The sequence below is a fragment of the Amblyraja radiata genome, chromosome 1 (genome assembly GCF_010909765.2).
Source record: "Amblyraja radiata isolate CabotCenter1 chromosome 1, sAmbRad1.1.pri, whole genome shotgun sequence".
Taxonomy (NCBI): Eukaryota; Metazoa; Chordata; class Chondrichthyes; order Rajiformes; family Rajidae; genus Amblyraja; species Amblyraja radiata.
In genome coordinates, this window is record NC_045956.1 from 72,810,411 (window position 1) to 72,882,499 (window position 72,089).

Sequence of the window (72,089 nt, forward strand, 5' to 3'; positions counted from 1 at the left end):
GTATGATCACTTTCATCAGAGGCTGCAAATGGAGGAAAATCAGACAGGAAAGATCCAGTATCATGAAGATAGTTTACTCAAGCCTCTGTCCGAGTGAAGATAAAATGGGAGGGATCGTTAAATATATCCATTTAGGAGGTCATATACAGTATTCACAGGAATAATGAAATGTGTTTCTTCACTTAACATGAACATTTTCTAAATAGCTGTTAATTTTACAATGGGAAAATACTTTACTTACTGTCGGATACAGAGGGTGGGAATGGATTATTGGAGAGAATTGTAGAGAGATAATCAGTTCTGATAGTCAATCGGCATAGTTTGCTGGACAGATGATCATGGTGGGATATGTGGTAAGAATGGTTTGTTGTGGTAATGGTCAGGTAGATGATGATGAGTGTAATTGGGAGTGAAGTTTCTGGTTGAGTGAAACGGAAGAAATGTGGTCTCTGGCTCATTCTGACACTTTAGGATGACGGGGGAGTAAGCAAGGACGCTCTGCATAGTAGCAGCTACAACTTGAGAAAGCTTAAATTTATGTACCACATAGTGTTGAATGTGACAAAAGCACTTTTAAACCAGTAATCAGCTTAGTTATTCAACCTTGAGTCTCTATAAAATCTCATTTTTAAACTGATTCAGGATGAAGTGTTGTCAGGCTGAGCACCAATTCCTTTCCCCAGGCCTCGACATCTCTACCAGCAATGCACCCCATGGTAATACTGACTCTTCACAAATAGAGGATGTAATGCACGATGCTCTGTCTCATTGCTTTATACCATTAATAAAGACAGAACATATGGTTTTACTGGCCAATAGAAGGTATTTAATCTATGTTAAGCATCACCACTGAGTTGGCCTTGTTTTCATTTAGAGGATTATTAGTGCGGTAATACCCTGCAGAGATTTTAAACCTGTAGAACTTGTAGTGGCACACACATAAATGGATCTTTGACATATTCTAGTCATACTACATGACTGTTAATTCCCATGAAAGGTTGAAAGAGTTAAGGTCAACAAAACAGCTAAAATTTAAAACTTTACTGAAAAATTCTATTCAAAGTTCATTTAAAAAATGATTTTATTACAATAGAGGGTATTGGATATGATCAATTTAAGTTACTGGATTCAATCAGGAATTTTTAATGGTCATAAGTAAAAAAATGAGATCTAGGAAATGACTGGGAGAATGGGATTGATGGGATTGATGGGATTGATGGGATTTCTCTACGCTTTTCTCGATGGGCATAAATGACCTTTCTTCAATATTGTATGGAAATGTATGAGGTATAGTAGAGTAGCCTTTGGTGCATTATGATTCATGATGAAAGTCATAAAATATTTTGTTGTGTTCATATAATGCACATTGGTACAATTAACAGTGACAAACTTGTTATCCACATGTTCCTTAACAATAAAATTAAATCAGGCACAAGCAATATCTCTCACGTAAAAAAAAAACAATGTTATGAGAGTGTGTTTTTAATGCTGCTGTCAGAAACATGTGTGACAGTGAGCTCTCAAATGCACTAGGGAAAACAGTGTGGCATGGATTTTACACTCGGGAGACGGCAGCTGTGAGTTATACATATGGATTATAGTTGTTCCTGTCATGTATGATGCTAACAAGTGATGAGTTTGGATTGTTCAGTAATCTCAATAGCAAAAAATATTTGAAAAAGGCTTTAATTCACTCTTAAACAAAGAGATGAAGCAACATTTAAGAAATATCTAGACATACTTGAATTGCTAAATCCTGGTAAATGGGAGGTTCTTGGTGGGTGGAAAGGCCTATTTCTCTGCTGTGTGATTCTATGACGATTCCCATGAAAAAAGAAATAACAAACATTTCACTTGAAATTCACACTGTAATTGCCCATCACAAGTCTCTACAATAGACATTGGTGTCAAGAATTCAGCACTAACAATGCAGATTTCCCACCAAGGATAAATAAAGAAAATTGCTACATTTAAATGGAAAATGCAAAATAATTTAATCCCTACAGAAAAGCACATGAACAATCTGTTTAAAAAAAATCAATTGTTATTAATTCTATCACATGAATTTGGAAATAAGACATCATTCATTTGATGTAAAAAGTCCCCACAATTAAATCTCAATCTTCTCCTTTAGACATTCCCCAGCCCACAGGGAGTTGGAACAACAGGTCTTTTTCAGGTTGGAGGGATGTAACTACCGGTAGTGGAGTCATCCAGAGATTGGTTCTTGGCCCTCAGTTGTTTACTATTCACATTAATGACCCGTGGGAGGGTATGAAATGCAATGTTTCCAAATCTGCCAGTTTATTGTTGTCACGTGTACCGAGGTACAGTGAAAAGCTTTGTTTTGCTTGATGTACAAACAGATGGGATAATACTAGACAGTAAGCCCTCATTTTAATGGACCTCTTTATAATGGCTTTATAATGGAAAGTACCTCGTGGATTCCGACGTGGTCAATGTCAGGATCAAACCCAGGTCAATGTAACTTGCTGGGCAACCCAATATTAATCATATTCCTCAAAAGTATTACAATTCAGTCAAAAATAATAAAATAAATACTCCCTACTTTTAATCTTTTACTCGTTGTAAGTGACAGCCTCTACACCTTTGGTGACCTTCAACTAGATGTTTTTCACCCTTACCTTCTCTAATATCTAAACCTTAATGTCCAGTCCCTGATTCATTACACCATTTGTATCAAGTTCTGCATTTGTAATTAATCACTAAACCTGGTCTTATTCTTATCGAGTCCACACACAAGATTAGAAGTTGGACAAAAATGCTGGAGAAACTCAGCGGGTGAGGCAGCATCTATGGAGCGAAGGAAATCAGCGATGTTTCGGGTCGAGACCCTTCTTCAGACTAATGTGTCTGACATCAGTCTGAAGAAGGGTCTCGACCCGAAACGTCGCCTATCTCCTTCGCTCCATAGATGCTGCCGCACCTGCTGAGTTTCTCCAGCAGTTTTGTCTACCTTCGATTTTCCAGCATCTGCAGTTCCTTCTTAAACAATATTAGAAGTTGTTCAGCCAGTGCTGAACACACTTCTCGGCATCTGTATATAATGGTGTCTGTCTTGTCGCTTCTTGTGCGTGGTGGTGGAAAGATTGGTGGAAACAGGGCTGCGACATGACGCCCTTGCCTTGACCCCACTGAACCTGGTAAAAATACTGGAGGTCGATTTTTTCCCCCCACAGTGAAAAGTAATGGCCTTGCAAGCAATTTAGATTTTGAAAGCCAAGAAACATGGCTTGTTCAGAGAACCTTACCTAATGATAGGAATGTATCATACCCAGCAAGAGATTACAGATACAGTGCCCTCCATCAGTCTATGAAAGTAAGCATTTAAGAAGTAAGCATGCAGGTACAGCAGGCAGTGAAGAAAGCGAAAGGCATGTTGGCCTTTATAACAAGAGGAATCGAATATAGGAGCAAAGAGGTCCTTCTGCAGTTGTACAGAACCCTAGTGAGACCACACCTGGAGTATTGTGTGCAGTTTTGGTCCCCTAATGTAAGGAAGGACATTCTTGCTATTGAGGGAGTGCAGCGTAGGTTTACAAGGTTAATTCCCGGGATTGCGGGACTGTCATATGCTGAGAGAATGGAGCAGCTGAGCTTGTATACATAGTCCCCCCCCCCCGTCCCAAAGCTAAAAAATGGTCACTTCTTGAGTGGCCAAGTCAATCACCCGATCTGAACCCAATTGAGCATGCCTTTTATAAGCTAAAGAGAAAACTGAATGGAGCTAGCCCCCAAAACAAGCATAAGCTAAAGATGTCTGCAATACAGGCCTGGTAGAGAAGACACCCTGCAACTGGTGATGCCCATGATTACCAGACTTCAAGCAGTCATTCCATGCAAAGGATATGTAACAAAATACTGAACATGACTACTTTCATTTACATTACATTGCAATGTCCCAAACATTATGGTGCCCAGAAACGGGGAGACTATGTATAAACATTGCTGTAATTTCTACATGGTGAAACCAAAATTTATAAAAATGGTCTTTATTAAAATCTGACAATGTGCACATGTGTTTTTTTTTAATTACAAATATCAAACTGTGGAGTACAGACGCAAATAAATAAATGATGGATCTTTGTCCCAAACATTATAGAGGGCACTGTAGATGAAATTCAGTGTGTCGTACTTAGAAACATTCTTCCAAGGAGACAACATGGTTCAAGCAATTTGTCAAGACCAACAAACTTAGTGAACGGAATAAACCATGATCGCTAAACCTTGGTATATAGCAGGACAGCAACAAACCTTCCTCAATCAACAATGATTTGTTGATTGAGGAATAAAAATGATTTGTTGGTTTTCACCTAATTGCTGTCATACAATTCAATTTTGCTTTTGGAAAACAGGTAGCATATTCCTGAGATAACAACATCACTGTAAGACTTAACTGGGAGAAATCAATGATTAAATAGGAAGTTGACTTCCTCGTGTTCACTTACTATCTATTAAGGGCCTTATAAATAAGTAAATATGATTATTATTTGAGATCGTGCTCAAAGATTTCCACTTTGAATAAGATATATTTATCTTAGTGTGTTGAGATATCAGTTTAGATTGTGAGGTCAAACTCTGAGGTTAGATCATATCTGCAATTTTATCACTTTTATTGTGGGATTTTTCTCTATGTAACTCGAAATACATTTTCTTGTGTTAATGTTCAATAATGATAATGAATTATCCTTTCTTCATCTATTTGTTTCCAAATTACCTGATTTTACACTGGTCTCAACATGACAGTGGATGGGGACACAATAAATCACAAATGCTGGAATATTGAACAAGACACAAAGTGCTGGAAGAAGTTGACAGGACCTGTAGCATCAGTGGTGCAAGCGTAGACTCAGCAACCTTTTCGCTGAACACTCGCACTTGGTCTGCCAAGGCCTACTGCTAATCTCCCAATTGCTAACCATTTTAACTCCCTTTCCATTTCCATACTGACTTTTTGTCCTGGGCCTCCACCATTGCCAGAGTGAGGCACGCAAACTGGAGGAACAGTACCTCTTATTCCATTAGGGTAGTTTATAATCTAATGGTATGAACATTGAATTCTCCAATTTTAGGAAACTAACCTCAACCCTCCCTCCCCTTTTCTTTCTCTCTCTGCCCTCAACCCCACCCCCACCCCTCTTCCCCTTCCCAGTGTCCCAGCTATTCAGATGCAAGGAACTGCAGGTGCTGGAACCTTGAGAAAAACACAAAATGCTGGAGTAACTCAGCATGTCAGGCAGCATCTATGGGGGGAATAGATGGGCAATGTTTTGGACCCTTCTTCAGACTGGATAAGCCTACAACATTTAATAAGTAAATAAATTAGCATTTAAATTACCGAGGCATAGAAAGCACTGCCAAGTGCTGAAAGATGATATTGATACAGATAGGCGCTACTAGTGGGCCAAATGGCCTATTTCAATTCCGTGTGGCTCCAACTTTGCAATTTTGATCTTCAAAGACCCTTTTGTTTGATTTACCAAATCCTGTGCTGACACAGCTCTCATCAAGATATGGCTCAGTGGAAAGAGCACCATGTTTTCCATGTGCGTAGGAAGGAACTGCAGATGCTGATTTAAACCAAAGATAGATACAAAAAGCTGGAGTAACACAGCGGGACAGTCAGCATCTAATGGGTGACGTTTCGGGACGAGACCCTTCTTCAGACTGGTTAGGGATAAGGGAAATGAGATATAGACGATGATGTGGAGAGATAAAGAACAATGAATGAAAGATATGCAAAAACGTAATGATAATAAAGGAACATTGTTAGCTGTTTGTTGGGTGAAAACAGGAAGTTAGTGTGACTTGGGTGGGGGAGGGATAGAGAGGGAATGCCATGGCTACCTGAAGTTAGCTGTTCCTCCAACTTCCGTTTAGCCACACTCTGACAATGGAGGAGACCTAGGACAGAAATGTCTGTGTGGGAATGGGAAGGAGAATTAAAGTGTTTAGCAACCAAGAGATCAGATTGGTTCACGCGGGCTGAGCGAAGGTGTTCAGAGAAAAGATCGTCCCATCTACGTTTGGTCTCGCCGATGTATAGGAGTCATATCTTGAATAACGGAAACAGTAGATGAGGTTGTAGGAGGTGTAAGTGAACCTCTGCCTACACTGAAAGGACTGTCGGGGTCCCTGGACAGAGTTGGGACCCTAGACAGAGGTATAGGGACTGGGAACATTTTCCATGGTCTCGCAATCAACCATTATTGTTATAGGGTAGCATTGTGCAGCCAGGGTAGGACGATGGATGACATTGTTCTTAACGATAATGAAAGCCCATTCACCTGAATCCTTCGATGAACAGTGAATGCTGTTTTAGAGTTTGGCCTCTCTGTATGGGAAAGATTGTTCACAAGCCGCAGCATGATTGCTAAAGTCGGGCCACCTTGGTTTGGCAGAGTGGTTGTGGTACCTCTGAAGATTAGCTCTATTCCCACCACAAGAGGTTTGTTGGAGGCGAGGTGCAACGTTGCAACCTAAAAGCCGTGTAATTTTGCCCGGCTTGGCAAGCGAAGGAAAGCTTGGCATCCTCCATGGCCAGAGTGAGGTCCACTGTAAATTGGAGGAGCAGCACCTCATATTTCGCTTGGGTAGTTTACGCCCCAGCGGTATGAACATTGACTTCTCCAATTTCAGGTAGTCCCTGTTTTCTCCTCCCCTTCCCAGCTCTCCCTCAGCCCATTGTCTCCACTTCTTCCTTTTTTCTTCCCGCCCCGCCCTCACATCAGTCTGAAGAAGGGTCTCGACCCGAAACATCACCTATTTCCTTCACTCCATAGATGCTGCCTCACTCGTTGAGTTTCTCCCGCATTTTTGTCTACCTGAGATACTGTATTATAATTTTGCTGCATGCCATTGTGATATATATTGAATCCTTTATTTGTCATTCAGACCTTTCGGTCTGAACGAAATGCTGTTGCCTGCAGCCATACATGTAATAATAACAAAACACAATAAACACAAATTAACATCCACCACAGTGAGTTCACCAAACACTTCCTCACTGTGATGGAGGCAAAAGTCTTAGAGTTACTGTCTCTTCCCTCCTCTTCTCCCTCTGCGCCGAGGCGATACCCCACCGGGCGATGGCATCAGTCCCACGGTTCAAGCTCCGCGGCCCGGGGGGTGGTCGAAGCTGCCCGCAGCTGTTACAACGGGTGCTCCGGAAAACAGGCACCAGCCTGTGACCTGCGAGCTCCCGACATTGTCCTCCATTGGCCCGCGGCCGAGCCCCGGATCCAGGTCGCCGCCGCCAGAACGCCGCCTCAGCCGCCGTAGCACCGTCTCCGCTCCGCACCGGGCCGCCCACAAGGCAGCGTCTCAGCCCCGCACCGGGCTGCTCACACGGGAGCGCCTTCCAGCCGGTAGCCGTGCCGGCCGCACAGGAGTGTCTCAGCACCGCACCGTTCACCCTCACCGGAGCGCCGAGTCGTGCCGCTACCCGGAAGTCGCCACAGCTCGAAGACGGCCAGCCTCGCGTTGGTGAGTCCTGGCTGGCTCTACCTCCGGACCCTCGAGGTCGGTCGCAGGTTGGAGGCCGCCAGCTCCGCCATTAGGCCTCAGCGCAGACGGGGGAAGAGAAGGGGGATACGCCAAAAAGTCGCATTCCCCCGAAGGGAGAGACAGAAAGCTCTGTTTCACCCTCCCCCCACACACATAACACCACCTAATAACCAAAAAAATTACTAAACTAGACAAAAAAAAACGACATAAAAAGTAAAAACAGACAGACTGCAGGCGAGCCGCAGCTGTATCACAGCGCCGCCACTTGTCTTGATTGGTGAATATGTTTAGTTTGTGACTTTATTTGAAGCAGAAATAATATGTGAATGTTTCATTGAGCATTAATCCGACTGGTAACTACGCACTTCATCCGAGCACATTATCGCACGCGTCATTCAAGCCGTCTTAAATGACCACCTAAACTGTCATTCGGCAACCTAAAAAGCTGCCTAGGTTGCCCAGCTGGCAACAGCAAAAACAAGTTAAGTGAGAGCCCTGAGGAAAGAATCCGAACCAAGGTCTCCAGAGTCCGGGGAAGGGTCTCGACCCGAAATGTCACCTATTCCTTTCTCCCCAAAGATGCTGCCTGTCCCGCTGAGTTACTCCGGCACTTTGTGTCTATCTTTGAAAGTATCAGTTAATCCACCCAACTCACTGCCTGGGGACCAGGTTGATGAGCACCCGCGCGCGCCCCCGCCTCCTTAACGGCTGCTCCGCCTCGCGCGCGTACTGATCCGTGCGCGTTCACGCCACGCGCGTGCACTGTTCAGAGGCGCGTTCCCGCCCCGCGCGTGCACTGTTCAGAGGCGCGTTCACGCCCCGCGCGTGCACTGACCCGAGGCGAGTGTCCGCTGGAGACGGGAGGAGGAGGAGGAGGCGCCTGCGCCGGCAGCAGCAGCAGCAGCAACGGGTCAGCGGGCCGACGGTTGGCGACTCTCCCCTCCCTCCGGCACCTGGCGCGATGTCGGTGCTGCGGCGCGGCCACGGGGCGTCCGTGGAGGAGGAGGAGGAGGAGGAGGTGGTGATGGAGGTCGAGGCCAGTCCCTTGGTCCTGTCCGCGACGGCGGACGAGCCGCTGCAGTCGGGTGGCAGCCGGCAACGGGAGCGGGAGCGGGGGCATCCCACTCACGGCGGGCTGCAGTCGTCGCACCGGCTGCTGGCGTACAGCGATGCGCTGATCTCTATCGTAGCCACTGTCATGGTAAGAGGGGCAGTGCCAGGCATCAGTAGGGTTGAGCTGCGTTTCAGTTCTGATTTAAATCGATGCGTAGGCAGAACAAGCAGCGACGCAGCCTTTGCAGACGAACTTCCGCATAACCAAGAACCATTAGCTAGGACAATTTAGAAAACATGGTTAGGAATTGACATGCACTACATGACAATAGCAAGTACAATCTTTGTGGTGAAGTCTGGAGAAGGTATTCTGTTGAACTCAGCACATCTTGATTATTGTGCCATTGCCCCAACAGAACAATCATCTTTTAAACACCCCCCCAAGTACAACATACTACTTAATTTGAAGATATGTATATTAAATACTACCAATGGACATATGATTTGAATAATATTTCGCACAGACTGGTATATTTCTCAGTAGGTAGATCTTGCCAACTCAGGAATTACCTAACTAACCCAACTAATTGTAAATCACAGGTACACAAAAATGCTGGAGAAACTCAGCAGGTGCAGCAGCATCTATGGAGCGAAGGAAATAGGCAACGTTTCGGACCGAAACCCTTCTTCAGACTGATGGGGGTAAAATCACTGCGGTTAACTTAAATCTAAGGGGAAAAAGGTGCAGAGAGCATCCAATGGTATATACAAAGAATGAAACCCAGTTAATTGGCGATATACACATCTTGTTCTACAGTATAGTTCAGTACTCTACAGTCTGAAGAAGGGGCTCGACCTGAAATGTCACCCATTCCTTCTCTCCAGAGATGTTGCATGTCCCGCTGAGTTACTCCAGCATTTTGAGTCTACCTTTGCTCAACAGTAGTCAGGCAAAGTAGAGTGGGACCATGGAGAACATTTGGGCTTCAGATGATGAATCCTGATGCCTTATCTTCTGACTGGATCAAAAATATGAAGACATGTTGAAAATAATGAATAATGAAAGAAAAAATAAATAAAGTTTTAACTTAACTTTAAATGCTAGAAATTTGTTAATAACTAAGATTTAGTAAAATAAAGAAAGAATATATGCACTTTTTAGATCAGCAAATAAAATGGGTCACACACATCATATGGTGCAAAATCTCTGGGTTGGTACAAAATACATCTGACCCTCAGATCAGAATATCTGTGCTCTGCCTTTGGCGACAGTGGTGGATAGGAGGTCAGATGCATAAACCTCCTAACTTCTATATTTCAATGCACAGGTACAGAAGTCAGAGACAAGCTAACCCATTCATTGCAGCTAGTTGTCAGTTCACAATGGAACTGAGGGATGAAGCCAGCCCATACTGTAGAATATGTGTTCAATGGTGGCATAGTGGTTCATTTATAAGCATACAATTATGATTTTTTACTATAATGTCATTGAGGATACATGTCTTCAATTTTCAAAGCAATTTTTCCAGGCGCAGTAATAGGTTGTACTGAAATGCCCATAATATGTTCCGTTAACATTTATAAGCATTTACTTAACACAAGTGTAGTGTATATAATGTAAATGGTATTACCTGCCACCAAGTTAAAGGGGGAGCAGTGTGATGTATGTGATATAATTAGCATATGTTATGTCTTGTGCGAGGGGACGCATGAGTTGGGGGAGACTCAAGGTGGCGTCCTGGAATAAAGAAGCTTGTTAGTTTACGCCTCGTATCTGAGTGTTCTTTTAAGTCAGTTCCAAGCACCCAATTACACAACAATTGGCGACGAGGATGGGATGGTTTAACAGTTTAAACAGTAGATACGGAGTTGTGTCGCAGTTGTTTGCGAGCTAGACATGAGAGGCCTGCAGATCCTTCTATGCAGGGGACTGTAGTTTAAAACATCAGCTGTACAAGTCGGCGAGTTTGTCAGGCTATCTCTATGTTGTGTCTACGTGGCAAGATGTCGTCCTTCGGATTGTTACACATTTTAGACTGAGTTTTTTTTGTCGAATTCCTCAAGCTGAATAGTACAAGTTTTAGGTGAATTGTTACACCAAAACACACAACAATTGGCGACGAGGATAAAAGAACAGAAAAGGAAAGAAGAAGAGCTGTCAAGAGTTAAAAAAAAAGTTAAAAAGAAGAGGTTGTGTTTGGAAACAAAGTGGAACGGCACCAAGCATGGAAAGATTTGGTACCAAATGTTTTTGAATTGGCGCCAAAGAAAAGAAAGGTCGGAACAGGAAGCAAGGAAAACAAGTGGGGCAGTAAGTAAGTGTCACCGAAGAACGCAGCGAAAGCTGGAAGCCTAACCAGCAGGTGTCAACTTACCTGGAACATTTTACAGGGCCGTGCAGCCACGGCAAAGGGGCAGAAGAGGCCCAGCAGCCGCCACCAACTTCGGGTGAGTTCCAGGGCCGTGTACCGTGTAGGCCACGGACAGGTCCGGTGACTGCCATCGACTTCGGACGTTTTCCAGGGTCAGGACTACTCTCCAGTTGGTGTTAGGATGGTTCAGTTGCCTGATAAAGGCTGGGAAGAAACTTCCTGAATCTTAAGGTAGGCATTTTCACCTTCTGTACCTCTTGCCTGATGGGAGAGGGGAGAAGAAGGTGAGACTCGTCCTTGATTATGCTGATGGGCTTGCCGAGGCAGCATGATGTGTAGATGGAGTCAATGGAAAGGAGGTTGGTTTGCGTGATAGTCTTGGCTGTATCCACAATTCTCTGCAATTTCTTGCGGTCATGGATGGAGCTGTTCCCAAACTATGCTGCGATGCATTCCGACAAAATGCTTACTACTGCGCATCTGCAGAGGTTGGGGACATGCCGAATTGTTGGGAACATGCTGAATTTCCTAAGCTTTCTAAGGAAGTGGAGGTGTTGGTGTGCTTTCTTGGCCATTGTTTCGATATGGCTGGCCCAGGACAAATTGCTGATGATAATTACTCCTGGGAACTTGAAGCTGTCAACCATCTCTACTTTGGCACAGCCAATGTATACCGTTTCGCTTCCTGAAGTCAATCACAATCTCCTTTGTCCTGCTGATATTGAGGGAAAGGTTGTTGTCTTGGTACCAAGTTACGAGGTTCTCAATCTCCTTCCTGTACTCTGTCTCATTATTTGATATCCAGCACACAAAGGTGGTGTCGTCTGCGAATTTGCAAATTGAGATGGATTTGTATTTGGCTACACAGTCATTGTATATAAGGAGTATAGCAGGGAGCTGAGTACGCATCCTTGTGGGGCACCAGTGTTGAGGATCATCATCGAGGATGATTTGTCACCTATCCTTACTGATTGTGGTTTGTTGGTCAGGAAGTTGATTCAGTTGCGGAGTGAGTGCTAACACCAAGTTCCACAAGTTTGGAGATAAGCTTGAATGAGATAATGGTATTGAAAGCAGAGTTGCAGACTATGAATAGGAGTCTGACTTGGGTATCTCTCTTAACCAGCTGTTCCAGGAATTAATGTAGGACAGGGAGATGCTATCAGCCCTGGACCAGTTGTGGCGGTAGGTGAATTGCAGTGGATCAAGGTGGCTTGGTAGGCTGTAGGAATGACAACACATTTCCACATTGGAGGGGAACATACAAATGGTGTTGTTTCTATGCACTGAAACCCTTGACCCTCTTAATAATAGGTCACAGGTTTTTTAGGTATCCTAGCAGCTAACCTTTGCCTATTTTATAGGTACCCTGGCAGCTAACCTGTTTTACTAGACACAATATTTATGTGACTGGACCACATGAGTTTCTGTTAAAGTTGATGGTGCGGACTTTCTTGTGGTGATGCCATTGAATGTCAAGGGTAGACGAGGAGGTTAGGCCTTCTTATATTGGAGTAATTACCTAGCACTCGACAGATACATATTTCCCTTGCCACTGATTAGCCCACAGTTGAATGTCACCTGAGTCTTCTTTTTATTTGCTTGTGGCATGGACTGTTTCATTTTTTGTAGAATCATGAATTTTGTGGAATTCATGTGCAACTGTTAGTGAACCCTCTTATTGTGAAACTGCCAATTCCGATTCTATGATGGATCGTAATTCATTGATGAAGATGATTATGCTTCAAACATTGTGTGTAGGAAGGAACTGCAGATGCTGGTTTATACCGAAGAAGGGTTCCGACCATTACATCACCTATTTTCTGCCTTTATGGGGTAACTCAAGTGTTTTCCTGGATGGCCATCGACCTCGGTTTTACCAGGACTCCTTGATGCCAGAGACAGATAAATGCTACCTTGATGTCATGGATAGTCACTCTCAGGTTATCTCAGGAATTCAGGTTCATAATTTGGACCAAGGTTTTGATAAGATCAGGGGCCAAGTGGCTTGAACAAAATCCAATCTGGAATAGGGCAGTAATTACTAGGCAGTAATTAGCCTAATTGGATTTGTCCTAACAATATTAATTGCAGACATGCTGATTTAAAACCCCCCATAATATTCTGATCCATGATTTAAAAAATAATCGCGTATAGACAATCCCTTGATTTCGAACAGTTTATTAATAGGTCACAGGTTTTTTAGGTATCCTAGCAGCTAACCTTTGCCTATTTTATAGGTACCCTGGCAGCTAACCTGTTTTACTAGACACAATATTTATGTGACTGGACCACATGAGTTTCTGTTAAAGTTGATGGTGCGGACTTTCTTGTGGTGATGCCATTGAATGTCAAGGGTAGACGAGGAGGTTAGGCCTTCTTATATTGGAGTAATTACCTAGCACTCGACAGATACATATTTCCCTTGCCACTGATTAGCCCACAGTTGAATGTCACCTGAGTCTTCTTTTTATTTGCTTGTGGCATGGACTGTTTCATTTTTTGTAGAATCATGAATTTTGTGGAATTCATGTGCAACTGTTAGTGAACCCTCTTATTGTGAAACTGCCAATTCCGATTCTATGATGGAGTAACTGTGAGTAACTCTATTTGCTAGTGCAGTTAACGATACATTCCACCATTTTGCTGATAATTCAGAATAGAACTGAGCTGAGACAAATTAGACAGAACAGAACTGAGCAATAATTAGACAAATTAGATTTGTTCCAACAATAATATTCGTTCATACGTGTCGACGTTAAAAAGAAAGTAACATTTTAGTCCATGATTTCTATTGTCAGTCTCGACAATCGTTTGATTGAATCCCTTGCTGCACATGTTTTACAAAATGCAGTGCTTACATTGCTCAATGTTAGAAAGAGGAAATTGGTCAAGCTTTCAGATTTAACATTTCACGCAATTTCCTATTATTTCCTGAAAAATGGTAGCACTTGTAAATATCCAGTGACATTAAAAATATAGAATCACACCAACCAAATAGCAGATTATATATTAACACAATATATGTAAAATATTAGTATCCAAAAATTCTCGAGCAACTAATCGGTAGCTACTTTTTGTAGTCAGTGAATGTTTTGTGAGCAGCCGGGGGAGGAGGGTGGTGGTGGATGGAAAGAAACAGTGGCTATAGGTTGTGGATGGGATTAGGTAGATGATCAAAATAAACGGTCAGATTGATGAGGTGACATTATGCTAGCGAGAACCAGGATGGTGGGGAACTTCAACACTGGGGTGCAGAAGAACGAGGTATTAGATCAGGGGTCGGCAACCTTGTTCTGCGTAGGGGCCAGGACGCATGTCTGAGCGGATGGCGGGCCACATCTATACAAGAATAAAGGGTAAGTCATTTAGAACGGAGATGAGGAAACACTTTTTCACACAGAGAGTTGTGAGCCTGTGGAATTCTCTGCCTCAGAGGGCGGTGGAGGCCGGTTCTCTGGATACTTTCAAGAGAGAGCTAGATAGGGCTCTTAAAGATAGCGAGTCAGGGGAAATGGGGAGAAGGCAGGAACGGGGTACTGATTGGGGATGATCACCCATGATCACATTGAATGGCGGTGCGGCTCGAAGGGCCGAATGGCCTACTCCTGCACCTATTGTCTATTGTGTACACCCGCCCCCATCCCGTCCCGGATGGCAGGCATCAAATCACGTGTTCACATAGATCCCGCCCCTTCGAGGACGCCACCCGGAGCACTGGCCCCTAGTTACGGGAGCTCACGAACATGGCGTACCTACGAACCATTGCCTTGGCTCTGTCCTGAAGACGGTGGCTCAAATACTCACACTCACTCGTCCCCGGCCTATTGAAAACCCCAATCTCGACAGTGAAGCCCAGACACAAGGTGCGCAGCCATGCCGGCAGCTTTGCGCAGGATGCGGTACAGCCAGAGCTCGCCGCTCAGCCGCACGCGGCGCTGCACGGCGGCTCCGTCATTGCGGCCGCCAGCACTGGCCTCCTTGCGTCACCACGCCTGGGCGCCGTGGCCTCGGGCCCGGGAGGTACCGGAGATGACGGAAGTCTGCGGGCCGGGTAATTACCGGGGAAAAAATACGTCTGCGGGCCCGATGATTTCGGGTTATGGGCCGCATTCGGCCCGGGGCCGTAGGTTGCCGACCCCTGTATTAGATTAACGGCAGAGGGGAAGGGGCCATAGAGATCAAGGCCTCCTGTGTGTGCCTGGGCCTTGCAGGTGTTGTCAGAAGCATGTTTGGGCGAGGTAGCAGCTGGGATCTTGGAACAAAGGACTCAGGAACAAATTAGGACATGGAGATGGCTTCCACTCCTGGGGGGCGGGGGGGGGGGGGGGTTATGGGATACGACAGAGTGAAGATCCTAAAGGATTAAGGGTAAATATGAACCTTTTCGATGTCAGTTTGTGACACTCTGTAGTGAAGACCTATTTGTCCAAAAGGAGGATTTACGCAGACTTTTTCCATGTAAATAAACACATGGATTCAATCTTGTAAACTTTTATTATTATCTTTTTTGTTGGTTGTTAGTAAGTACATTGTTTACTTTTCCATATGCCTCTTTAAGTAAAAAAAATGAAGCACGAGGAACAAATGTTGCACATGCACAATCCAATCATAAAACTTTAAAACTTAAAATCTTAGGAAGTTACAAACCAGGCATATCCATTGCAACAGTAACCACCACCCCTTCACCTTCCTATGCTTCTCAGCCCCGTGGTCTGCTCATCCCCTTCCTGCTAACAGATTCTAGGTGTCTACCACTCAGATAGAACTCGTATTAAAACATTATATGTATTGAATTTCTGGTCTGTTTTCCACTGCTCCACAAAAATTAATTTCACAGAAATGCCAGGTCAATAGAAACATAGAAATTAGGTGCAGGAGTAGGCCATTCGGCCCTTCGAGCCTGCACCGCCATTCAATATGATCATGGCTGATCATCCAACTCAGTATCCCGTACCTGCCTTCTCTCCATACCCTCTGATCCCCTTAGCCACAAGGGCCACATCTAACTCCCTCTTAAATATAGCCAATGAACTGGCCTCGACTACCCTCTGTGGCAGGGAGTTCCAGAGATTCACCACTCTCTGTGTGAAAAAAGTTCTTCTCATCTCGGTTTTAAAGGATTTCCCCCTTATCCTTAAGCTGTGACCCCTTGTCCTGGACTTCCCCAACATCGGGAGCAATCTTCCTGCATCTAGCCTGTCCAACCCCTTAAGAATTTTGTAAGTTTCTATAAGATCCCCTCTCAATCTCCTAAATTCTAGAGAGTAGTGTCATTCGCAAGATTCCTAAATGTCATCTTCCAAATTCCAAAACTCTGTCCAATTTACCCTGAGCAAATCAACTCCATTCCCTCTTATACTTTCTACTAAATATCTCCAATTTCTACTTCCATCTGGCACATTCTCCATATCATCTTACTGTATAATCTTAATGGTATTATTTTAATCTCATACGCTTAACTATGTTTAAAGGCAATGGTCTATATAATGGGATTGCAAGAACATCTGATCAGGCACCACACATATGCAATGTATCACGTGGGATTAAAGAGATAGTGCTGTTTTTGGTCCATAATTGACAAAGGGTTGGATGTGGAGAGTAGAGGTAGCAGTTGTATTTCTGACGAGAGGGAAGTATGTGGTAGTGTGATCTCCTTAGGGAACAAAAATTAAATGGTCTTCATTAGGAACATGAAGTAAAATTCTGAAATCAGCAGCTGATGCAAAACTTAAATAGTGAGAATGATCGCAACAGGATGTGATTACGTGTATCACGATTAGGTGAATCCACATGCCTGGTTTGATGGGTGTAAATACAGTACAATCTAATTTGAGGTGTGCAAAACAGAAGGTCCTGTTGATTGTTATTTACAAATCATTGTAAATAGCTGGGCAGTTAATGGTGGCAAATGACTACAAACAAAGTCAAGAAATTTGGTCTAAACCTTTACAAACCATTGATTAGTTCTCAGCTAAAATATATTCCTTTTTATTCTTGATTTGGTTATAAACTTTACATTGCTGGAATTGTTAAAAATGCATACTGCATGTTTTGTTACACATCTTGGTCCAATTGACCATTTTGGCCCTTTATTACTCTTTTAGTCTTTTATTTACATATGTTAAGGACAAAGCGTCCCTAAGGTACCAGGTGTCCTTTTGCTCTTATCACAGCTTATCAGATCTTTCATTTTGCAGTTACCATGTAAAACATTTTAAGTCGAGGGATTATAAATAAATTTCTAATTGTTAACATGCATTGCAAAATGTACTGTTGCAGCAGGATTTGCCCCATAGTTTTTAGGCACACCACCTATTTTCTTTCACGGTGTAATGATGAACTGATCAGACCGTAGAGGGAAAGAAAATGTACTGTCGTTTATCTGTTCATTAACCAGCACAGCTGGTGGAATACCAGAAACATTAAGCAACAATGTAATCTAGTTTTTGTTCCCAGTTTTTAACATCTTTTGGCAAAGCAATATCCACATTTAAATTTAAATTTTCTAAATTGTGTTTTCTTCCAGATTTTGCCTGTATGTCATACAAAAATTAGAACAGATCAGGTATTGTATATCTTAAAATCTGAATATATTTGTTCAAAATAATAATGTTCTGTCCATTCATGTTATTTATCTGGCTGGTGCTAATAGACAATTATTTTTTATTTTTGTTGTCTTTATGTTAGGATAAAAAACAAAATATGGAACAAATGGCAGTAATGGAATTGTGGATTTTTTCCCCTTTCTAATAAGGAAGGATAGTGGAGAAAATACACTAAATCTGCAATAGCTTTGGTACATTACTGTTACCTTTGCTGCTAAGTTAGAAATGTATGGGTTTAAGATTAATAAAACCAGAATTAATCTTAATTCAAGTTGGTGTTTCAGTGCAGCAATTCAAGGAACAGTGCATTGAAGGAAGTGGTGCTTTCAGATGAAACCTGAAAACAAAGACCCTGTACCCCCACTGGTGGACGTGAAAGCTGCAATTTCTCACCCACCGTGCTCAATCACATGACTAAATTACAGCTTACTGTTACACCTCGCTGTACACAAAATGATTTGCATTGGCAACAGTTATTATATTAAGATGGTTATTTGCTCTATTATCAATCAACTTTCTCTGGGGGTCGACATTTTTTTACAGGTTGTTACCCGGTTATGAATGTAGGACTTATCAAAAGCACTTGACTATTAAGAAAGAACAATTACTAAAGGTGGAGAGAGAAAACTAGTTCTGCCATTTGTAGGAATGAACTTATGTACATACATCATACTTTTAAACTAAATAATATAATGGGAGCTTGTTCATGTGTGGCAGTGTTCATATATGAATATGGTGGAAAGGGTACAGAGAATATTTACAACGATGTTGCCAGGGCTAGAGGGTCTGAGCTGTAGGGAGAGGTTGAGTAGGCTGGGAATCTATTCCCTGGAGCACAGGTGGATGAGGCGTGATCTTATTGAGGTGTAATAAATCATGAGGGGAATAGATCGGGTAACATAGAAACATAGAAATTAGGTGCAGGAGTAGGCCATTCGGCCCTTCGAGCCTGCACCGCCATTCAATATGATCATGGCTGATCATCCAACTCAGTATCCCGTACCTGCCTTCTCTCCATACCCTCTGATCCCCTTAGCCACAAGGGCCACATCTAACTCCCTCTTAAATATAGCCAATGAACTGGCCTCGACTACCCTCTGTGGCAGAGAGTTCCAGAGATTCACCACTCTCTGTGTGAAAAAAGTTCTTCTCATCTCGGTTTTAAAGGATTTCCCCCTTATCCTTAAGCTGTGACCCCTTGTCCTGGACTTCTCCAACATCGGGAGCAATCTTCCTGCATCTAGCCTGTGGAATCTGTATATATGTTTAAAAAAATTACCTGCAGTTCATATCAAATATGAAGCTAATTTGACTGCGATTATCGAAGTAGAACAGTACAACACAGGGACAGGCCCTTGGGCCTACAATGTCGGTGCCAAACATTTTGCCAAGTTGAACTAATCTCCTCTGCCTGCACATGATTCATATCCCTACATTCCTTGCATGTTCATGTGCCAATCTTAAAGCCTCTTCTATGCCCCTATCATATATGCCTCCACCACCACCCCTAGCTGAACATTCCAGGCATTCACTTGCCTTGCAGATCTCCTTTAACATTATCCCTCTCACCGCCTGTCGACCAGTGGCACTAACGTCTGTGGTGATGAAGTGCTTTGAGAGGTTGGTTATGGTGGATATCAACTCCTACCTCAACAAGAACCTCAACCCACGACAATTTGTCTACCGTCACAACAGGTCAAAGGAGATGGCTCTCCTCTCCGCACTGGATCACTTGGACAATAAAAACACTTATGTCACTTATAACACTTTATAACAAGAGGAATCAAATATAGGAGCAAAGAGATCCTTCTGCAGTTGTACAGAGCCCTAGTGAGACCACATGTGGAGGATTGTGTGCAGTTTTGGTCCCCTAATTTGAGGAAGGACATTCTTGCTATTGAGGGAGTGCACTGTAGGTATACAAGATTAATTCCCGGGATGGCGGGACTGTCATATGCTGAGAGAATGGAGCAGCTGGGCTTGTACACTCTGGAGTTTAGAAGGATGAGAGGGTATCTCATTGAAACATATAAGATTGTTAAGGACTTGGGCACACTAGAGGCAGTAAACATGTTCCCGATGTTAGGGGAGTGCAGAACCAGGGGCCACAGTTTAAAAATAAGGAGTAAACCATTTAGAACGGAGATGAGGAAACACATTTTCTCACAGAGAGTGGTGAGTGTGGAATTCTCTGCCTCGGAGGGCGGTGGATGCAGGTTCTCTGGATGCTTTCAAGAGAGAGCTAGATAGGGCTCTTAAAAATAGCGGAGTCAGGGGATATGGGGAGAAGGCAGGAACGAGGTACTGATTGGGGATGATCAGCCATGATCACATTGAATGGCGGTGCTGGCTTGAAGGGCTAAATGCCCTACTCCTGCACCTATTGTCTATTGTCAGGCTGTTGTTTATAGACTACAGCTCGGCGTTCAATACCATCATCCCGTCCAAGCTGGTTACGCGAGGAGGTGCGGTGATTTGGAGCACTGGTCCAAACTCGTGAGTTTAATCATCTTTTGGATTTGGAGGAGGTACAGCGGTACATTTAAACATCCTTGTGTATGGCTGCGACGCTGCAGAGATTGGTTTTAAAAGTTTCTCTGTGTTTTGGGGCTGCGGGCAGTATTATCAACAAAATGCGCAGCTCCCACTACTGTGGCTGGCATCCTGCCAGGAAACTGGCACACCGAAAGGGGGAGAACAACTTTCTGGACCTTTACAACCGCGTCCGGAACAACCCCCCCATTACTGCCTCGTTGTTGCTGACCAGGCCGGTCTGGCCTTCGTGCGGTGTTGGAGGTTTGCTGCACCGTTTCGACCTTCTTCTGTAGCCTTGGAACCTGGAGCTGATGGAGCCTCCTTTCTGTTGGCAAGACCGGCAGAGATAGGAGGCTTCCAACAACAATGACTGCAAGAAAATCCCTTTCGTTGCTGCAGGAGCAGTGAAGGCCAGCTGGGATTGTCTGCCAAACACTGCAGCTCGCCAGGGAACGCAGGTGAACCGAGATAGCCGGACGAAGAGGTGGTGACACGGCAGTTTTCTTGGGAACTGCCATTATCGTCGTTCCGAGGCAACACTACTCGCCTCCCTCACTCGAACTGTTCCATATTTGATTGTGTGCGTGGACTTGGCCTAATGCCATTTGGACTCACCACCAGGGGCACTGCACGATTGACAGCCCCGCCAACAGTCTTGTTTGTTTTTTCATCTTTTTTTCATTTTTAGTGTGTGTTTGAAGTCTGTGTAAATGTTCTCTGGTTTGTTTTATGTGGGGGGAGGGGGAGGGGAAACTTTTTTTTTCAGTTTCATCCCTTGCCGGAGATGCGATTAATTTTCGGATCGCATTCTCCGGTCGCTCTGCGGCCTACCATCGATGGAGCTGGAGGCCTCCTCGGACTGACCTTGGGCCCCACCGGGGGGCGTGGACTTGCATCGGAATCGATCCCTTGCCTGGGATCGCTCCAACCACGGCCTGTGGACTTTATATCGGGAACTCGCTGTTTCAGGAGAGGATGTCGGGAGCCCCAACGTCGCGGAAGGTTCGACCAACCCCGATACGGGGTTTGATCGTCCGGCGCGGGGGAGCTGAAATCCCCCCGATGTAGGAGCTGATCGTCTCGATGCCGAGGGCCCGCTGCTGGCTACTGGAGTCAAGATCATGCCGTCAACGGAGGGCTCAAAGCCCCCCGACCGTGGGAGAGCAAAGGGAAGAGATTGAACTTTTTTTCACCTTCCATCACAGTGAGGAATGTGGAAGAATCACTGTGATGGATGTTTATGTTAAAATGTGTTTTGTGTGTTCCGTTGCTTTTTATTTGTACGACTGACTTGGCAAATGAAATTCCTCGTGTGTTGCAAAACATACTTAGCTAATAAAGTATGATTGTGATTGTGTCTGTTTGGTATTTTGTGTAAGTGTTTTGCGCCTGATATCATGCAGGGTCAGTGTTCTGGGGGATCGGGGCCTTCCAGGAGCTATGCAAAGGCGCATGCTTCAGCTTCTTTGGGTGCTCCTCTTGGGGCCTGAATCCGCATGAAGATCGTGCCTTTTGAGCATGGGATATGGTGCTACCTGCCCCCCCCCAGATGACGCTGGAGGACTGCTCGGCAGGTTTAACCATTTCTCAACCCTGAGGGACGGGAAATATGCAGTGAGCTTCCTGCAGGAAACCCACATCATTCCAGGACAGAGTCAACCTTGCTCCTGGATTGGGGTTGTGAAGTCTTCATGAGCCACCTCAGCTCCATTTCCAGTGGGGTGGCCTTTTGGTTGGCCCTGAATTTCTGGCCAGAAATCCTAAAGGTCCAGGAACTGGTGCCAGGCCGCTTGCTTCACATGGCCATGTGCCTAGATGGTGTACCATTGCATTTTGTCGATGTTTTCCCAAGCCCGCCGTGTTGCAGACATGCCTATTCTGGGAGGTGTTTCCCCTGCTGAGCTTCATCGACCCTGGCGACTGCGTGATCCTCGGGAGAGACTTCAACTGTACCCTTGAGGAAGGAGACTGTTCCGGTATCCAGCACAGCCAGGAGTCGGTGAAGAAATTGAACGAGCTCGTGGGCTCCTTTGACTTGGTAGATCCCTGGAGGAACCTCCACCCCGACTCTAGAGCCTTCTCCAGGAGGTCAGAGGGGGGTGGTTCTCGCATCGACCGCCTGTACATTTCTTGGGCGTACGTCTCCCGCATCTCGGCGGCCTCCATGCCGTACTCAGACCACCACCTGGTGTGGGCGGAGTTCATCCCGCTGCGCACACGGAGAGGATCCGCGTACTGGAACTTTAACAACCAGCTGCGGGAGGATGGCCGCTTCTGGGACTTATTTAAGAGGTTCTGGACCACCTAGAAGAGGAAGCGGGAAGGATTTCACTCCCTGCCACTATGGTGGGAAGTGGGCAAGGCCCACATGCAGTGTTTCTGTCACCGAACCGGAAGACATCAACACAGCATTCGTTCCTTTTATGGGACCTTGTTCTCACCGGATAGCTCCAGTGGGGACGAGTGCAGTGATCTGTGGGAAGGGCTAACCACGGTCGGCCCAGAGGGTGCCCTAGACACTGGACAAAATAACCTTGGCCCTCCATCAGCTCTGAAGGGGCAAATTCCCTGGCCTGAATGGCGTGACAGCAGAGTTCCTCCGCACATTCTGGGAGATCCTGGGAGAGGACTACACCATGGTCCTGAGAGAGAGCCTGGCGATCGGAGAGATGCCCCTTTCTTGGCGAAGGGCTGTCATGGTCCTTCTGCCCAAGAAGGGCGATCTCCACCTTCTAAAGAACGGGCGCCCGGTCTTCCTCCTCTGTACTGACTACAAGGTCTTTGCAAAGGCAATGGCCAACCGTCTAGGCCCAGTGCTGGCCCAAGTGATCCACCATGACCAGTCTTACACGGTCCCGGAGCAGTTCATCCAGGACAATATCCATCTGGTCCGGGACCTGGTCTACCTGGCTCAGGAGACCGGTGTACCCACTGCCTTTCTCTCCCTCGACCAGGAGAAGGCTTTTGACAAGTGGATCACAAGTATCTGCTGAGGACTCTGCGGGTGTTTGGGTTTGAACCACTCTTTGTGGCCTGGATCCAGCTTTTATACGCCGCCGCAGAGTGCCTCATCAAAGTAAACGGATCCTTGACGGCCCCCATTCCCTTCCGCAGAGGAGTACATCAGGGCTGCCCCATGTCAGGCCAACTGTACGCAATCTGCGTGGAGCCATTCCTTAGTCAGCTTTGGAGGAAGTTGACGGGCATAGTTCTACATGAGCCGGACATGGAGGTGGTCCTCTCGGTCTACGCCGATGACGTGCTCCTCCTGGTCACCGACCCCGTTGACCTGCATAGGATGCGCGTGTGCCAATGAGTCTTCTCAGCTGCCTCCTCTGCCAGGATCAACTGGGGGAAATGTTCTGGACTCTTGGTGGGTCCCTGGCAGGTGAACTCCCTCCCGGAGGAGATGAGGTCTTTCATGTGGAGCACCACGCACTTCCTCGACCTGGGAGTCTACCCGAGTCCCGTTGCGGAGACCTGGCCGGCGAACTGGCTGGCGATGAAAGTCGTCACCTGGCTGGGGCGCTGGTCGGGTCACCTCAGTGCTTCCTCAGTCCTCCCAGGTGGCACGTGCTGGCGACGCACTTTTTCCAACTGGGCCACTGCCTTCAAGATGGTAGGCGGATCGCGATGGTGGATGTCAGCAGTGCTGTCATGCTGAGGATACCCGGCTTCTACCGGGACTTGTTGAGAGTCTGGAACCTGGTTGCCGTCGACCGGGGCCCCCACTCCACCGGTGGAGGTCAACAGCCCCAGGCATGAGAGCAGCCGGCCCTTGTCCCTTGTCCCGCCCCACCAGGTGTCAGGGGGGGGGGCTCAAACGTGTGGAGTACTTGCGGCTGAGCAAACCCCCACTCAGCCAGAAGTACGTGTTGGACCCAGGCACCGTAATCCTTCCCAGGAGCCGGTCCCACACAACTTGAGCCGCCTTTCCTCTACACCCTTCATCTCCCTCCGAGACGCAGGGAAGCGTCTCCTGTACGGGCTCCTCCTCCACACCCTGCATTTCCTTGCCCTGGTGGACGGTGTTGCCTTCTGGTCATGAGGGAGCCCCCCGATGGAGGTCCCTCTACGCAGGGATTCTCTCCCTCTACATCGGGGACCTGGGTGGAGGGTACTGCATCGAGGAGTCACTTGCAACATGTTCCTCTTACGGTTCACAGACTCGCCAGGCACCTGCCACTTTTGCGGGTTGGAACTGTCTGTACCACGTGTATATGGAGTGTGTGAGGTTGCATCCCCTGTTCCATTATCTAAAGGGGCTGCTCCTTGCCTTCTGGCTGCACTTCTCACCCACCATCCTCATCTCCGGCCACCCTGTGTGTAGGGTAGAGGGTAGGGCCGAGGATGTCCTGGATAGGTTGCTCCTGGGCTGGCCATCCGCGTCACGGTGACAGGCGGAAGAGGACTCTGCCGGAGCCGGCTGCCAGCCCCTTCTCTGGAGTTATGTCCGTGCTCGGCTGGTGTTAGAATGGGACTACGTGCTGTCCATGGGCACCCTGGGGAATTTCCGGGACCGTTGGGCACCGCGGTGGGTTGAATGCATGCTTAACAAGGATTGTAACATGGTTGTGATTTATTTGGTATATTTGTTTGTCTTGTATTATGGTGGTGGCTTCTGTTTTGTTTTATTCTATTGTAAATATTATTTTAATAATTGAATAATTTTTTGATTAAAAATAAAAGCTGGCTACCAAGCTCACGGAACTGGGTCTTTACGCATCCCTCTGCAATTGGATCGACTTCCACATCCACAGACCACAGTCTGTTCGAATTGGCAGAAATACTTCTTCCTAATTAACAATCAGTACGGGAACATCTAAAGGCTGCGTGCTCATCCCCCTGCTCTACTCACTCTATACTCATGTCTGTGTAGCCGGACATAGTGCGAACTCCATCTTTAAGCTCGCAGACGACACCAACATTGTTGGACGAATTACAGATGGTGATGAGTCAGAGTATAGAAGTGAGATCGACCTATTGACCAAATGTTGCTCGCACAACAACCTGGCTCTCTAAGATTAAAACCAATTAACTGATTGTGGACTTTGGACGAGGAAGGATAAGGACCAACAATCCTGTTTATATCAACCATGGTGGAGAGAGTCAAAAACTTCAAATTCCTGGGTGTGCATATTTCCCAAGATTTTTCCTGGACCCAGCACACTGATGCAATTATAATCATAAATAAAGCACATCAACGATTACTTCCTGAAAAGATTTAAGAGATTTGGTATGTCAAAGGGGATTCTCTTGAACTGCTACAGGTGTACAGTAGAGAGCATATTGACTGATTGCATCATGGCCTGTTTCGGCAACCTGAAAGTCCAGGAGTGGAAAAGACTGCAAAAAGTTGTGAACACTGCCCAGTCCATCACCGGCTCTGACCTCCCCACCATCGAAGGGATTTATCAGAGTCGTTGCCTCAAAAAGGCAACCAGCATTGTCAGAGACACACACCACCCTTGCCACACACTCATTTCACCACTGCCATCGGGAATAAGGTACAGGAGCCTGAAAACTGTAACGTCCAGGTTCAGGAACAGCTTCTTCCCTACAGCCATCAGGCTATTAAACACTACAACCTCAAATAAGCTCTGAACTACAATAGACAATTATTATTGCACTACTATTGTTTGTTTTTTCAGTATGTGTGCATGTGTATATATATATATATTTGTGTGTGTGTGTACTTGTGAGTATTTGTATATATATATATATATACTGAACTATTTTTTTCTCTCATTTATCTCTCTTCCAAACACGTGTAAATCCCATTCTGAAGAAGCCTCGCCAATAGCTTCCTTACCACTGAAGTGAGGCTTACCGGTTATAATTACCTGGATTATCTCTACGCCCCTTCTTAAACAAAGGAACAACATTGGCTACGCTCCAGTCCTCCGGGACCTCGTCTGCGGTTAGGGAAAATATAAAGATCTAAATCAATGGTCCTGCAATCTCCTCTCTTGCCTCGCTCCATAAATTAGATAGATCCCATTAGGCCCTGGGGATTTGCCACCTTAATGCTCTTCAAGAACCCCAACACCACTTAATTTCAAACTGCTCTAGCATATTAGTATTGTCCACACTGATCTCACAATCTCTCATGGCCTCCTTGGTGAATAGTCAAGTCAAGTAAAGTTTATTCGTCACATACACATACGAGATGTGCAGTGAAATGAAAAGTGGCAATGCTCGCGGACTTTGTGCATAAAGACAAACAAACAAACAACCAAACAAACTATAAACACAATCGTAAACACACACATATTCTTTTACATATTAAATATTGCAAGGAAAAACGTACAGTAAATTTAGTCCCTGGTGAGATAGGAGTTTACAGTCCGAATGGCCTCTGGGAAGAAACTCCTTCTCAACCTCTCCGTTCTCACAGCATGGCAACGGAGGCGTTTGACTGACCGTAGCAGCTGGAACAGTCCGTTGCATGGGTGGAAGGGGTCTCCCATGATTTTATTGGCTCTGGAGTTGCACCTCCTGATGTATAGTTCCTGCAGGGGGGCAAGTGAAGTTCCCATAGTGCGTTCGGCCGAACGCACTACTCTCTGCAGAGCCTTCTTGTCCTGGGCAGAGCAATTCCCAAACCAGATGGTAATATTTCCGGACAAGATGCTTTCCACAGCCGCTGAGTAGAAGCACTGGAGGATCCTCGGAGACACTCTGAATTTCCTCAATTGCCTGAGGTGGTAAAGGCGCTGCCTTGCCTTACTCACGAGTGCTGCGGCGTGTGATGCCCATGTCATATCCTCAGAGATGTGGACTCCCAGATATTTAAAACAGCTCACCCTATCCACAGTATCCCCATTTATCCTCAATGGTGTGTACGTCCTCGGATGATGTGCCCTCCTAAAGTCCACGATCATCTCCTTAGTTTTTTTGATGTTCAAGAGGAGGCTGTTGTCCTGGCACCAGAGTGCTAGATCAGCCACCTCCTCTCGGTAGGCCTTCTCATCGTTGTCTGAGAACAGGCCCATCACCACAGTGTCATCAGCAAACTTAATTATTGAGTTGGAGCTGAACCTAGCCACACAGTCATGTGTGTACAGGGAGTACAATAGGGGGCTGAGGATGCAACCCTGGGGCGATCCTGTGCTCAGGGTGAGGGACTTCGATGTATTCCCTCCCATCTTAACTACTTGGGGCCTGGCGGTGAGAAAGTCCAGGGCCCAGGCACACGGGGGTGTTGAGCCCCAATTCCAGTAGCTTCCCGGCCAGTCTGGTGGGGACTATCATGTTGAAGGCTGAACTGAAGTCTATGAACAGCAAAGTACACATTTACTCCATGTTCTGACTCCAAGCATAAATTCCCTCCTTTATTCTTGAGCGGTTCTACCTTCTGGTTGCCCTCTTGTTTTTAATGTATGTGTAAAAAGCCTTAAGGGCATGTCCCACTTACGCAATTTTTTCGGCGGCCTGCCGACACCCGTCATAGTCGCAGCAGGTTGCCGAAAATTTTCAAAAAGTTAAAAAAATCCAGCGGCGACCAGAAAAAGGTACGATTCTTTGGGCGACTACTCACGACCATACAGGCGACATGTCACTTAGGATTTTCTTTATTCCTACTCACAAATTACCATCACCATTCTGGTGTTCCAACCAGGTCTGCCTATCGTGATGAAAAGTCATCAATCTGGAACATTAGCTCTGTCCCTTTATCCAATGTAGTTGCTTGACCTGCTGAATTTTCACAGCATTTTCTACTTATATGCTATATAGTATTTGTATTCACTTGATTTAAAACCACATAACTCAGTTGTTATATTTTCTAACCCAAGGAACTGGAAGCAAGTCTGCAGCAACTTCTTGCAACCAAAATAGCTGTTTACATAATGACGTTTTTAATAGTGACTGTGGCTTGGGCGTCGCATATCAGGTAAATATTGTTTTTTGCACTACACTGCATTTTAAATGTAATCACTGCATTTAAATGTTATCTTAAGGGAAAGCAAGTGATTGTGCTAAACAGACGGTTATTGTGAGTGCAGGTGCTCTTATTTCTGTAAGTTATGCCAAACTGTCTTGTACTCATTGTTCAGGACTCACCAAGGATTGAATATGATGACATAATATTTTCTGACTTGGAATCATTTCCTGGTTACAGTTTATTAAAAAATTCGTATTGCATTTGAATATCAACTAATTTTTAAATATTCATTTTTTTATAGATTGTTCCAAGTAATTGAACAAATAGATGATGTTCTTGCCCTTCTCAACTTGGTGAGTATAAAATGTTCATGACAATTTGCCTTGGAATATCTCATGAACTAAAATAAACCAACAATGATTCCTCACTGTTGTGATGGAATGCCAACAACTTGATGTCATTGGTTAGATATGATTTTACTTCGGAGTCACGTGAGTGACTACGTGAAGAACCCGCCAGGATGCATGCGTGTCATATCGTCTATTGCGTACGACTGGCAGTGTGGACGCGATTCTCCTGCCAGCAGTCAGACCTGAAGGTGTTTTTTTAACCTTTTCCAGGTTTTATCTTCCTGCAGGAACCTCTACTGAGAGGTCCTGTAAAGCCCGGGGCGAAGTCCAGAGGACCCAGTCAAGGGAATACCGGTCACGACATCGGGCATACCCGAAAACATCGGGGATACCCCCCCGACATATAGCCGCTTTAAAGACCGCGGAATGCGGGAGCGGGCGGCCGTAAATTCGCCTCTCGGGCTGCTGGCGTTGGAACCAGCAGCTTCACACTGGTGCCAGTGGCACCTGGGGGGAGAAAACATCGGGGATATCCCCCGACATATAGCCGCTTTTAAGACCATGGAATGCGGGAGCGGCGGCGGTGAATTTGCCTATCGGGCCGTTGGCGTTTGGAGCCAGCAGCTTCATACTGGTGCCGGTAGCACCTGGGAAAACACAGCGGGGATACCCCGTGACAAAAGCCGCATTTAAGACCGCGGGAGCGGGCGGTGGTGAATTCGCCTCTCGGGCCGCTGGCGTTGGAGCCAGCAGCCTCATACTGGTGCCGGTGGCACCTGGGGAAACACATCGGGGATACCCCGACACACAGCCGCTTGAAAGACCACGAAATATGGGCAGCGGGCGGCGGAGAAGTCGTCTCTCGGAGCCAGCGGCTTCATACTGGTGCCAATGGCACCTTCACAACGGGGATACCACCCGACAATGTATATCGCGGCTATCCCTGCCGGGATATTCACAGGGACCACGGGGATATCCCTGCTGCTGGAACCACGGGGATACCCAGCACGGCGGGGGGGGGGAAGGGAAGGCCCCGACCTCGAGACCCTGCAGCAGAAGGTTTAAAACAGGACCTGCAGGTAAATTCTTTACTCTCAGGTTGTTAAGTTCTATTTCTGTGAGGATGTGTTACAGGAAAGGAACCATGGACTAAGTCCAAATGGAGACTGACTGCGGAGGACCACGGGAGTGCGGGCAGTCAGCAGCGGTTGGCTACACCTGGACCGCTAATCGATCATCAGTCTCCGACCTGGCATCTGCACAGTTGGAATCGACACCACAGACTAGCGGGAAGGCCAAGCAAAAAGTCAGACAGGCCGAAGACTCGGACAAGTCGGGCTGTGAATACTCACCGCCAGCGGGAGCACTGTGATCGCATATCCCGCATGGAGCGGTTGATGGAACAGATGCTCCAATGTGACATGCTCTGGTATATGGAGTCTAGTCACCATGGGGTCCTAGGACGCCCAAGGCAGCACCTTATTGAGGGCTGCATAATGCATCTCCCTCGACAGAGGGGAGCATTAGGAGTCACTTCTGGGCTGACTCTCAAGAAAGGGGTTTGACTGAAGATACCACAAGTGTGCAGGGGGTGCAGGAACAACACAACCAGCAGCAAGAGCTCGACGAGGGCCATCGGGCTCAAGAAGGCCACATCATCACATAAGACCTCACATCTCCGGCGGCAGTACCCCTATGCACCCACCAGCAAACCACGATGCACTGAAGCTGGTGAAAGCTTGAAGGCCGTACAACCAGAACAAAGGTCTTTTTTAGGCCACAGCCCAGAACGGCCTTCTTGGAAGATGCGCCAACCCCATACTCGAGCTCCTCTACCTCCCAGGAGCAGAAGTGCAAAATCATGCACACATGGTTGAGGCAGCTCCTGGGCCGGGTTGCATAAGTCCTCCCATTTGGATAAATGTATGGAGCCACATTGATGATGTCTCTTGTCACGGATACAAGTTGGTAATACTCAAACTGATTGAATATTTACACTGGTTTGGGATAACATAAGATTAGTTTATACTGCACAACAGGTATGGTTGGAGTTGCCTTTCAAGGCAGGCTCACAATATGGGATGTGGTCTGATCATTGTCAACAGCCTCAACCCGCATGTGCAGTATAGACATTTCTGAATAACTTCCATGTGATCATTTCCTCTCACAGGGTTGAAGATATTTGAAATTTAACTGGATGAGGCAATGATACACTCAGAAGCGTTGCAAAATGGGCTAACTTCAGTTTCCAGATTATTTACCAAATCACTACAATCAGTGCTTCGACTGCACAGAGCTAACAAATAAGTGGCATGGCCAATCTGAATGATATTGAACATACTGTATTTTACTAAATTTGCCTTATCAGCCACATAGCTATATTTGAGAAATTGAGGTTCTCACCCGTCCAGTTAAATTCAAATTAAGTTGATACCAACTGAAACTATTGATTATTAGGATACAATCAAACCATTTATTTGTCTGGGATCAGCTCTGAGATAAAAGATTAGACCTCTGCTATTCTCAGTTGAAACAAACAAAGTCACAATGATGGACGAACAGTATTCAGCTTTGCTCCACTAAAAACCTCTCATCTGTAAATCTTCAGTCATTTCCAAACTGATGCTATTGCCCAAAGATGGGAAATCTACTAATACCATCTCTAGTTACGGAGGCAGATGGGATTAGCATGAGTTATCAAGTGTTCAGTCATGGTATCAACTGCCAATGGACACCAGGTGCATTCAGTGCATTAAAGGGCGTGTGGATAGGCATAACCTGCATGCACAAGTCCAAGGTGATACACTTTGGTTGTGGTATATGTTAATCACAAAGGTACAACCAAATCAAAGTATCCGGTGATAGTTTTACCTAACCGCATTTAGCACTGGTGTATTATCATGCAAAATCAATGACAACACAGAATGAATGTGTGATCACAAAGTATTTAATGACATTGTGGATCGATGGAACACTAACGTTGAGATGCTTGCATCCAGGCTCAATCAACAGTTGCAAAAAATACGAGGCATATTAGTGGCGAAGGGCGCATTCTCGCTACACTAGGGAGGAATGTTCTTTTATGTCTTCCTCCATTTGGCCTCAATAGACGGGTCTTGCAAAATTCAGCAAGACTCCCGCTTCCGGGTTTTCATAGTGCCTGCCTGGATTATATACCCATGGTTCTCGCTGATGTGGGGAATGAGCATAAAACCTTACATGGTTATTTCCGGACAAAAAGATGCTGGTTCAGTTGTGATGTTGAAACCATCCTTTGCATGATATAATCAATTCTTAGACTTACAGACTCTGAGAGACCGTTTCCTGCGGCTCGGGTTGTCAAACCATAAGCATTAGGAGTGCTCACTGCAGATTGTAGGGATAGCACCAAATAGCAGCAAACCGCATAGGAGATGGGAAGTATTGTTTATTCTTCTTTACGTTTAACTCGGCACGGATGACTGACACATTGAAATTCAGTTCATAAATAAGTGAAATAACATTGTTATGTGCCAGGGGTAAACGGAACGAAAAAGGTTGGGAACCCCTGCTCTATAGCCTGCACTTCCATGTGCCTATCCAAAAGCCTCTTAAACGCCACTATTCTAACACATCTATGTGACTAAAACTCTTTGTTTGTGCCGGCAATGTGTCACTCTGCTCTGCTTTTTCCTATCTTCTTCCAAACGCTACGTCACAGCCTTCCCACTTTCACATATTCTACTCACATTTTTCCCGTCGAAGTGATAAACATCTTCCCGTCGCATTTCAACCTATGTTTCCGAAGTTATTCATGATTTAAAGTTTCAATAAATGCCAAAACTGCTTTCACAGAGAGCATCCAGTGATGATGTCACAATGCCTCTCACAGTGCACGAATCACAATGGGCTCTCAAGCTGCTTGCCGACTGCCACAATGACATCACAATGGGACGTTGCCAGCGGTAATAATGGGCTCTCAAGCTGCCTGCCTCTCACAGTGCACCAATCACAAGCTGTCCAGGCCCTGGCGCTGCTCTACGACCTGGGTAGGTCCTGGGGCAGGGAATGGGAATAAGGGGAGGAGGATGAGAGAAATGAGGAGGAGGGAGATGGGGTAGGGTCTCTACCCCCTCCCTCTCTGCCCCTCTCCCTCTCTACCCCCCCCCCCCTCCCTCTACCCTCCCTCTCTACTCCCCTCCCTCTCTACCCACTCCACCTCCCTCTCTACCCCCTCCCTCTCTACCCCCTCCCTCTCTACCCCTCCCTCTCCTTCTCTACCCCCTCCCCCTCCCTCTCTACCCCCCTCCCTCTCTGCCGCCCCTCCCTCTCTACCCCCTTCCCTCTCTACCACCCCCCCCCCCTCTCTAACCCCTCCCTCTCTGGGGAGTGGTGCGTATTGGGACCTATGAATATTTTAGTGGAATATTGCGTTCGGGGACCAGCCCTCCCCTGTGACTCCGCGTGCCCCTCCCCCCCCCCCCCCCCCCCCGCATTGGGGGACGGGACCCAATGGGTCCCACTTGGTCTAGTCTCTATTAAAGGTCAAACACTTTATTTGCCCTTTGTGCTTACACACATAGGAACTCTTGTGCGGTTGTTCAGAGAGTCAAATCAAGTCAAATTAAAAAGACACACAGAAAGACACATAATCTATAAAAACATATACTTCTCTAGAAATAGAAAAGAAAGTGCCTAAAACCCTATATAAAGGGGAAAGTGAGAGCATTGTAAATTGCACAAACCCTATATAAAAGTGTCGATTACATTGTAAATTGCACAGGCCCAGGAGACAATATAATATGATATAATATGATATGCTATGAGGTAGGTCAGGACATCAGTTCATTTTGTTTTGGCCAAGAGTCTCACTGTGGCAGGGAAGAAGCTCTTAAAAAAGCGTGTTCTGTTTGTGGCGATGCTGTCCGCTCGTCTGTGCCTGAGGTTGTATGTGCAGTTTTTGTGTTTGAGCAGGGAGTGAGCTGGATGTAGTGTGTCTCTAATGATTCTCTCTGCTCTTTTTTGACAGCGCTGTGTGTAGATTGTGTCCATGGAGGGGAGTTCCGTTCTGATAATCCTCTCTGCAGTCTTTATGACTCTTTGCAGAGCCTTCCTCTCTGTCTGTGTGGTGTTTCCATACCACACCGTGATGCCTGTGGTGAGGATGCTCTCTATCAGTCCTTTGTAGACCTGGGGAGAGGGCGACAGTGCAGACCAGCTTTTCTGAGCAGCCTGATGAAGTACAGTCTCTGCTGGGCTTTTTTCACTGTGGCAGCAGTGTTCAAAGTCCAGTTCAGATCTGATGTTACTTGTAATCCCAGGTATCTGTAACTGTCAGCCCTCTCCACCACAGTCCCCTTGATGATGAGGGGCTGCAGGGGGGGGGTGGATTTTTTCTGGTCCATTATTATTTCTCTTGTCTTGTCTGTGTTGAGGCTTAGGTCGTTCACCTCACCATAGGCAAGAATGTCGTTCACCAGACTCCTGTAGCCCGACTCGTCCCCCCCCCCTTGATGAGGCCCAGGATGGTGGTATCATCCGCATACTTAATAATTATGGTATTTTCCTGGGTGGAGACACAGTCGTGTGTGTACAGGGTGAAAAGTTTGGGGCTGAGACAGCAGCCTTGTGGTGATCCTGTGCTGACGGTGAGCTCTGCAGACACCCTCCTTCCCATCCTCACCACCTGTGGTCTTTCAGTCAGGAAATCCAAGATCCAGTTGCAGGTGGGAGTCGTTACGCCGAGGTCTGTCATCTTCTCAGTCAGCCTGCACGGGCGAATGGTGTTAAAAGCCGAGCTGTAATCCAGGAACAGCGTTCTGACGTATGTTCCTCTGCTGTCCAGGTGTTGCAGGATGTGGTGTAGAGCAATGGCCACTGCGTCGTCCACTGAGCGGTTGGGGCGGTAGGCGAACTGGGGGGGGTCGATCGTGCCCGGGACCATGCGATTGATGTGTGTGAGAACCAGTTTTTCTAGACACTTCATGGCAACTGGCGTGAGTGCCACTGGCCTGAAGTCATTCAGGGTGGATGGGTTAGGTTTTTTTGGAACTGGTACAATGGTGGAAAATTTAAAAATACGGGGGACCACTGCTTGGTTTAAAGACAGATTGAAGATGTCTACATACACTCCAGTGAGTTGTTCTGCACAGGCCTTCAGAACTTTAGGAGGGACGCCATCTGGTCCCACAGCCTTGTGGGGGTTCACCTGCCTCAGAGCTTTCAGGACCTGTGTGGGTGTCACCTGAAAGACAGTGTCCGTGGGGTTGCAGGGGGCTTTTGAGGGGGTGTCTGTGTTCAGTCTGTCAAACCTGGTGTAGAAGGTATTAAGGCTGTCTGGGAGGGTGACATCCTGGGGGTCTGTGGTTGGTACTGTTTTCTTGTAGCTTGTGACTGCTTGGATTCCCTGCCACATACTGCGTGTGTTGTTACTTAGGTAAAAGCTTTCAAGTTTTTGGGAATAAGCCCTCTTTCCAGCTCTGATGGACTTCTGTAGCTCGTACCGGGCTTTCTTGTACTCCTTTTGATCTCCTGACTTAAAAGCTTCCTGCCTTTTCCTGATCTTCTGTTTTATGTTTCCATTGAACCAAGGTTTCTGGTTTGGAAACAAACGCACAGTTCTGGGAGGGGCACATATAGATGTGCACCAGCTGATGTAGTCACTCACAGCCTCTGTGTATTCATGAATGTCATCTGTGGCCACCTTAAAACTTTCTCCCTCACAGCCACACCCTCTAGTGTTAGGCATTTCCACTCTGGAGAAAGGTTCTGACTGTCTACCCTATCTATTCCTCACATAATTTAACATACTTCTATCAAGTCTCCCCTTAACCTCTGACATACCAGTGAAACAATCCAAGTCTATCTAACCTCTCCCTCTGGCTGAACCCCTTTAATCCAGGCAGCATTCTAGTAAACCTTCTCTGCACCCTCTCCAAAGCCTACACACCTTTCCCGTAATGGGGCAACTAAAATTACATGCAGTACACCTGCTCCTCGACCTACGATGGGGTTACGTTCCAATAAACCCATCCTAAAATATCGCAAGTCGAAAACGCATTTAATACATTGCGATCACGTGACCGGAAGTGGCGTGCGGCACACTGCTGCTGCCGAGCGTTTGCCGATCATAAAGTCGAAATATCGCAAGTCGAAGCATCGTAAATTGGGGAGCACCTATACTCCAAATGCAGCCTAACCAAAGTCCTGTGGAGCTATATCATGACTTCCTGTCTTTTATACTCCATGCCCTTCACAAGCATACCGCCTTCTTTTGCACCCTCTCTACTTATGCTGCCACCTTCAGTGTGCAGTGAATTTAGACTCCAAGATCCCTCTGCACATCAATGCTGTTAACGTTCTTGTCATTAACTATATTCTCTCCTTATATTCAACCTTCCAAAGTGCAACATCTCACACTTAGAGTAGACCAACTGGCCCTTTAAACCTGCTTTGTCTTTCTTCGAGGTCATGGCTGATCTTCTACCTGAACTCCATATGCCAGCACTATTATCATATGGATTCCCTTAACATCCAGTTTGCATGAACTCAATGACTAAATTTGCACTGCTCTCTGCACTTGAGGGGAGACTTGATAGAAGTACAAAGAATTATGAGAGGCATAGATCGTATAGACAATCAGAATCATTTTCCCAGGCAGAAATTTATTGACTGAAAACACACTCATTTGAAAATCTGTTTTTTGCATGCAACTTAGATACTATCTTTCTGATTTCTTGGTATTTACAATTTGTGTTCAAATATATGCCTTCACGTTTAGCACTCAAACTACTCCAGCTGAACGCATCTTCTGAGTGGAATGAGAGGGGTTTGTTTTGGAGTAGTCCAGAGGCTGAATGCAAAGGTGTACAGGTTTCTCAGATCCAGTTCAGGAGTTCCTGGTGATGGAGGTGCAAGGAGGAGCAATAACCAATGCCAAAAACACAAGTAAACCTCCTCTGCTTCCTATCCCTCTTTTGCGGCTGCCAATCTCTCATCCTCCTCCCATTGTTTTGCTTGCCAAGGGAGAACCCTAGGAAGATGCCCATTATCCAGCTCCCTTTCTCCTGTGGCTTCTTAAAAGTATCCAACAAGGTAGAAAATTACAACATCAACTAATGTTATGTGAAATCCTTGGGGAAAATTTCAGAAATAGTGTCAATGATGGGCCTGTCCCACTTAGGCGATTTTTTTGGGGCGACTACAGGCGACTGCCACAAAAATTTCAACATGTTGCAACATTTTTGGCGACAGTGGCTACAATTTTTGCTGTTGTAGGTTGACGTAGGGGTTGTCGTAGGTGCTGTCGTAGGTTGTCGCCAGGTGTCGTAAGTGAATTCCATTAAAACTAGTCCCTGGCACTCGCCTAAAGAGTCGCCTTTGTGGAACAGACCCTTGAGTATTTGTGAATATTTAGTAATGTCCAGTAAGTCCCCAGATGTCTTTCAAGAAGTCACTTTCAAGTCTCCATCAACGAGTGAACAGTAAGATGTAATAAACCTATAAGTAGTGTTTAACGCTCTTTGTGACAACTTACTTACTTCCATATTGGTCGGTTGCTTTTAGGAGAAGGCAGTGAATCAAATGCTAACAACCAAAATGTTGTGCAATGTAATGAGGAATCAGCACGTGAAACTGGCCAATTCAATTGAATTAGGAGATAAGTGAGACCATGCTTTCCTTGTGGTAAAAATTTTGAAGTTAGACTAGCGGCAGCATCACTTCTGTTCAACAGACTTTATACTATTTCAAACAATCCCCAAGTTACTGTTAAGGTGGGACTTTGCTCTGAGTTGAAATTGTACTGTATTTGATGTGAAGTCTGTTGGTAGGGTGAGTACCAATTTATTTAAGGTAGACAAAAATGCTGGAGAAACTCCGTGGGTGAGGCAGCATCTATGGAGAGAAGGAATTGGCGACGTTTCGGGTCGAGACCCTTCTTCAGACTGATGTCGGGGGGGGGGGGGGGGCGGGAAAAAGAAAGGAAGAGGTGGAAATAGTAGGTTTGTGGGAGAGCTGGGAAGGGGAGGGGAAGGAGGGAGAAAGCAAGGACTATCTGAAATTGGAGAAGTCAATGTTCATACCGCTGGGGTGTAAACTATCCAAGTGAAATATGAGGTGCTGTTCCAATTTATTTAATGCTCTTTTGTATTCCAAGACATCCAGAGGTGAAATTGAGTCCCTGCAGACCAGTATACTGCTATATTCTCCTCTGTGTACATTAAACTACTCCGCCTTGAAGATAAAATGTAATATGTAATTGCAGCCTAAGTATTTTGGGTAAATAGTTGTAATATTTATGTTTTTTAGGCATGCATGATGCTCATAACCTTCCTGCCTTATACTGTAAGTAAATATTATATTGCCTATAACTCTAAGTGGGACAAGTTTCTAAATATCAGAATGGGAGATTTTAGCATGATGCTTTTATAAAAATGCTTATTATGTTGCCATCTTTAACTTTTAAATGGATAATCTTATGCTTTAAAAAAGTTTGTAAAATATTCTGTTATACAATATGATGGCCCTTAGATTTGAATTTGACGAAGCATTTACAAGACTTTAAAAACAATTTTAAAGTGCAATTTAGTATGTCTACAAATCATTATTGGGGTTCAACTGCTATTTAAAAATGTTATGTGCAGTATTTATAAATACTCTAACTGTTCTGTTCTTAGTTTTCCCTGATGGCCTCATTTCCAGATGACAAACTTGGAATTCTATCATTTTGTGTTTGTGCCATTATCATTGGATTAATTCAGGTATGAAATAAATACATTTTAATGTAACCCAATAACCTGGCAGAAAGAGATTAATATTGTGAGTCTAATGTATTCTGGCTATTTATCAGCAACCACTGGAATATCCATAAACCAAATACTGACATTGACCCTGTTACAATTTCCAGGTTAACCCTTTTGGTCTGGGCCACCAATTTGCAGACAAGCGGTATGGAGTTTTGTGCTCCATATTATAGGATTTGGGGTGTGCAAATGAGGTTCACCAAGACAGTGCCTAAGATAATGTTGCAGCTGCGGGGAGAGACTTGCTAGGCTGGGCTTATTTTCCTTGGAGCAGAGCAGGAAGAGGGTGCAGCCTGATAGAGGTATACACAAATTTAGAGGCATGGATAGAGTAGATAGTGAGAATCTTTTCCCTGAGCAGTGGTCTCTCTAACCAGAGGGCATGGATAATATTAGCAATAGGAGAATTAATAATTGAGAGGAATATTTTAATCCAATGAGTGGTTGAAATCTGGAACACTATACAGATGGATGGTGGAGGCAGGTACTGTCATAATATTTTTTAAAGTATTTGGATTAGCTTTTTAAATGTAGCACAAAAGGCTTGAGGTTCAGTAATGTAAATGGGATTTTTAAAGAGAAAATACTGTACTTGATGGCTGGTTCAGATACTGTAGGCTGAAATACTAGTTTCCATGTTGTAGGACTCTATGAATCAATTTGCTAATATTTTTGTTATGCAGTCTCATTCTCCAAAACAGAAGTTGAATTAGCCTCCTCATGGACTTTTTCCATGTCGCCTCCCTCGCGGCCTAACACCATGAATTGGTGCGGCCTTTCCCGAAGTCGGGCCCGGAGTTTCAGCAGCGGGCGGAGCATGGACATTTCATCGTGGAGCGGGCGAGCCCTTGCCGAGGTCACCAGAAGGGAGTGCTCCGATCGCTGGCCCACGGACTGTTACAGCCTGAAGTCTGCGGAGCTTCTAGCCGCGGGTGCGGCATCCGGAGCCTGGGATCCCTTGCTAGGGATCGCTGGAGTTCGCTGGAGAAGAGCTCCGACCGCCGGCCCGCGGCCGATAACATCCTACGGGTGCGGCGTGAACTTAACATCCGGAGCGGGATCCCTCGCCGGGGATCCCCGGAGAAGAGCTTCGACTGCCAGCCTGCGGCCTACAACATCCTGAAGCCGCGGTCTCCGGTAGGGAATCGCCGATTCGGGACTTACCATCCCGACGAGAGGGCCTGTACATCTGGCCGCCCGCAGCGGTGACTGCGGAGGTTTATGGCCCCAACCACGGGGTATCAATGGAGGAGGACTGACTGTACTTTGTGCCTTCCAGCACAGTGAAGACTGCTGTGGTGGATGTTTGTGTTCAATTTTTATTGTGTATTTTGTGTTCTTTTTTTATTGTACCGCTGCTGGCAAGTTCATTTCACTGCACTTTATTGTGTATGTGATGAATAAATTGATTAATTGATTGATTGAAAGGGAATTCAAAGCTGAACCACTATTGTGAGAAGTATTGGAAGAAAATGGTTAAAAGATTATACAGAATTTCTGCATTTTATTTAAGTTGTGGCATCTGCAGGTGAGGTTTCTAAATTCAGGTTCAGCTATTTTCAAAAGGGATTGATGACAAATTCCATTACACACAGAGCCTTTGTAGCTATCACGGAGATGAAAATTCTGATGCGAACCAATGTGTTGATGCAGTGTACCATCCAATTACTCCCTTTTGGCCATGTGTGTTGTTTTCTGCTAAAAGATACATCACATTTTATTGATAATGAAAAGGATAAATGCATTTATTTTTTGAAATTTCTTGGGATTCCTTGATTGCCTAATAGATAATTGCACCGTTATTTACTTATATACCATTTTTGCCAATTTCCCAGATTTGCAGCACTAATGTTTATGCTGGAATTTTCCTCAGTATCCTTGAATTTAAAAAATCACAGCTATGGTTTCCACCCCTGATGAGTGTTCTTAAATGTTAATATGGAAGTGTAAACTTGGTGAAGAAGATGCCAGATTTAACAATTTCCTCAAGGGTCGGTGGCCTGCTATCTAGGCTTGCTCATTAATGCTGCTACTCTTTATGAACGTGTATAAATGTAACAAGGATACATTTGGGAAAATAACAATTTAAGTGCTTTTAAGTGTCATGTAACTAATATATTCAAGTGGTAATTGTTAGTGAAACACTAATAGAGCTTACTTCTTCCTTTAATTCCATAACAGGCCATAATTGTAATTTACGGATTCCACCAACCTTACTTATTGAATGCCCTTATTTGTGCATCAAATGATCGAACTTCTTATAAGTACCAAATCTTAAAGGTGACCTTACAAGCTCCTGGTATGTTCCTCATAGCAGCAATCATGTCTTTCATCTATTGTCCAGTGGTAAGTTCTGTTTTGTGTATCATTATATAACTGGTTAATCTAGCACCATGTTTGGAAAAATGTACATGCAATCAAATTTCAGACTAAAGATCCATGAACATGCAGTAATTTATTTAGTTATATTATGACCTGTCATAAATGAACGTAATATCCTAAAAGCTGCTAGATCAGTTTATGCTGATGCACTGATTTATATCAAGGAGCTAATTGCCTTTTTATCTATTTTAATTCTGCCTGCTGATTGTTATTGTTCATGTGAGCAGAAAGCTGTTACAATAATCTTACCAATGGGAAAAAAAAGATTCAAACTAAGATGTTTAACGTTATGTAAGATTTGTACATACTGTAAGCATGACGTATGGCCTACTTGCCTTCAATGGTCAGGGCATTGAAAATAAGAGTCAGGAAATCATGTTGCAGCTTTATATGAGTTTAGTTAGGCTGCATTTGTGTGCAGATATGCAGGAAGGACGTGCAGGTTTTGGAGAGGTGAAGAAGAGTTTACCAGAATACTGCCTGGATTAGTGTATAGGTATGAGAGGTTGGACAAATTTGGATTGTTTTCTCTGGAACATCAGAGATAGTGGGGAGACCTGATAGAAGTGTATAAAATTATGAGAAGCATATAGATAGTAGACAGTCAGATCTTTTTCCCAGGATGGAAATGTCAAAGACAAGAGAGCATAACTTTAAAGCGTAGGTCTGAAAGAGGGTCCCGATACAAAGCGTCACCTATCCTTTTTCTCCAGAGTTGCTGCCTGACCCGCTGAGTTACTCCAGCACTTTATATCTATCTTTGGTAAAATCAGCTTCTGCAGTTCTTTGTTTCTAAAATTTAAAGGAGACATTTGGGGCAAGTTTTTTTTATACAGAGAATGGTGGTTGCATGGAACACACTGTCAGGGTCTATGATAGCGGCAATACGATAGTATCAATTAAAAGGCATTTAGATGGGCACATGAATACTCATGGAATGAACGGATGTGGATCATGAGCAGGCAGAGGAGATTAGTTTAACTTGGCATCATGTTTAGCATGGACATTGTGGTCCGAAGGGCCTGTTCCTGTGCTATACTGTCCTACAGTGCTCTCCATAATGTTTGGGACAAAGACCCATCATTTATTTATTTGCCTCTGTACTCCACAGTTTGAGATATATAATAGAAAAAAAAGCACATGTGGTTAATTGCACATTGTCAGATTTTATTAAAGGGTATTTTTAAATATTTTGGTTTCACCATGTAGAAATTACAGCTGTTCTTATACATAGTCCCTCCATTTCAGGGCACCATTATGTTTGGGACACATGGCTTCACAGGTGTTTGTAATTGCTCAGGTGTGTTTAATTGCCTCCTTAATGCAGGTATAAGGGAGCTCTCAGCACCTGGTCTTTCCTCCCATCTTTCCATCACCTTTGGAAACTTTGATTGTTGTTTATCAACATGAGGACCAAAGTTGTGCCAATGAAAGTCAAATAAATCATTATGAGACTGAGAAACAAGAATAAAACTGTTAGAAACATCAGCCAAACCTTAGGCTTACCAAAATCAACAGTTTGGAACATCATTAAGAGGAAAGAAAGCACTGGTGAGCTTACTAATCACAAAGGGATTGGCAGGACAAGGAAGACCTCCACAGATGATGACAGAAGATTTCTCACTAAAATAAAGAAAAAACCCCAAACATCTGTCCGACAGATCAGAAACACTCTTCAGGAGTCAGGTGTGGATTAGTCAATGACCACTATCCGCAGAAGACTTCATGAACAGAAATACAGAGGCTACACTGCAAGATACAAACCACTGGTTAGCCGCAAAAATAGGCTGGCCAGGTTACAGTTTGCCAAGAAGTACTTAAAAGAGCAACCACAGTTCTGGAAAAAGGTTCTGAGGACAGATGAGATGAAGATTAACATTTCAGAGTGACTGCAAGAGCAAAATATGGAGAAGAGAAGTACCGAGCCCCACTGTCTACTCGCTGGCGAGGGACAACGAGGGTTCCAGGGCGGGCAGCGCTCCAGCAGCTCCTGCCGTGGGCACAGACTCCGGGAGCGGCCCCAACGCACTGCACCGTTACACGGAGAGAGGGAGTGCCGCAGCCCGACCCACAGCACGGGGGGGGAGAGGGAGGGATGAGAGAGTGGGGGTGGGAGGGGGATGAGAGAGGGAGAGGGGAGAGAGGGATGACGGAGGAAGAGTGGAGAGAGGGATGAGGGAGGGAGGGGGCAAAGAGGGAGGGAGTGGGGTAGAGGTGTGATGAAGTGCAGGGGGTAGGGAGGGGGGTGGTGGTCTGGAGTGATGGGCAAGGTGGGGTAGAGGGAGAGGGACAGGGAGGGATGTATTTGATGGGAGGGGGATACATGTGAGTGGTGGAATATTGCGTTTGGGGAACGGGTGAGTGGTGGAATGTTGCTTTAGGGAACGGGTTGTGTTGGGGGACCAGGCCTCCCGTGTGACAGGGACCCAACAGGTCCCCACTTCCGGAAGTGGCGGTGCCTCGCAGCAGCGGCCTCTGCAGTCTGTCTGTCGTTTTTGTCCTATTAAGTGCATGTTTTGGTTGTAGTTTATATATTATTTTTAGCTGTGGATATGTGGGGGGGCGGGGGGGGGGGGGGGGGGGGGGGGGGAGTCGGGGAAACTTTTAAATCTCTTCCCTGTACGGGGGACCCGATCTTTTCCCTGCCGGGTCTCCATTGTCGTTGGGGCCTAGCACCATGGAGCGGCCTCCAACCGGTACGACCTAGGCCTCCAGTCGCAGAGCCTGCGGACTCACCATCGCAGAGCTGGCCGACTTCAGAGCATGGAGAGCTATGGTGGCGCGCGGCTCTGACCCGCCTTTGGAGCTTCGGAGGCTCCAGCCCCAGGCCCGGTGGACAGTGACATCGGGAGCTCGCGGGTCCCTGGTGGGAGACCGCTTTTCGGAGCCCTCGCAACGGCAACTTCTCCCACCCGAATCCGGAGCAGGGCCTTACATCGCCCGGCGCGGCTTTAACGACTTACCATCGCCCGCCGGGGGCTCCGGCATCAAGACCCGGAGCAGGGCCTTACATCGCCCAGCGGTTTTAACGGCCGCGGGACTTACCATCGCCCGCCGGGGGCTGTAACATCAGGAGAAGAATAAAGAACAGGGGAGAGACAAGACTTTGCCTTCCATCACAGTGAGGAGGTGTTTAGAGATTCACTGTGATGGATGTTTATGTAAATTGTGTTAATTGTGTGTCTTGGTTTTTGACTGTTAATTGTGTGTCTTTGTGTTAATTGTGTGTCTTGTTTGTATGACTGCAGAAACGTAATTTCATTTGAACTTGGGTTCAAATGACAATAAACGTTATTCTATTCTAGTCTAGTTTGTTATATTATGGCATGTCACAAAAGTCATGATGTCCTAAAGGTTTACACTCTCCCAGAGAGTTTACTTTCTTGACTAATTACCTCCTGCACTGAAAAGTTTTAATACTTTGTTAATATTAATGGATGAACCATTATTACCTAATTGGTCTTTTACAGGAGAACTGCCAATTGCTGAGGCGAATTATCTGAAGTTTTAATGTCACCAATATATTTGGGAAATTTAAATTGAGAAAGTTAATTAAATAATCTGGAATAAAAAGGCAAATTTAGTGAAGGCAACCATGAAACCAATCTCAACATCTTTAAATTTTACTTGGTTTACTATCATCTTTCATGGAAGGGTATTTGCCATTCATATCAAATCTGGGCTGCATTTGACAAGCCCTACAAAAATGTAGTTGATTTTGTACTAATCCTTGATATGACCTGGCACCCCACAAAATTCTGAATGTTGCTGTATCAAAATATAATGGAAATAAAACTGACAGACCACCCAACATTAATATCACATCAGATTTAGACATAACAAAGGCACACAAACCCCACGAGATCCTGCAAAACATCTTGCAAGCATCTGATGCCTTGTGCCTAAATTGAATGAGCTGTGCTTACATTGCAGGAGATTGAAGGAACTATCAGGCATACCTATTAAATGCAGACTCATTCATTTCAGGTTTTCCGTAATGATTCCACCAGAAGTGGTAGTTCATTAGTATACAGCTGGAAGAGGGTGGCTCCGTGATGTCTCTTGTGGCACCAGTCAAACCAATGAAGAAACCTTTCTGCTGATTACCAGCTCCCTCGGCTGATGAATTAGTACTCCCCCATTTTGAAAGAAACAACACCTGAGGGTTGTAAGGAAATGGTGCAAACCTGGAGTTGAAGGACGACCAAGAGTGAGCTGACATCATCAGAACAAATAGCTGCAGACTGGGCTTGCAGCAGATGGTAGGGGAACCAATAAAAGTGAAGAAAATTCCTTGACAGTAATTGGGTTTATTTTGTTTTAATTAATGCAATAAGACTGATAGTTTTGTTGGGGCAAGAATTGGTTTAGAAACATAGAAAAATAGGTGCAGGAGTAGGCTATTCGGCCCTTCGAGCCAGCACCACCATTCAATATGATCATGGCTGATCATCTAATATTAGTACCTAGTTCCTGCTTTTTCCCCATATTCCTTGTTTCCTTTACCATAAGAGCTAAATCTAACTTTCTCTTGAAAACATCCAGTGAATTGGCCTCCACTGCCTTTTGTGGCAGAGAATTCCACAGATTCTCAACTCTTTGAGTGAAGGTTTGGTGGTTGGATTATCTGTTTCTCAGTGTGATGAGCTCATAATAGCTGGTATTCTTAGTTGGTCTTAGTACAGGTACTGATAAATGCTGAGTACACTTCTGTAAAAGCAGAAAATTCTGCAAGTACTCAGCAGGTTTTACAGCAGCTGTACTGAGAGAAACTGACTTTGCTTACAGTAAGTGGGCTCATTGTGGAATACAGATCAATTGCTGCCATTGATTAGTCCTGTGGAGATAAGTTCCATAAAAGCATTGCATTGCAATGTAATGCAGAAATGACAATAATTACTGCATGTGGCAGACAACCTTACTGCATAGATATTTATATCTTACGATCAGATAATTTTCATAATTTTTATTTTACAAACACCAATACTTGAAAGTACAGATTTTGCACTAACGTGATGATTTAAATTCAATATTGCATTCAAATTGTAGTACATAGTCATGCATGTTCTTTGGCTCCTAGGTACCATAGAAACATAGAAAATAGATGCAGGAGTAGGCCATTCGGCCCTTCGAGCCTGCACTGTCAATATGATCATGGCCGATCATCCACTCAGTATCCTGTACCTGACCTCTCACCATACCCCCTGATACCTTTAACCACAAAGGTCACATCTAACTCCCTCTTAAATATAGCCAATGAACTGGCCTCAACTACCTTCTGTGGCAGAGAATTCCAGAGATTCACCACTCTGTGTGAAAAATGTTTTTCTCGTCTCAATCCTAAAAGATTTCCCCTTATCCTTAAACTGTGACCCCTTGTTCTGGACTTCCCCAACATCGGGAACAATGTTCCTGCATCTAGCCTGTCCGACCCCTTAAGAATTTTGTACGTTCTATAAGATTACCCCCTCAATCTTCTAAATTCTAGCGAGTACAAGCCGAGTCTATCCAGTGTTTCTTCATATGAACGTCCTGACATCCCAGGAATCAGTCAGGTGAACCTTCTCTGTGCTCCTTCTATGGCAAGAATGTCTTTCCTCAGATTAGGAGACCAAACTGTACGCAATACTCCAGGTACAGAGGTAAAGTGACAAAGGACAATGGCCAAAATCTTTCATTTAAAAAGCCAGCATTCTGCATGGAATCGCTGGTACCTACCCTTGTAATTTGAGACTCCACACCAATCAGTCCTTAAGTCGTACTGAAGTCCGACTACAGCTAGTGGCTGCTGACTGATCTGTAGCTAATGCCTGACTCATCATTGACTCCAGTGATGAAACTCAAATCTGCTTTTACAACATGACGGGAAATATATCTGTCGAATCTAAACTTTCAGAAGCGTCTGCAAAGACTCAATGGCTGCCGATGGGTTGATATGACATAGGAATTTTATCCTGACCTCAAGTGGTGTCTGCAAATTCCTTTATGTTGGGAACTGGCATGGATCCTTTGGTAAAATCAGATTCCATTTTAATGTGTTTAATTTTAATAGTGTTTAAATGTTTCTTGTTGGTTGCAGGTGAAATACATATCACAATCTTTTTGGCAGGAATGGTATTTGGCAAACTCAGGGCACAAAGCATTACCATGAGAGGTGCTTTGGTATTTACTGCAGAAAGGCTTGCACTCTGCAAGTTATTTGCCAATTAGGTCAGAACTGGCTTCCCAGATGATGTTTGTGACATGGGATCCCTCCAGGCAAGGCAATATTTTAGTGGACAGCTGATTGTCAAATGCCATTCAGTGTGTTGATATATATATGTATATATATATATATGTGTGAGTGTGTATTAATATCATCCAGACATAATGCGCGTGCTTTTTCTGAGCTATATAACTATATACATTTGACTTGTTTTATCATGTAAATTAGATTACCACTAACAGTTTTTGCTGCATTAAAGATAGACACAAAGTGCTGGAGTAGTTCAGCGGGTCAGGCAACAAATCTGGAGAAAAAGGGTGCATGATGTTTCGAGTCGGGACCCTTCGTCAGACTGAAAGTGGGTGGTGGGTGAAACGTTGGAGGCATGAAAAGCCCCAGAGAGCAGTAGGAATCACGGAGGGGGAGCGTTGAGAGAGATGATGTTGCAGAACTCCTGTCGGAGAAAGGAAGAGAACTTCTTAAAAGTATGCACACCTTGAGGAGATTTTGCAGTGGAGCAGACAAAATGTAGAAACACCAAACTGCAGATGTTGGTTTATATCTGTGATCTGATTTTGGTTTGATTATTTTTCACAGGCATACGCAGTGCTTGCACTTGTCATCTTTCTCCCATATATTACTCAGGGTACACAGTGGTGTGGAAACAAGATTAAGGGTGAGTATTGGAAATATTACAGATCATGCCAAGTCATATTTTGGCATTTATTATGTTGACAAATGTGGTAAATATGCCTAAATTGGAAAAGAAATTGGATTATGGAGAAAGTAAAAAAATATTCAAATGTTGATTTACATATCTTCTTTTCCTTCCAAGGTCAAAAAGAAATACAAAGAGTGTCTTTTTACACATTTCATCCAAATGAGCCACTGAGTAAAGAGCGTATAGAAGCTTTTAGTGATGGAGTGTTCGCTATTGTTGCCACTCTTCTTATTTTAGACATATGGTAAGAGACATATCTACATCATTAAACTTTTCAACCATTTCAATTTTTTGCTTTCTTAACTAGTTTCTGGTTAATGTAGTGATATATCAGTAGAAGTCATTAATGGATCAATTATCCATATTTATCATTGAACAATGGATTTCTCACATTGCTAAACCTGATTTAATTATAATTAAAAGAGTAGTGCTTTATATTTGGAGGCTGGATTGTGTTGAATTTGGCTTGTTTCCCCCGCCCTCCACCTGACCAACGATCCCGCTTGTTTCCATGGAGCTGCACTTACCATTTGTGGCTATACGATATCATTTGACCTTGAAATCTAGATGCTGGGACATTCCTGTGAAGCAGAGTGGGCTGTGATGGCAACTACGCCACAAATGGTGGATACTGAAACCCTGCCTTGGAATGTCATGATGGCCTTTCAGCACTTCACAGCTGTCAAAGGCTTTTTAAATGTCTGTCTGTCAGTCACTTAAAAAACAGTTACAAATATTTTGTTTAAAAAGTGTAGAAACAAAAATTGTTTAAAAAGCTCAAAACACTAGAAATTAATTAAAACATAAAAACACTAGTGCAGAAAAATAAGCAAATCTCTTACCTGCATTTATCTTTTTAATCATGGTCAATCATCCCTGGTGTAAAATTAAGTTTATTGTCATGGCAGGATGTCAGATTCACTGATCATGTCCATACGATCATTAGTGATAGGAACAGAATTAGGCCATTCAGCCCATCAAGTCTACACCGTCATTCAATCATGGCTGATCTATCTCTCCCTCCGAACCCCATTCTCCTGCTTTTTCCCCATAACCTCTGACACCAGTACTAATCAAGAATCTATCTCACTGCCTTAAAAATATCTACTGATAGCCTCCACAGCCTTCTGTGGCAAAGAATTCCACAGATTCACCACCCTGACTAAAGAAATTCCTCCTCATCTCCTGCCTAAAATAACTTCCATTATTTTCTGATGTTATGGCCTCTAGTCGTAGACTCTCCCACAAGTGGAAACATCCTCTCCACATCCACTATATCCAAGCCTTTCACTATTTTGTACGTTTCAATGAGGTCCCCCTTCATTCTTCTAAACTCCAGCAAGTACAGGAACAGTGCCGTCAAACGCTCCTCGTGTTAACCTACTCATTTCTGGGATCATTCGTGTAAACCTCCTCTGGACCCTCTCCAGAGCCAGCACATCCTTCCTCAGATATGATGCCCAGAATTGCTCACAATATTCCAAATGTGGCCTGAACAGTGCCTTATAGAGTCTCAGCATTACATCCTTGTTTTTGTATACAAACCCTCTTGAAATAAATGCTAGGATTGCCTTTGCTTTCTTTACTGCCGATTCGACTTGCAGATTAATTGTTTGGGAATTTGCTACACTATATTCCATCTGCCACATCTCTGCCCACTTTCCCATCCTGTCCAAGTCCTTCTGCAGAGTCCCTGTTTTCTCTACACTACCTGCCCCTCCACCTATTTCTGTATATCTGCAAATTTGGCCACAAAGCCTTCAATCTCCACACTGGCAGCCAAACAGAAAATGCCCCCTTAATTGCCACTCTGCCTTCTGTCATCTAGCCAACCTGATATCCATGCTGGTATCTACCCTTTGACACCAAAGCCTCTCATCTTCCTGAGCAGTCTCCTGTGTTGCACCTTATCAAAGGCTTTCTGAAAATCTAGGAAAATATAATCCAACACAGCGGTTTCTTCATGCAACATTCTGATCTAGTCTGTCAATTTGAGAGGTCATTTTCAGATCTAGGCTTAACTTAATAATTGATGTGATTTTTAACTGTCTTTATAATAAAAACACAGGATCGCAGAATCAAAACATAGTTAAATTAATGTAGTTGGCCATGTACTGGAAGTTTTATTTTCCAGAGTTGTGGCTTTATTTTTTCTTTAATTGTTGTTTTAATTAAATCAGTGTGGCCAAGACTGAGTTTCACTGAATTCTGCTATTTGACATATTATCATTGATGGGAATATATTATTAATGGTTGAAAAGTTTATAATATTGAATAATTTGTAGAAGTGAATGATTGTTTAGTAATTATTGTTCAGTTATCTTTTGTTGTTGAAATCAGCTTCCTAAACTGTTGCAGCTTGTGAGAAGAAAGTAAATCAATTATGCTAATTGGCTGGACAGTACAGGAGCTTTACACGGTGAAGGAGGAAAGGTGTATCCAAGTTGTGATAATCTTTAATGATTTTTTAAAAGAAATTTAAGTGGTTCCCCTGCTGCCCTTGCCTATCTGGTTGGCGGAGTTTCCAGGTTTAAAAAGTACTTCCAAAGATGGCATGGCAGTTTGCTGGAGGCCATTGTGTAGTATGGACTGCAGCCACAGGAGTGCTTATTTAAAGTATTAAATGGAAGTGCAGGTCAACGATAATACATCATCAAGCTCCTTGAGTACTGCAACAACAATATGTAATCAGCGGGGAGAGTTCATAGTGGGGAAGCAGACTGGTTCAGTCTCTGCAGCATTTGTATGGGTGGTTAGTTAGATGTTTTTATTTATTGTCAAGATAGAGGCCATCCCCAGGCTATGGCAAGGTTCCATTCTGGAAAACTGTTCGAACCCAAACTGTTAGCAAGTCTGAAATGTGGCAACAAACCAAATTCCCACATTGTAACCTTGCAACAACTGGGAAATTCATACCACCAGTCTCCCAAACGTTCACTCATATGTACGGGCTGTACCTAAATGAGGCATTCATAAGCCAGGGAGGACCTATGTTGGGGTGGAGGTTTCAGCACTGGGAATGCCATTGAATGTGATGAGAAGGCTAGTATTACATTAGTTATGATATTATACGTCATGGTGTCTCTTGAGCCTTCTCTACCATTCAGTAAAATTATGCCTATTTATTAAGAAGACACTATTTTGTTTAAATTATATAGAAATATAACTTATAAATTACGTTGTCTTTATACCGTGATTTATTCTCCATCCTTGTGCATGGTTGCTTTGTATAACACGTCATGCTTCGTATCTCACTCATTTCAGTTGTTTTGATGTTTCAGTGAGGACAATGTTCCTGAACCTAAAGAAGTCGCAGTTAAGTTCCATGGCAAACTCTTTGATGCACTAATTGATTATGGTCCGGAATTTCTGGCTTATTTTGGTTCTTTTGTGACAGTTGGCCTCCTCTGGTTTGTTCACCATTCACTCTTTCTCTACATCACTAAATCAACAAGACTAATGGGCCTCCTGAATACTGTCTCCCTTGCTTTTATTGGTGGACTTCCATTGGCCTTTCAGCTCACTCACGAATTTGCGGCCAAGTCACATAATGAAATTGAGGCAATTCAAATTAGTTGTGTTATAATTTTTCTTGCAAGTCTCTTTCAGTTTGCAATATGGGTTGCTGCTCTCCACAATGAAAAGGAAAATTTACATCACCATATCCATTATGGCGGCAAAGAACATGCATTTATGTTTGCCAAACTTTCACTTTATCCTTCTGTGGCATTTATTACATTCTGCTTAACATATATTTTAAGCAGGTTTAGCACAGAAATTTTCCATTTGATGCAAATTATTGTTCCATTCGCGTTTGTTCTTTTACGAATCATTGTCCGAATTGCTCTCGTTATTCTGACGTGGTTATTTAGTCGACTAAAACCAAGAACATCAGTGTTGAGCGAGGAAGAAGAATCTGTCATCTCTGGCAATGAGACTTGAGAGTAGCAGTGTTATAGATTATATAGCATAGAAATATTTTTGTTTCTATGGTTTTGTTTTAAAAGTTCATATGCACAAATTTGAAGAATTTTAACATTCCTTTGGTCCTTTTCTGTTCTTTTATTCCTGAAATACCTCAAAAGCTCAATGCATCAAAATAACCCTCTAGATGCTGTAAAATAGTGAAATGCACTGTGTAATCCTGTTATGTATTATTACAGAATATGAAATATGTTGGAAAATGACATTCCTAGGCTATCAAAATTATTCCTAGTTTTTGTCTAAATATTTTACAAGTCATTTAATTTTAAGTTTAAATAATTGTGTAATGCTCCAATTTCAGTGATACTGTTACAGTAACATTTCAGTACATTTTCAGTTTGTTGTGTTATGTCAGGTTTCAATTTTGCCTCTTTGTTAACTTAAGATACATTTTTAATTACATTTTTCTAAAATCGCAATATTATCTGTTGAGTGTCAAATCGTGTACAAGTCAGTTACTGAAAGAGTTGAGTTATTTTACCAGTTGTTATGATTTGGGTATTAAAGGTCATAAGTGATAAGAGTAGATTTAGGCCATTCGGCCCATCAAGTCTACTCCACCATTCAATCATGGCTGATCTATCTCTCCCTCCTAATCCCATTCTCCTGCCTTCTCCCCATAACCTCTGACACCTGTACTAATCAAAAATCTATCTATCTCTGCCTTAAAAATATCCACTGACTTGGCCTCTACAGCCTTCTGTGGCAAAGAACTCCACAGATTTAGTCACCACCCTCTGACTAAAAAAATGTCTCCTCATAGAATAGAATAGAATGTCCTTTAATTCTGAGGCTATGACCTCTAGTCCTAGACTCTCCCACTAGTGGAAAGATCCTCTCCATATCCATTCTATCCAAGTTATTCTATATGTTCTGTTTTATTCTATTCTGTATATTCGATTCTGTATGTTTCAAAGAGGTCCCCTCTTCATTCTTCTAAACTCCAGCGATTCTAGGCCCAGTGCCGGCAAACGTTCTTCATAGGTTAACCTACTCATCCCTGGGATCATTTTTGTAAACCTCCTCTGGTCAGCTCATCCTTCCTCAGGAAAACTCTTGATCCGCCCACTCACCCTGAAACAATAAGCTGAAATAGCATATTTGTCCACCACAGATAAATCCTTCATTCCACTTGCCTGTCCTCAGTACCTATGACATGTTAAATGATTGTTCCAAACAAAATAACAGATTTTGGTGTTGCAGTAGTAATTGTAAAATAACTACAAGATGAAGAGTGGATTTAATAATATTCATTGAATAAACTGGGAAATAAACTCTTGTACAATAGAATGTTATTATGTAAAATCTTGCTGTACCTATTAACCTTTGTCTTAATATTTAAAAAATGAATCCATTATTAAAATCTTGTCCTATTCAGTGGCATGGATCAGTTATTAAAATGCCATCCTATTCATAGTCCATTGCTGTCAGTGGTTGATTATTCTGAAATCTACAATGTCATTGCAAATGACCACATGGCTTTAAATAAATTATGCTCATACATATTGTTTACTTTTCGTTCAAATGGAATTTTACATGATTCTTTATTGAGATTGTCACGTGAAGAAATTTAAGTAACTATTAGGAGCTTGTAATTGTTTTACAATTTTACAGATCTACAGAGATTTCAAAATGTTGCTTGTTAAAAATAAATTTAGTTAAACAATCTTCAATTTAATCTGAAACCTTCAGTTCTTTCTGCCAGCTTTGAAAGGATCATAAATTTGGGAAATCGTATTTAAATTCCTTAATTTCCTACCTACTTAGATTGTTGCATTTCCTAATGTGGTTATTCCCGCAGAGCCAGGTTGAAGCATCTTTGGTTCTGGACCATATCTTTGATGTTATAACTGAAATATTGTCTGGAGAGAAACTTTGTTAAAATGCATTTTTGCTCCATTAATTATGCCACAGAAACTCAAATTGTCATAATTGTTGAAAATAATAAATAGAAACTACTTGTAAACACAAATCTGATGGATAAGAATGACCTATTTATAACTGTACTGATTGTAAATGACCCAGTCATTCTCACAAACATGGTACAACAGAATTTATTAAAAGACACTTACAGTACACTACAGCATGTTGCTTCAGCTGTGTAGCGGCAAATAGACTAACAGCACAAGCTGGGTTACGATAATATGAACCGTGTAAAAGGCGGAGCTTCTAATAATAAAGCACTACAATTGGTTAGTGTGGAGTAACCAATCTACATCTTTCCTTGTAGAAATAAAAGTGAAGCACATCTAAATGCAGGTGGCCTATAAGAATAAACACATTGATATGTGATGACTGGGCAATACAGTACCCGAAACGCTAATGACAGATACAAGGACGTATAGATGGTTTAAACAAATTCCCCATACCTAAGGGGTGGCCTACAAACCCGTCCCAGCGCGCGTGCGGTATAGATCCGCGTCTCCTCCCTTCACCGGGGAAGTAACCGGGAACCCTTGCGGGGATAGCGCCGGAGACCCGTGGGGTGAACACGGCGAAGCTTACGAGCGGGGCATCGAATGTTGTGGTGAGGGCGTAGGGGGCATGGCCAGTGGCTGATCTAAAGCAGCAGATCTACAGCAAGGGAAGAGACAGTCCGACGGTAGAAGGGTAGATCAGACGACTGGCTTCTGGATACAAGACCGCTGGACGTGGTTCCTTCACAGGAAGGAGATGTTGACGGTTGCATCTGTAGATGCCTCCATCGGCGCTCACCAGGTATGAGCATGGCTCCTTGGCAGGGCTGTGGATGTGACCCAAACGGCCATAGCCCTTGTCGAACAACTTGCCCACTAGAGAGAGATTTAAGTGGTTTGCTGGACTTGTCAAAAGATCGCTTCTGTGCATCGCGTTTCAGTTGGAGTTGTTTCTGGATAACAGGAGATCAATGGACCTGTGGCTGCAGCAGCTGCTGGGGCACGGGCAGGGCAACAAGGGTCTGCCGAGATATCAGGCGTTGGGCTGGAGACCCCAGTATCGGGTCACGGGCGATGTTCCTTAAGTTAAACAAGTCCAAGAATACATCAGATTTAGCAAGGTGTGAGCGCTCTTAATTGTTTTGCAGAATTGAGCATAACGTTGTTCAGTCTCAGACAATGTGCAGGAGGCGTAAGCAACAGGTCTGCAATCACCTTCAGTGGAAGTCTGTAGGCAAGCAGCGTCAAGTTCGTATTGGGATACATCACATGTGAGCATCACTGGCAACTTCAAAGCAAAGTAGGCGAGGGTTGGAGCACTGGCCAGTTGCAACTTAAGGATTTCAAAAGCTCTCTGGTGATGTGTGTACCAGGACCTGGCAGTGTCCATGTGAGTCAGTTCCCACAGGGGGGCAGATATATTGCTGAGGTTTGGAATGAATTTCCCCAAGTTGTTGACCATTCCCAGGAATGGCTGTAAACTCGTAATGTCAGTGGGAGCTGGCATCTCGTTGATGGCAGTGGTCTTGGAGGGGTCCGGTCTGAGGCCATCACTGGTGAAGATGTGACCGGCATAGTTGACTTCTGTGACACGAAATCTGCATTTTAGAGAGTTGAGCTTGAGATGGATGTCTTTAGCACGGTCAAGTACTTTTTTCAAATTGGCTTCATGTTCAGTCAGGTTGCGTCCGGCAACGAGAATATCATCGACTTACACGTGTACCCTGCAAATAATTGTTCCATTATACGTTGGAAAATGTCACTAGCAGAGTTGATGCCAAAGGGCATCCACATAAATTTATAGCAGCCAAAGGGGGTGCCGAACATGGTGAGATTGGACGAGTCACGGTCCAGCGGGATCAGCCAAAACAAACTTTTAGCATCCTGAACAGAGAACACGGATCTGGACAGCGAAGCAAGCTGGCCATGGCAGCAATAGTGAATAGACAAGAACAAAACTCAGCGGAAAAAATAAAAACCGATGTACTTAAACACGGAGTGGATTACGAACCACTTCTTGACACCATGTAAATGACCCAGTCATTCTCACAAACATGGTACAACAGAATTTATTAAGACACTTAGAGTACACTACAACATGTTGCTTCAGCTGTGTAGCAGCAAATAGACTAACAGCACAATACGATAACATGAACTGTGTAGTAGGTGGAGCTTCTAATAATAAAGCACTACAATTGGTTAGTGTAGAGGAACCAATCTACACTGATGACACTTGATCAGATGATACTTTACTTCCAAACCTTAAACTAGTTATAATACTGTGATCATGATTTGAAAATTATGTAATTTTAGTTAAATACTTCCAGCAAGGTGCCGTCAGAAAGTCTTCTGGAAGTCTGTGTACTCAGCATCCCCTGAACTTCCCCCATCTTCTACTTTTTCCTCTCCCAGAAATGTATCAGCAAAAAAATTTTAGCTGGTGAATATTTTGATCTAAATAATTATTAAATATGTTTAAATTCACTGTCAACAATCTCGGGCAGAATTTGTCAGCTTATTATCAAGTATATTAAATGTTATTGACATAATCTCCAGAATGTTGTATTTATCAACATTTGCATTTCTACCATCATCAACTAGAGTGCAGTGCACTTCTAAAAAATAAAATTAGGAAATATCTTTGCAATTAACTTCAGCAGAAGGAACTTTTAAGAATGGTTCATCACTTGGAAATTAATATCACTGCCCAGGAATGTGCCTTTTACCAGGTGCAACATCAGTTCAGTTTCAGTTTAGTTTATTGTCATGTGTACCGAGGTACAGTGAAAAGCTTTTGTTGCATGCTAAACATATTGATTAACATGCACTATGGAAAATAATATGCACAGGAGGCTAAGCATATTTGTTCTTCACATCTCGCATTCCTTCATAGACATAGCACACTCTAGTCTGAACACTGGATGACACTAGGGTGACACAAAAGGTGCAACAGATTTATTGAGCACAGTTTTGAATAAGTCTGAAAAATGACTTTAGAGCAAATCATTAAGAACAGATATGAAGGTGCTAAAAATGAAGTTGATGCGTTATCTATTATCAGGTTGAGGCATTCATTTTCACTGAATTATTTTGCAATTCCATCTTTCCATCTTGAAAAGATAGATATTTTCATATCTGAATTATGCAAAAGTTACTTGTTACCTGTAGGAAACATACACGCTGTACCACATGTCCAAGAAATCAATTACACAATGATATATTGGTTGTCAATTTACTATTCAGTGCTGTAGACAAACAGTGGCACATGTAGTAATGGCAGCAAGCTAATGATGTTGAATGGTCAGACAGCTTTGCTCTGGGTATTTCAAGCTTTAACTCTCCCTGCCATCTGGATAACAACAGCTTTCACTAATAGCATCTTCAGTGTAAAAAATCATGGAATGATTCTATGCGTTGGAAATAACCAGGTTGATCCCATTCACTAAAACTACGTGGGAAGACATTTGGATGAGTATCCAAAAGCTGCAAAGGGTCTGCAGCAAGAATGCATTTAACTCAAAGAAAGCCAGCACTGTAAAGGCAGTTTTGTGACTTTCACATACAATAACTGACGAAGAATTATAACTTAGCATACTTGACCTGGAATTATTCATCCTAGCAAAGGTGTTCAATTTTACAATCAGATGTACACATTATTATCTCATTCCTCATGGTATGTCATTGTTCAACATTGACATGTGAAATTGAGTCTCATTTTATTTGAAGCTTGTGACTGATTTAAAGACACGTAACTTGTCTCATTTGCAACTTCTCCACTCAATTAAATACAACTGGTTGTCTGTTAATTCTTAAATATTATTACTCATAGTCACTATTGGCATATCTATAGACCTGTACTGCCATTTCAGAATTTAAGGTACTAGTAAGGTGGCTCAAAGTCTTGGGACTGGACCACTGGCATTGGACATGTGCCCAGAGGGAGAAAATATAGAAGGGCTCATTACTGCAGATCTTTGCTACTCCCCACTCACCCCCAATGGGACTTGCACTCTAAACCAACCTCTTTAAGCAGCTCTGTCAGCAATACCGTGATTTGTGAGAGAACTGCAATATTCTGCTGTCTGAGCTCCAGGCTCTCATCAATACTTACAGTGCTATGACAGTCATTGTTGAAATCACATTAACTCTTATTTTCCAAGCTTCTGGACTATTCTATACGGCTGCAGAAAATCCATCCAGTATCTTATAGTTTGCTACACCCTGTAGCACTGCTGAGGTTATTGATATTCTGTGCTAAAAATGAAATTACTGCCTTGCCTCCATTCACACAGAACATGATGAGCCATAACAGGCAAGTGGGTTTGTAGTATCACTGCATTCCTGGCTATTCAGGCAGTCATTATGGCACGTCAAATTGTCTTGCTGAACCAAGAGTGCTTCATGAAATACAAGAGCTTCCATTCACTCAATGTTCCTAGCCGTGAATGAAAAGCATCCTGGGAGCACACATGGCTACATATTTTATCAGGGAATACAGTACTCTGATGAATGGATATAGAGGGGGATGAAAGAGTACTGGGCCAACCCCTCGTTATCCCATGGCTTCTCATTGCTGAGTGTTCTTCAGCCATTATAGCATATTGGGGAGCATCAACAGTACAAAGACATTCTTGCCATTGAGTACAGAGAAGGTTCACCAGACTGATTCCTGGGATGGCTGGACTTTCATATGAAGACTGGATAGACTCGGCTTGTACTCGCTAGAATTTAGAAGATTGAGGGAGGATCTTCTAAATCCTATAGAAACTTACAAAATTCTTAAGGGGTTGGACAGGCTAGATGCAGGATGATTATTCCCGATGTTGGGGAAGTCCAGAACAAGGGGTCACAGTTTAAGGATAAGGGGGAAATCTTTTAGGACTGAGATGAGAAAATCATTTTTTACAGAGAGTGGTGAATCTCTGGAATTCTCTGCCACAGAAGGTAGTTGAGGCCAGTTCATTGGCTATATTTAAGAGGGTTAGATGTGGCCCTTGTGGCTAAAGGGATCAGGGGGTATGGAGAGAAGGCAGGTACAGGATACTGAGTTGGATGATCAGCCATGATCATATTGAATGGCAGTGCAGGCTCGAAGGGCCGAATGGCCTAATCCTGCACCTATTTTCTATGTTTCTAAAGAGCTTGATGAAGATAATAGACACAAAATGCTGGAGTAACTCAGCGGGACAGGCAGCATCTCTGGAGAGAAGGAATGGGTGATGTTTCTGGTCGAGACCCTTGTCAGTCTGAAGAAGGGTCTCAACCTGAAACGTCACCCATTCCTTCTCTCCAGAGATGCTGCCTGTTCTGCTGAGTTACTCCTACATTTTGTGTCTATCTTTGGTTTACCAGCATCTGCAGTTCCTTCCTACACATGATGAAAATAATAATAGGCCTCAAAATGAGATATTGCTTTCTCTACTTATCAGAGGCAGTAGTGATCAATCTCCAGGGTGTCCTATTCAATAATAATGTTGTTTATATTAGTTAAGGAAACATACAAGCAGAATTATTGCTCAAGGGCCTCCCATAAGAAGAGCAATAGGAAGCAAATATAAATTGCAGGTAACGTACAAGAATTATCTTTAAGAGTGCACAGAATGCATTGTCAAGAATCGTCTAAACATTTATAGTTCATTTAATCGATGATACCTTCTCTGGGCATACATCACAGCTTTCATGCCTTTCATTGATACCACTACTGTACAACAGACGTTTTTAATCACTGACGTGAATCACTGACGTCAAACACACTTCAAAGGATCCAAGACATACTCCCATTCTCCACCAAGCACATGCTCATGAAAGAATTCTTTAAATTGCAGAAGTCTCCATTACCTTATAGCGAGACACGTGTTGTTAGCCAAAGTGATCTTTATTGAGTTAAACAAAGAACAGCTCACACGCTACTGTGGAGGGTTCTCCCAAAGTTCTATATATATATATAACAGGACAACCCCTAAGCCACGTGACAACCTCTGACCCTGCCTGTCCTAGGGCCGAGGGTTCTCCCAATAAGTGGCCTAACCACCGGTTAGCGCCACAGGACCCCCCTCCCCAGAACCAGTGACATGTTTTGATTGATTAGTAGGACTGGGTGTTACAATCCCTAAGATTTCACTACAATTGACATTCTTGGGTATGACCACTAGGTGAATTTACTAACAATCAGACACATCTTCAGTTGTGTACCTCAACGTCACTGGGTGTTTCGACCTTTTATTACAAGACACCCTCAGTCGAGGCAGGCCCACCGCAGGTTGATCAGACCTGGGTGTGTGTCTTATTGTTAGTGTAAACAACTGAGTCATGCAATCTGTAGGGGGCGCTCCTCTGTGTGCAGCCATGTCAGCAGCGCGTCAGTTTTTCCAGCTTTTTTTTATTTTTTAGTATGTTTTAAAGTATGTATTTTGTGTTTCTTCGTGTGTTTTGTGTGGGGGGTGGTGTGGGGGGGTAAGGGGGAAACCGCTTCGGTCGCCTCCTCCATGGAGAGGCGACTTTTTCCAGGTCGCCTCCCCCGTGGCCTAACATCAAGGATCGACGCGGCCTTTCCTGGAGACGTGCCCGGGGCTTCAGCGGCGGGCGCAGCGTGGACTCTCGGCGTGGAGCGGGTGAGCCCTCGCTGGGGCTCGCTGGAGGGGAGCGCTCCGTTTCGCTGGCCCGGGGCAGCCGGCAGCCTGAAGTCGCAGCCTGAAGCCGCGGTCTGCACAGCTCCAGCTGGTGTGGCGTCTACAGCCCGGCATCCCTCATGGGGGACCCGGGGGAAGAAGCCATCACTGCCGGCCCGCGGCCAACTTCTACCGCGGGGCCGGCATGGATTTACCATCATCCCTGGAGGGGAGCTTCGACCGCCGGCCCTGCAGTCTACAGTGCTTCTGGCTGCGGCGGGAACTTTAAATCTCGACCGCCGGCCTGCGGCCTACAACAATCTAAAGCCGCGGTCTCCGGTGAGGAAGAGCCGATCCTGGACTGACTGGACTCTGGTCCTGTACACGGGGGGGAAATGGAGGAGGACTGGCCAAATCTTTGTGCCTTCCACCACAGTGATGAATGCTGTGGTGGATGTTTGTGTTACAGTTTTATTGTGTGTTCTTTATTATTGTACTGCTGCTGACAACCCAAATTTCCACCAACCCTGGTTGTGTGGCAATAAATTATATCTATCTATCTATCTGAAATCCAAGATCATCTTTAATCAGCATTCAAATTAAAGGGGTACAGCAGATTGTTAGTTGTCAGAACTTCATAACAGCTTCCAAGACTGAGCAGTACAGGAAGTAGGTGTTAATATAAATCGTACAGTAGGGTGGGGTTAGTGATGCTATTTCTACTATGATTGGTTGTCATGCATAAACCAATCTACATCCTTCCCCTTAAAGAGTGAGAATAGTGAGCACACATATAAGAATTAAACATACTCACCATATCTATCAGGCGGTTTATTAATACGGCCCAAACGCGTACGGACCAAGTCCTCTCCCCCTTCGCCAGAAAGATTAAAGGGAGGTGGTGAACCCGGAAGCGAGATGGCAGCAGGGGACACCCGTGGTGACCGACAGGGGGTGCATACAGGAGAGATATTTTTGTGGTTAGTCATAGCCGCCGGTCGTGGACATGCTGGAGCTGGTGGAAGGTATGGCAGCAAACGGCTAGAACTGCACTGGTGGAGCGTAAGGACCGACTGGTGGTGGACGTGGTTCCTTCACGGCAAGCAGGTGTTGGCGGCTCCCGCGGTATATGGTACCATCGTAGTCCACTAGGAAGAACGACTGCACCTCTATCGGTATGCTGGATTGTCTGTCTGGCCAGCCTCTTTTGATCACGGATGAAAGTATCTGGAGGGTGGCGTCAGTGGCTGTGTGTTCGGCTAGGCGGCATAGTTGTTTCGTAGGAACAAAGTAAATGCCGAAGACCGTAAACTCGTCCCGTTCGTAGGGGTGACGTTCGATGGATGTCCGTGGTGCACGAGAGAGTGTCCGCAACGTGCATGTCTTTACCCTTTTTGTAAACAAGTTTAAAGTCAAAGCGCTGGAGCTGCATCATCATGCGCTGCAGACGTGATGGTGCTGCGTGAATAGGTTTGTTGAAGATCGTCACCAGAGGTTGGTGGTCTGTCTCGACCATGAAAACATTGCCAAAGGTGAAGTCCTTGAATTTGGAACAAGCAAAGACAACAGCCAGCAGCTCCTTTTTGATTTGCACGTAGCGCTGTTCAGTGTCAGTCATGGTGCGGGAGGCATAGGAGACCGGGCGCAAAACACCATCGGCAGGTGATTGTAGGCAGGCTGCACCGAGCCCGAAACGTGAGGCATCGCAGGTAACTGTCACAGGGCGCTTCAGGTCGAAAAATGTCAGGGTTGGTGCACTGGTCAGCTTTGATTTTAAAACGTCAAATGCTTTTTGGTGTTGCTGGAACCAGGACCAAGTAGTATCCTTTCTAGTTAATTGTCGCAGGGGTAAACTCAGTTCACTGAGGTTCGGTATGAATTTTCCAAGATAGTTCACCATACCCAGGAATCGCTGCAGGCCGAGCACGTCGGTGGGGGCAGGCATCTCTGTGATGGCGGCAGTTTTCTTCGGATCCGGCCTGAGACCGTCAGGAGTGAATACATGACCGACATAGGTTTCTGAAACCCTGAACTTACACTTGTTAGGGTTGAGTTTCAGGTTGATCTGACGTGCCCGGTCCAGGATAAGCTTTAGGTTGTAGTCGTGCTCCGGTGTGTCTTTGCCATACACCAAGATATCGTCGACAATGATGGCACATGGGAGGCCCAGGAACAGCAGTTCCATGTTCCTCTGGAAGACCTCACTGGCCGAGTTGATGCCGAATGGCATTCTTAGGAACTTGAATCTGCCAAATGGAGTGGCAAATGTGGTGAGGTTTGACGACTCGTCGTCCAGCGGTATCTGCCAGAAGGAGCTCTTACCATCGAGGATGGAAAATACGGTAGCTTGTCCGATCTGTGCCGCAACGTCCTCGACAGTCCTCATAGGATAGTGGGGCTGCCTGATGGCAGAGTTCAAATCTTTTTAATTATGCACACGCATAGCTCGTCTTTATCCTTCTTGAAGGTAGCAACCATGGTGAAGACCCAGTCAGTGGGCTCACTGATCTCTACTAGCACGCCTAAGGAGACCATGTTTTTTAGCTCAGACTCAATTCTGTCCCTGTCCCTCATGGCATGAGCCACACGATGTGGTGCATGGACGACAGGTACAACATTGGGGTCAGTGGATATCTTGTAGGTCACAGGCAGCTTGCGTAGTTTGTCATCGAACATATCAGGGTATTCCTTTATCGGGTCCATTGATATCAGTAGCTTGTGGTCAAAGGAAATCAGCCCCAAATCCTGGCATGCGTGGTTGCCCATCAGAGTCACAGAGTTAGAGTTCAAAACATAGAAGGTCAGATTCCTTGTGGTTTTCTTTCGCACGCATTTAAAAGTGGTTCTACCCAGTGGAATAAGAACTTCCCCCCCGTAAGCATGCAGAGTGGAGCTGTCTTTAATCAGGGCCTCATTATTTCTTATCTTGTTGTAAAGGTTCACAGACATTACATTCACGTTTGCACCAGTATCAAGTTTGGCCTTGAAGCTTTTATTATTGACTGTCATCAGAACTGTAGGTTCGAGAATCTTCCCAGCTGTGTACAGGAGTGAATACACGGTTGACTCCCCTTGCGAGTTAATTGGACTGTGCTCGGGGGCCGAGTCGAGCTGGTACTGAGAAGCAGAGGTTGTTTCGTCTTGCTGTAACATGTGTAGATTAGGTTTCAAACTTGGGGGTTTCTTCCCACGGGCCCGGCAGGCGGCAGAGAAATGGTTCAATTTCTTGCAGTAGTTGCAAGCCTTTCCATAGGCTGGGCATATATCTTGCTTATTGTGCAAATAGTTAGTTAGGGCATCTCTTGGGAGGCTCATTAGCAAATCCCCGATTAGCCAGTCGAGGGGCCTCAGTCATAAATCTTCTGTTGTCTGTCGGTGCTCGCGGTCTGGTGAATCCAGTCAAGTTGATAGATTTTGTTTCAGTTTCACGCGGCTCGTTTAATGGGGCGACAAGCTCTGCCAAACGACAGGCATGCACGGCCTCATCAAGCGTCAAATTAGGATTCCGCAGCAACTCTAATCGTAGCTTTTGATCATTCATCCCAGACACTAATATGTCTCTTATCAGCTGATTAGTCATAGTCCCAAAACGGCTCCTTTGGGCCATGTATCTTAAGTCGCAAATACATTTCTCAACAGGCTCGCCAGGAAGTTGGCGTCTAGCAAAGAATCTGGCTCTTTCTAAAATGTGGTTTGAGGGCAGGTCACAAATCTCACTAAATTTACGCAGCAAAACATTAGGATTGTTTACAGATTCTTCAGGTGTAACTACCTGGTTGTTGGCGTTGAGGACAGCAGGGGCGTATTCAAAAGTCCGAGCCCTCATCATGGCATCGGGACCCGCGAGGTTAAGTAGAAGGGAAGCTTTGACAGCGTCTGGTTTATTTCGGTGGATGATGTTCATGTAGTGTTGGTAATCAATCTCAAAAGTCGCTCATCGCTCACCGATGTCGGAATCGAAGATAAGCTGTGCAGGCTTTCTGCAAGATTGAGCCATCGTAAAGCAGAAAGCAAACTGATAAAATAAACCCCGATATACAGAAGCAGTGTGTTAACCCAAGCTGACTGACACCATGTAAACAACTGAGTCATACAATCTGAAATCCAAGATCATCTTTAATCAGCATTTAAACTAAAGCCAGTGACTGCTCCTTTCGGCGGCATTTCCAAGTTCTTTTATTGCCCTCCTTTGTGCCTGCCCTTTGACTCCTACTTCTATCAGGAGCCTTGCGGTGGCACTGGCTACAAAGCCCCTGCACCCCACCTCCACTGGACACACCCTTACCCTCCAACCACTCTCCTCTGCCTCTGCTGCAAGGTTTGAATATCGAAGCTTTTTCCTTTCATAAGCCAGAGAAGGAGGTCTGGTCGCAGGTTGGTAACTGCAATTTCAACTGGGAACGAAAGCCTCTGGCCTAGGTGAACACGCATTTCCCAGTCCCTGGCTGCGTTCAGTGGGCATGAGTTGAGAGACGAGGGGTTAGTCCTCTGTTTCTCTCCTTCCCGGATGAAGGTTGGTATTTGCAGGAATGTTATCTGGGCATTGGTAGGCATGGCGTTGGTGGTAACTCTCTTGCATTCGAGTTCAGCGGCCAAACACCTCAGCACCTGGTTGTGTCGCCAGGTGTATCTGCCTTGTGTTAGGCTGGTCTCACAACTGACCAGAATGTGCTTGAGGTTTGCTGGAACTGCACACAGGGGGGCAGGCTGGATCCTCTCCCAGCCAAAGATTTAGGTTTGTGGGAGGGAAAGACGTCATATGTGGCTCTGATAATGAAGCTCAACTTATTTGACTCCATGGTCCACAGCTCTCTCCATGTGATCTTCCTCCTCTCAACACCATCCCACGTCATCCAGCGGCCTTGTTTGGCTTGAGATATGGCTTTGGCACGCCTGGCTGCTTCTTCCTGGTGGCGCACCTCCTCCACCACCAGGTGCCAACTTTCAGCTGGAATAGCCTTTTGCCAGGTAGGTTTCATTGCTCCCAGGCCAAAGCCCCCTCGGCCTTCCTGGACATGGCCCACTATGTCCCGGTGTTGGAGGGCGGATTTTGCGTCCAGTACCACTGCTGCTGGAGTCCATTTCTTCCCTTTTGCTAGGGTTGGAGCAACACCTCTTATTATTGGGTCCCGGGATTCTGTTAGTGTCATGTACAGCCTCACTTTAGCACATTTGTATTCCTCCACCAGGCTTGAGACTGGCAGTGAGAAGGCTCCATCCCCATAAAGCCCTATCTCGGTAGCCCAAGCCACTTCCTCACTTGTGAGTTCACCAGTCTCTCCAGCTGGTTGACATGGGATAAAGTGACCTCGTAGATGGTAATTGGCTACATGCGTCGGGGCAGTAGACCGAATTGAAGGCACCAAAACTTCAGCTTCCCTGGGAGAGCAGTGTTGTTGATTTGCTTGAGGCCACTGATTGTATCCTGCCTGAGTTGTTCCACCTGCTCTGCATCCTTGAGGTATGCGGTGTACCATCGCCCAAGGCTTTTCACAGGCTTCTCCAGGACAGTTGGTATTGTCTCGTTATTGATGCGGAACCTTTCGTCAGTGAGCCGGCCTTTGACGATGGAAATATTGCAGGATTTGCTGGGTTTAATCTCCATTCGTGCCCATTTGATGTTTTCCTGGAGTTTATCTAGCAGGCGTTTGATGCATGCTTTTATTGTTGTTATTTTGGTCATGTCATCCATGTACGCCCTGATTGGAGGAAGACGCAGCCCACTCTTCAAGCGTTCCCCTCCGACCACCCATCGTGATGCTCGAATGATGAGCTCCATTGCCATGGTGAAAACCAGAGGAGAAATGGTACAGCCTGCCATTATGCCTACCTCAAGGTGCTGCCAGGCGGTGGTGTTGTCCTGTGTTGTGACGCAGAACTGGAGGTCCTGGAAGTAAGCTTTTACCAGCTTTGTGATGACCACTGGCACCTGGAAGAAATTAAAAGCTGCCTAAAGAGTCCCATGGTGCACCGAACCAAAGGAATTGGCAAGATCTAAGAAAATCACATGCAGATCTCTCTTTTCCTTCTTGGCAGTTTGTATCTGGTGCCAGATGACATTTGCATGTTCCAGACATCCTGAGAAACCACGTACCCCTGCTTTCTGCACTGATGTGTCAATGAAGTTGTTGCTCTGCAAAAATGCTGAGAGTCTTTGAGCCACAACACCAAAGAAGATCTTTCCTTCCACGTTCAGAAGGCTGATCTGGCGGAATTGGCTAATGGTTGAGGAGTTCTTTTCTTTGGGAATTAAGATCCCTCCTGCCCTTCGCCATGCCTTAGGTATGATTCCTTTCCCCCATCCCCCAATAACTTCCAAAGGTATTTCAGGGCACCAGGGGTGTTCTTATAGAGCCTGTATGGAATGCCATTGGGCCCTGTGGCTGATGCTGTTCTTGCCCATTTGACTGTGTTCTCCACCTCCTTCCATGTAGGAGGCCTTATATCCATCTGGTGCTCAGGTGGGTGGATAGGTGGCATGTCATCTGGAATGGTGACTGGCTCATGCCTCCGGTTGTCAGAGTATGTCTTCCTCAGGTGCTCCTCCAGTTCCCTTACAGGTACTCTCAGGATCCTGCTCTTCTCCTTGACAAAGAGGCTTTTGACAAACTTACACGGATCTCTGTAGAAACTTGTCCTCGCCCGTTCTTTCTTCTCGGGTTGCTTTCTCAGGCATTCTGCACTTCGCAGGATTGCCAGGCGCTGCTTTATTTCTGCCTGCAGTGCCTCGAGACCTTTCCTTTCTGCCTCTGTGGCCTTCTCAGTTCCCTCCTTTCTTTCACCAGTCTCTTGATCTCCTGCTGCCTCCTGGACTTGTACTGGAGTGCTGGTTCCTTCTGTTTCCTCTGTTTCATGACCTTCACCCCAAATCTCTCCGCCCCATAGTTGTATATGGTGTTTCCCATCTTCTCCAGTTTTCTTTCCACACATCCCTTCAATTCTTCCAGAAGATGGACGAGGTCAGTGTTAGTGATCTCCCACTCTTTCCTCTGGCAGGATTTAGGCCACAAGATTTGAGGCTTTTTCCCATCCATTTTCTTCTCTAACGCTGACTGTGGCTGGTTGGACTCTGGACTCGTGTCCGTTGGTGGTACTGTACCTGGCTGAGCTTCGCCTGGGGTGCTGATACCCTGTGGACTGTGGTGGTTATCCTGCCACTGGGCTTCACTCGACTGATTTGGCCTACCTCTTAGAAAGTAATGGTCAATGCGAGGCCCCACACCAGCTCTCTCAGGCACTTTTTCCTGCCCTGGTGGATCTTCAGACCCTTCTCTGATGTTATCTTTTCCCAGCCACAGATACAACTTCGTAGCTTATGTCCTGCCAGTGCTGCTGCTCTGCCAATTGCTGTGCTAGTTATAATACTCATAGTCGATTCCGTTCCTAGAAAACAAAACAGCAAACGAACGAGGTGCTGGTCCATCACATCCACCAACAGGGAATGAGCCCAGAGGAAATCGACGCCCAACAAAGGCAGGGAGACGTTGGCAACCGTGAACGGCCAGGTCAAATGGCAGGAGCCAAAGATAAGCTAGACCGTGTGAACCCCATACATCCGTATGGAGCTGCCATTTGATGCGGTTAACGAGGGCCCCCGCTTTCCGGAGCAAGTGTCGACCCCAGATGGGAGCAAAGCGCAAACCTCCGCCCCCGTATCAACGAGGAACCATCATCCCGAATGTCGGTCACAAGCATAGAGGCGGTGTATCTGGCCGACCACCGCAGCGATTACTGGCGGCCGGCCCCAGCATTTCCCGGAAACAAGTTGGGTGGGCGGCATTGACAGGCCGCGGAACCCCAGCATTGATGGTAGTAACTCCTTCCCTTTACCGGCTTCTCCTGGGACCAGCGGCGCAGCCAAACTCCCGGTGGATACATGGCCTTGTAGCTTGGCCTTCCAAGGCACCATCGACACCCGATCGATCGAACCACCGCCCTGCTGCTTGGACTGCCACAGCTCGTCTGCACGCTCCATTAGCTGCAGGGGGTCTTCAAAATTCTCACCCGTGAGGAGCAGGTGGATGTCATCCGGCATCTGCTACAGCAAGGTGTGTTCGAACATGAGACAGGGCTGATGACCGTCCATCAGAGTGAGCATTTCGCTCATGAGCACCGACGGCTTGTGATCGCCGAGCCCGCCCATATGCGTGAGCCATGCTGCTCGATTCCGGCACCTGAGCCCGAAGATACGCAGGAGAAGCGCTTTGAGGCCTCTGTACTTATCCGCAGCTGGTGGTGCACATAGTTAATGGACCAGGCGACCAGCCGTCTCCTGACGAGCACACCGACCACATAATACTACCGGGTGTCATCAGCCTTGATGCGGCGAATGTGGAACTGTGCCTCGGCCTGCTGAAACCACACTTGGGACTGCGATGTCCAGAACATGGGCAGCTTAAGAGCAACAGTGTTTTGCTGGGCTTGATCGACGGCAACTTCGGGTTGCTGGGGTTGAGCGTTGGCTGCTTCCATTTTTCAAATCCAAAATAACCGTTTTGGATCGTTGGGGTCACCAATATAGCGAGACACATGTTGTTAACCAAAGTGATCTTTATTGAGTTAAACAAAGAACAGCTCACCCGTGATTGGGGAGGGTTCTCCCAGAGCTCTATATATATATAACAGGACACACCCCTAAGCCACGTGACGACTTCTTCACACCGCCAAACCTAGTCATGTGACCCTACCTGTCCAAGGGCCGAAGGTTTGCCCAATAAGTGGCCTAACCACCGGGTGGCGCCACAACCTGCACATAAGTGTCAGTTGAGTCTGAAGAAGGGTCCTAACCTGAAATGTCGCCCACCCATGTCCTCCAGAGATGCTGCCTGTCTTGCTGAATTATTCCAGTCCTTTGTGTCTATCTTTGCTATAAACCAGTATCTGCAGTTCCTTGTGTTACCTAAACACAAGATTTATCTTTCTCAGTGTGTGGCCTCTATAAATTAACCCTGTTTCAGGTAGACCCAAACATACCAAGAGAACACTTGTCTCAATGTTATCTTAATCTACTAATTCTCTCTTTGATGGCACCCTGGAATATCACACTAAATTCATATCAGTCTATTAGCATTGCACTGCATTGCATCCCTACATTGCAAATAGCCCTTGAGCTTAAACATCCATTCACATTTCTGTCGTGGGATACCGGAAAGCTTGGCATGCAATCAACTGGTTTAACAGATGTATTGCAAAAGTCAATTCACAAGTGAAATGCCAGTCAGTAAGTTTCGTCTAATAGTGCTCGTAATTCTCTTGGGTTCAGATTTGCATTTAATCGAATGGACAGATGCAATGGTAGAATCTAGAGCTGCATTAGATTATTTAAATTTGGATCCCATGCTCCTATATTTCATTGTGATTGTGGGTTTCATTTACAAATTTCCTATTTACTACCTGACCCACTGAGTTACTCCAAGAATTTGTGTCTTTTTTTGTTGTAAATAATCACCTGCACTTGCATTGTGTTTCCTATTTGCATGCAGCACCAGAGAGATAGCTGCAAACTGAATGTGCATCAAGGCAGGCAAGAGCCACAGAGCTGAGTTTTCCATTTGTTGTGGAGCAAGAGAATCACTCACATTGTGTGTTCACAGAACAAACAGAAACACATGTATTCAATCAACCTTTCACCTCATGGAAAAGGAGAGGCCTGCTTACCTTACAGGTGTGGTGCACAAACTTCCCAAGTGTACAAAGCATAGCATTTTTATGCATATTTAGAGATAATTAACATCTTAACCAATAGACAAGCTTTCAGCTGTCACTTGACCAAACCAATTGGTGAAGATATGATCAGTTGCTCTCGCCACCACCATCTCTGCATGATCATCTCATGCTTACAGACCACAGAATTAGATATCCTCATGCCTAAAGCATTCCTTTGTTCATTTGAGGCATTGGTCACTATGGTGATGTACAAAAATCAGACCCATCGTCTCCAGTTACCACATTCCTACACAGGCCTTCTTGCCTTTCTTGCGCTCTAGTAGTAAATTATCCCTGTCATCTGCTTAATTTTTTTTAAATCCATCTGTCTTCAAATATTTGGAATTCATCTATGTAGCTGTGTCTCACTCTGGCCCCTGCTTACGATAGTTAATTATCTCTTAATATGTTAACTGCTATGGTCTTTTATGCTCCCAGGTCACCCTTAAGAGGATTTATCAGCACGCCACTTGTTTCTGAGCTTATTAGTCCACTTACATAAACTAGATCCAAATTGTTTAACATGCAGGGATTCTCCATCTTACAACAGATTTTATATAAACAATACAATAAAAACAAGTTAACACTTCAGGTCGTATAACTGATTACTTCATGTTCCTCAAGGTTGTGCTTAAAGGCCATCTCAATGTTTCTGATACTGCAGCATGGATATTTGAACCATTTGACCTTGGATAATAGAACTGCATTGAGAATGAAACTACAGTGGTGCCTCAAGGGTTGATTCCCCTTAACCATATTGTTTCTATGATGGGGGTACTGTAAATGAGGTATGAGATGCCATGGGATGGGCTCTCCCTCTCCTTGTGATATGCTAAGGTCAAGTAATAAACTACAAGACTGGTTTTACATATGTTCATTGGGTTGTTACTTTACAGCCCTTCTTAATTGGAAGCCTCCATTTTTATCAGAAATACAATGCAAAGGTCAGAGCTGGAATCAGAGTTTGCTTTTCCTGTGAGTATACTTACTCTTTTGCACCCCCTCCACCATTGTGCTTATCCATCATCAATTGCCATTCTGCTATTTGCAGGGATACGACTTGGTCATTATCTTGCAGTTTTATTCCTTTCATTTAGTGTGTGGATTAAAAAGCGATTTATTCAGCATAAAAAATGGAAAACATATATCTGAACATAAAAGGCCTTTTAGAGAAAGTTAATTATAATATAAATATTACACAATATAACTTATTATATGAACACTAATGCTAACTCATCATATTCAGCTGTTATTTTGGCTGCCCATATCTCTCCTTGTGACTATCACCCGGCTTATGGAACATTTCCCTCTTTCCATGGAAGTAAATGTCCATGCCGTATTCCCACAATGTACTTTAGTTCTGGATGAGCCAGCTTCTGGCTGCAGTATCCCAACAGGAGTAACTTCAGTCAAGGAAATCTGTCTATGGGAAAAAACACCAACAGTACTTGAGAAACTGTGACTGGAGAAGAAATCCTGACATTCTAAAGGAGTGCAGAACACTAAAAGATTGCAGTGCCATGGGGACTCTCATGGGACTGTTGAACCTGGCTTTGCTGTGATCCATATTTCACCATCACATTTAGGGTTCAGATGCCTGACAAGCTTGGTGAATACCTGGGAAACCAATTGTCTCTCCCTGACGACTGAGCTGTTGAGCAGTGTGGTTTCATACTGTTCCTGCAAAATAACAAAATGCAGTATGACATGCTGCAGGCTTGCAATTCGCATCTATGTCAGCAAAGAGACTTGCTTCTCCATGTAAACATAAATCTATTCTGCCCATCAGCTCCTTTTTCCCTTCCTCCCTCTGCACTGTTTTTATTCATATGGACCTCTAGGGATGTGTGAAGTCTCATCCTAGTGAGGCTGCAATAAAAACAACAAAAACAGTAGAACGGCAATACCACAAGCACGGTCTGTTTACAATAGTTTGAGGCATTTAGACAGACACATGAACAGGCAGAAATGGAGGAATATATACTATATGCAGGCAGTTGGGATTAGTTTAAATTGGCATCATGATTAGCACAGACATCATGGGCCATCAAACCTGCTCCTGTGCTTTATTGTTCTATATTCTAAAGTGATTGATACCTGTTTTAATTTCAACAATATAGATATTGAAAACCTGTTATGCAGACCATAGGACTTGAGGCACAGCTACTCCAATGTCCATGCGGAACGTAACCTTTTCTCCAGACTGAGCCCGAAAGAATTGCACCTCGGTCTGCAGTGATGGGTAATTGTCATCCAAATGTCAAAAAGGCAATTTAGTGAGATGATTTCACGGCACTGCTTGCGTTATTTGTTGAACGTGTGTGACATGCCAGGCTGTGTGAGCGTGAGGAATGGGTTGTCACTGTCTGTCTGACAGTGATTGTGCTGTAGAGAGGAGGTGGTTTATCATAAGATCTGCAGTAAAGAACCCTTCTATATTTTTTCCCTCTGGGCAC

At 44.7% G+C, this 72,089-nt stretch overlaps 1 protein-coding gene across 1 annotated transcript; it reads left to right on the forward strand.

Moving 5' to 3' along the window:
* The first annotated feature begins 8,365 nt into the window (after positions 1-8,365).
* Positions 8,366-53,376, forward strand: tmem175 (transmembrane protein 175). Its single transcript, XM_033024078.1, has 10 exons — positions 8,366-8,728; positions 17,482-17,520; positions 27,892-27,989; positions 28,282-28,333; positions 37,619-37,654; positions 37,987-38,070; positions 40,294-40,458; positions 47,297-47,375; positions 47,535-47,664; positions 50,702-53,376. Exons 1-10 carry the CDS (start codon positions 8,489-8,491, stop codon positions 51,360-51,362), a joined length of 1,584 nt encoding a protein of 527 aa, XP_032879969.1. The 5' UTR covers positions 8,366-8,488; the 3' UTR covers positions 51,363-53,376.
* Positions 53,377-72,089: the final 18,713 nt, after the last annotated feature.

Coding starts and splice junctions, on each gene's coding strand:
- tmem175 (XM_033024078.1), top strand. CDS start 8,489: ATGTCGGTGCTGCGGCGCGGCCACGGGGCGTCCGTGGAGGAGGAGGAG. Junction 8,729..17,481: donor CTATCGTAGCCACTGTCATG/GTAAGAGGGGCA, acceptor GTTTTCTTCCAG/ATTTTGCCTGTATGTCATAC. Junction 40,459..47,296: donor CTTTCATCTATTGTCCAGTG/GTAAGTTCTGTT, acceptor TATTTTTCACAG/GCATACGCAGTGCTTGCACT.